Source organism: Quercus robur, chromosome 6 (assembly GCF_932294415.1).
Source record: "Quercus robur chromosome 6, dhQueRobu3.1, whole genome shotgun sequence".
Lineage (NCBI taxonomy): Eukaryota > Viridiplantae > Streptophyta > Magnoliopsida > Fagales > Fagaceae > Quercus > Quercus robur.
Window position 1 is genome coordinate 44449731 of NC_065539.1, and position 70474 is coordinate 44520204.

The 70474-nt window shown below is 35.4% G+C and overlaps 5 protein-coding genes and 1 non-coding gene across 7 annotated transcripts; 2 read left to right on the forward strand and 4 right to left on the reverse strand.

The window, feature by feature from the left end:
* Positions 1-2107: 2107 nt before the first annotated feature.
* On the reverse strand, positions 2108-3257 carry LOC126688950 (leucine-rich repeat extensin-like protein 1). Its single transcript, XM_050383896.1, has one exon. It carries the CDS (start codon positions 3090-3092, stop codon positions 2529-2531), a length of 564 nt encoding a protein of 187 aa, XP_050239853.1. The 5' UTR covers positions 3093-3257; the 3' UTR covers positions 2108-2528.
* A 17852-nt stretch (positions 3258-21109) lies between these two features.
* On the forward strand, positions 21110-24036 carry LOC126688952 (COBRA-like protein 7). Its single transcript, XM_050383897.1, has 2 exons — positions 21110-21775; positions 22475-24036. The coding sequence occupies exons 1-2, from the start codon at positions 21238-21240 to the stop codon at positions 23881-23883; spliced, it is 1947 nt and encodes a 648-aa protein (XP_050239854.1). The 5' UTR covers positions 21110-21237; the 3' UTR covers positions 23884-24036.
* A 1628-nt stretch (positions 24037-25664) lies between these two features.
* LOC126688953 (two-component response regulator ARR2-like) lies at positions 25665-29951 on the reverse strand. Of its 2 annotated transcripts, none has more exons than XM_050383899.1 (6): positions 29415-29951; positions 28761-28913; positions 28277-28657; positions 27818-27894; positions 26507-27691; positions 25665-26421 (listed from the first exon to the last, which is right to left on the reverse strand). In XM_050383899.1, exons 1-6 carry the CDS (start codon positions 29587-29589, stop codon positions 26350-26352), a joined length of 2043 nt encoding a protein of 680 aa, XP_050239856.1. In that variant the 5' UTR covers positions 29590-29951; the 3' UTR covers positions 25665-26349. The 2 variants fall into 2 exon arrangements, with proteins under 2 accessions (XP_050239856.1, XP_050239855.1); XM_050383898.1 differs by having other exon boundaries at positions 25665-26424; positions 29415-29949.
* A 16439-nt stretch (positions 29952-46390) lies between these two features.
* Positions 46391-46464, reverse strand: TRNAT-AGU (transfer RNA threonine (anticodon AGU)). Its single transcript has one exon. It is a non-coding gene; the product is annotated as a tRNA-Thr (tRNA).
* Positions 46465-46866: 402 nt separating this feature from the next.
* Positions 46867-50604, forward strand: LOC126688955 (protein DEHYDRATION-INDUCED 19 homolog 4-like). Its single transcript, XM_050383902.1, has 5 exons — positions 46867-47196; positions 47315-47457; positions 48182-48259; positions 49201-49460; positions 50310-50604. The coding sequence occupies exons 1-5, from the start codon at positions 47148-47150 to the stop codon at positions 50416-50418; spliced, it is 639 nt and encodes a 212-aa protein (XP_050239859.1). The 5' UTR covers positions 46867-47147; the 3' UTR covers positions 50419-50604.
* A 1379-nt stretch (positions 50605-51983) lies between these two features.
* LOC126688954 (uncharacterized) lies at positions 51984-58644 on the reverse strand. Its single transcript, XM_050383901.1, has 6 exons — positions 58062-58644; positions 56930-57144; positions 53337-53619; positions 53169-53254; positions 52968-53059; positions 51984-52746 (listed from the first exon to the last, which is right to left on the reverse strand). Exons 1-6 carry the CDS (start codon positions 58413-58415, stop codon positions 52484-52486), a joined length of 1293 nt encoding a protein of 430 aa, XP_050239858.1. The 5' UTR covers positions 58416-58644; the 3' UTR covers positions 51984-52483.
* Between the last annotated feature and the right edge of the window lie 11830 nt (positions 58645-70474).

Here is a 70474-nt window from a genome sequence, read left to right on the forward strand (position 1 = left end):
AATTAATAAAAGATACAATTTTATGAGATGAGAGTTTCACAAGACCCCAAAGGGTGAGAATAGGGTTAGAAAGTTTTTCCCATCCTTCCTTCCGTCCCACATCATTGCCATCACTAAATTTCAACTGACGTGGAAAAAAAACAAGGGGTTGTTTTATACGTGGCATTTCTGTTTTTTTGGAGTGTGTTACTGCCTATGTCGGAGACCATGCCAACGTGACTGGACCCCGCCACCACGCACTCATCAATCATCAAGGTATGTGACATCCAGCTAATTGCCCCCACAACTTGTCCAACTCCTTTGTTCTCATCCACATTTTTATTTCTCTCTTTTCTTTTTTCAATTTATTTTCTCAAAAGAAATTGAAAAAAAGAGAAAAATAAAAATGTGGCTCACATTCCAAAACTCACATTCTTTTATTTTTTTTTAATGGGAAAATACTGCTGCTACAAAAATCAATGTGCCATTTCTGATTTCCCAATTTCAGCGCATAGTCCAGATATCAAACGGTGTACACACAATCAATTTGATTTTAAAATTTATACCACTAAATTTTTTTTAAAAAGGTCTTTGTGTTTTTCTTTTTTTCTCCCTCTTTTTACCTAAAAATAAAGTATATTCCACTTTTATGCACATGGATGATGGAACTATGGAAAAGGTCAAACTTTTGGTACACCACTTTCGTGAAAGCACAGTGCAAAGAGAGAGCACAAAGTGCTACTCAGAAAACTCAAGTGCATCACAGTTAAATTGATGGGCCACATCTCACAAATTTCGAGATTTATGTTTTATACAGTATTTCAAGTGGTCGATTGTTCATAATTTTTGGTTAGTTATATACTAGTATAATCCTCCAAAATCCCGTGTCAGGAACTAGGACCTTCCAGATCCTTCGTGTAAACCTGACTGCTTTTGGAAATTTTTTTTTTTTTTTTGGTAAACAAAAATTTAGGTGAAAAGAGGCTATCTATACTAAGGTCAGGGCAAATCAGTATGGATCACCCCACTAAAGAGAATTGCCGGCAGCGAAGCTCAAACCTAGCAATTTTGAACGAAGCTTTCAAGCCTTATCAACTAAATCAACTATATATATATATATGGTAGAATGTGCCTATCTAGTCTCATCATACACCAAGAAAGTAAAAAGAAAATGCATTGCTTTTGCTTTTTAGTTAGTTCATAGTTAGGTTAATCACCTATTTTGAGGTTAGATCAAAGATCAGCATCTGATTGCTTCTGCTTTGACAAAATGCTAGTTTGTTATGCCTACCTAGTATTACATCAAGTACAAATTTAAAAAGTAAAATAAATATTGATATACAGTTTTTGATTCAAAAGGAAGAGCGTCTTTTAATGGTGACATTTTTGTTACAAGGCTCTCATGGGGTCTACGATTGAAAACCTTTTTTAAAAGCAAAACCTTAATAGAGAACTCTAGCTGAACTGGGTCGGTGAAATAAGATTCATCCAAAATCTTTGAAACTACATCACCCACACTACCATTAAGCTCATTAAATGATACACAATGACTCCACCTACATTTCAATAAAATACTGGAAAATCTGCAATGCAATTATATGCAAGAGTGGTCCTACCATTATTGGTCAAATATTATATGAGAACACCAACCCATACTAATTTTAGCATACAATTAGTATTACCGATCACCTCTTGTACCGCAAAAAAATGGAAGCTTATACATTGAATAAGACTATTATTTACCCCTTTAAGAAGGAGGGTTGCCTTGTTTGGGTCAAAATATTATAGAATTCAACTAATTTTATCATAAGATCCTTAAAATTTTGAATAGAATTAATTAAAATTGAAAATGTGATCAACATGTTAATTTTGATTATGTGATCAACAAGAGATAAGAATTTTAAACAATCTTAATCCGCTCCTTAACAAGTCAACAGAGGAAAAACCAGCAGACAGAAAAATTGGCCCGGACAGTGACTCCCATGGTCCCATTAACATCACCGAGCGATTGAACATTGACAATAACAAGCCTAAACTACAAACTGTCTAAAATAAAACTCAACCAAATGATTAAGAAGAAACAATTAGTAACATGTATGCTTTCATGGTACCCACTGAGGAACCAAAATTGTAGACATAAATGACTCCTTTGTTACTTTATTTTCCATAATTATAACTAATTTGTAATTAACAGAAACAAAATAGGTACAAATTGTAAACAAATTACAGATCAATACAGCACAAGAAAGAGAGAGAGAGAGGGATTGGGATTACTTGACAATGAGTCAGAATTCCTTGTTAGGTCCCACTGCACAGAAACCTTGGTTCATCTTCTTGGGATGCAAAAGTGAAAGATGGGATCTTTAATATTAAATACAAAACCAAGCTCCCAATTAGTTTCAATTCCCAACTCTCATTTTTCTTGCTTCTTCTTTGAAGAATGAAGATCAAAGTTCCTTTCTTTCTTTCCTCTCACCTTCAAGTTCCTAGAGATCTGACAACCTGCCACATTATTCCACCTTTTTTTGTTTACTCTTACTTGTTTACCATCAAAGAAAGCAAAGAAACACGGAAAAGGCAATAGAAATAGTATAAAATAAAGAGAACCCAATCGAGTTTGCAATAGATGCTGGAGGAGGGTTATAATAGTAGAATGGAAAGTATGGTACAATTGGGTTTGGTGGTGGGGGAATTGGGTGGTTTTTATAATTTGGTGGAGGATAATAATTGCCTCCAACTACACCATTAGGTGGTGGTGGTGAGGAATAAGTGTATGAGGGCTGAGATGGTGGGGGTGGTGCGTAATAGACTGAGCCTCCTGAGCTTGGTGTTGGTGGTGGTGGACAATTGGAAGAGGATGATGATTGTGTTGGTGGAGGTTGTGATGGTGATGGTGGTGGTGGTGAGGGTGATGGTGGTGGTGGTGATGGTGGTGGGGGTGAAGGAACTGGGTTATTACAAGGGTTGTTACATGCTGAGCACATTGTGCATGCGATCTGGTACTTGGAAGTGGCTGTTATTGTTGTTGCTGTTGCGGCTGTGGCTGGGCTTGACATCTTGAGAGACATGAAAAGGAACATAAGAGAGATTTTTAGTATGTGGAGGGTGCTCATTTTGAAAAGATTGGTAACAGAGATGAGAGAGATCTTCAAGAATCGCTTATGAGTGTACAAGATGAAGATCAAGTTTTTGGGCCAAAAGAGTGAGAGAGAGTGGTGTCTAAGTGAGAGTGTCAAAGAGTAGCAGTGTGTAGCTCTTCTTATCTTCGAAGCAACTACCAATACATGTACCTTTTATATTGGACTAAAAAAAAAAAAAAAAAAGGTTAAAGATACGCTGAAAGCTGTGGTTTCAATCTCTATAGTCTATACCAAACAGTCTCTAAAATACAAAAAGTTGACACCGACACGTTTTACTTTCACAGAAAGCAGCCACATTTGAATACAGAAGAGCAAGGACACGGAATTGAAGCCTAGACCTAGTTCTGACCCATCTAGTAAAAATTGAAGGGTATGGACCGTATAGTATAGGAATCTAGTTACTTGTAGTTTTGTGATTAACTCCTTGGTTATGTGATAAACTCCTTTATTATTAGTGATCTATATGTCAAAAAGATGGAGGACAATAATTACAACTTACAAGAGTAAAGTAAAACATTCTAATGTGAATGATTTAAGGGATATTACAAACAGTCATAGTAGTTGGGCTTGACTTTCTACAAAGATGTTCATACGTGGAAGGTTCGAACTGGATGGATCTTGTAGTGACGTGGTAAGAGAAACGCAGACGTAAAGAAGATCAAGCAACATCTGGGTGACTTCTCGAGTGCTGTTTCAGCAAGCAAGGCAGTAAATACTAAATACCATTAGCAGTTATAAGTTTTTTTTTTTTCTTCGGTTATAGTTCTGTTCCCACACCTTTTGTCAATGATTTATTGAGGTCGTTGATTTTGAGTGACGAATAATTACTTTCAAAGTTATGATATATTGGTATGTTTGATATTATGTAGGTTTTGGTAGTTAATTTGTTAAATATGAGATACAAATTATAGTTTTCAGTAGTTTTTATGCTAAAAGTATGACCCAAAAAAAAAATTATCTTTCTTTCAAAAAATTAGTTAATTTTATTATTAAAAAAAATGAGACAACGATCAAAATATAAAAAACTTTTTTTTTCCAAACGAATAGACTTTCTCTTTCTCAAATTATCTTTCTTGAAGCAACCGCATCAGTTAATGCAAAATTGTACAAAATACAAAAAGTAGTTAATTTTACACATTTTAACCAAAAAAACACCCACATCAGTGCTACAGTAACCATGCATATATGCATGATTACTGTAGCTTTGCATACTAATATTTTATTAATTCACATTTCGCTCCTTTTTTTCTCTCTCTTCTCCATCTGCAAAACCAACGCATCTTCTCTCCCTCATCGTCTTCTTCTTCTTCTGATACACACACACTCCCACAGACACAAAATCAAAAATCAACCACAAAAATAAAAAATCAACCACAAAATCATACACACCCACACATGTATGCACCAACAAAGACAGAGAGAGTGGATTGGCGCTTGTAGATCGGTGCTTGTGGCGGATTTGTGCTTGTAGATCGATGAGTTGCAACCATGGTGGATCAATGCTTGTGGTAGATCGATGCTTGTCGATCGGTGCTTGTGAATCAGCAAGTTTCAACCATGGTGGATCAGTGCTTGGATCGACAATTGACCGTGAATGGAGATAAGATTTTCAGATGGAGAATGGAGAGAGTTTGAGATAACTATGAATGGAGAGAGAGAGTTTGAGATAAATAATAATTAAAAAAAGTGAGGAAAATTATTATTTAAATAAAATAGATGGTAGAATGGACAAACTGATGTGTGTGTGTTGTAAAAATGGGTGTGTGAAATAGAAAAAATAGTTTTTTTTTTTTTTTTTTTGCAAAATAGATAGGAATTTTGCATAGACTTATGTGGTTGCTCTTAGGATTGTACATATTGGAAAACAAAATCCTTGAAAAACTGAAATCAATGTAGCTCTATTAATACTAATAGCGTCAACAAGAATTAAATTGCGCTATAAATTTCTAAGAGCATTAGCATTGATGGTACAAAAGATTTTAGCTTTTGACACCATCAAAAGTTATTTTATTTATTTTACCGCATCACTTTATAAAACACCCAATATCACTGGCTTTATTTTTGCATTTAATACATTAAAATAATATAAACAATACAATAAAATAATATATCCATTACAATAAACAATAACCACAATCAAAAGAAAATAATCATTATAATAATAAAAGGACAAATAATTTTTTTTTTTTAAATATAATATCTTAGCTATAGTGCACAGCTCCACCGATGTAGCCCTATTTTTCTTATATTGGTTGTTAAATTTGGCAATATGACAATTTGACACCATCAATGTTAATGCTTAGAGCATTAGTATTGGTGGTGCTAAAAAACTATATTGCTATTTTTAGCATCAATAAATACAAATTTATTGCTACATTGGTAGGGCCAAAGCTAAATAATTTAGTTCCATAGCTACAGTGCACAGTCAAAAGTGACTATGCACTATAGCTCATAGGTAAAAAAAAAAAAAAAAAAAATGATTAAATTGTGTATTCACCATGCTTTATATTAACTATGTTATTTTATTCACATGTTCACATTGCGATTATGTTGTTTATATTATCTTATTGTGTTGAAAACTAAAATAAAACTACTGATATTGAGTGTTTTGTAAAGTGAGAAAGTAAGATAAATAAAGTAACTTTTTGTAGAGTTAAATTGCTAAATTTATGGCTCTACTAATGTGAATGCTCTTATATGTGTGAAAGAAATGCTTTGAATGAAATATTTCATTGGTGGTATTTTTATAAGCCCAACTATTAACCTAAATACATTAACTCAAAATATTAGCTTAAATAAAATATTTAATTTTAAAATTAATTTAAAATTTTTTTTCATACTGTACAGGCTGAAACACCCTAAATATCTTTAGTATAGCTAGTACAACTCAGTATTTTATCCTATACATTTTAGAGAAATACCGGTACTAGTTTTATGGCTGGTACGGTAACGGTATATATGCTAATATCCAGCGTCGGTACCAATATGATATCAACTTCTTTTTTTTTCGATGGAATGATACCGACTTCCTTGATTGAACATATCTTTGCTAAAACTAGAGCTATCCTTGACTCTTTTGTTGGTTGATCTGCTTCCCATTCTTTTTTAGAGAATGATTTTGTTCCCATGACGTAGCTAAATGGACTCTTTTATGTATCTTAAAGTTAATGGTCTCTTTCTCCTCCATTCCTTACTTTTGTTTTTTTCCTCTCGAGCGAGATGGAGATGATTTTCTTACGTTTCTCTTTAATTACTATCAATAGGTGTATTAATCCAAAAAAGAAGAAGAAGAGGTGTGGGGGGGGGTGTTGGATTTACGTGAATAGTAAAGCTGACATAAGGATATCTTCTGGAGTGAGTGAGTGAGTTTCTTCCTATTTTGGGCAACTTTAACATCAATGTTAATTTTAAGAATACTGTTGACAGTGTTGAGCAAGCTAATTTCTTCTGAGTGAGAAAAACAACAAAAACTAATTCCCATTTTCCTTAACATAGCCAAAAATAAATTTAAAAAATCCATTTTTCTTTCAATTAATATCTTTATGATATCAGTGATCTGTATTTTGATATGTTCAATTTCTAATTAAGCAACACACATTTTTCAAATGGACCAAGGAGAAGGAAAAGAAAATTCATTCATGAAAGATTCATAGTATTAGGCAGTAGTACATAGAACATTCTGAGTCAGAATGAATTTTCTGACTTCATTTCATGAGATCCCATAGCTGATAGAACTTTCTACTTTCCATATAATCACTTATAGACATAATGGTTATACCATCTATTTCACTTTACCCCAAATGACAAATTATTGAACTAATAATTTCTATTTTTCCACAATGACCTTTTTTTAAAGCTTCTTCAAAATCGTTTGCATGTGTCATTACCTGAAACAAGATGGTGCCTCTGCCATCCATTTGTCAAGGAAGCAACCAAACACTTCCAAAGAAACTAAGGCTGCCCAATTTTTGTCGTTACACAACAAAAGTTGACCGTATATCTTATGTCTGTATGCATGTGTGAACTAGCATGTGTTATAAGCAAATGTTAAACAAAAATCTCGTTTGAATTGTGATGAAATTGGCATAGCTAGATCCACATGTTAGGTAGGGATAAAAACGAGGTGAAGCAGGTTAGAACCATGGGGTCTTGTCTTGTTCCGTTCCATTCCTTTTTTTGATGGGAAAAACCCGTTGGGACAATAGTGTTAGAACTTTAGAAATATGTGGTTAAATGATTAAGTTTATCATATTCCAATAGATTAAATTTATGAGAGAATCAGTAATTTAATATGATATCAAAACAAGATGTCATATTTGGGATAGAATCGAGATGAGATGATACATAGGATGGGCAAAATTCATCTCCATCCCATCTCCTCTATCTTATGAGAAAAAAGAAATCCCACATAGGATAGAATGTAATATTTTTGCCATCTCTAGGAGGCCTTATTTGTGTGTGAAGTGTGAACTGGGTGGCTATAGGCTTACGAAATTTGCAAGATCCAAGAACTTTTACATGTTTGACTTGTAATTGTGTGAGGGCTAGGGCATGTATGCAAGGAAGGTATGCATTTCGGTGGCTTATTATTTTCATTGGCAATGGTGACAAAGCCATATCCCACAGCAAAGCACCGTCCATAGGGACTTTCCAGGCTGTTTAGGTTATACCATTATACATGGTAGCATAAAGTACCAATTTAGGCCTCAAATGTGGGTTCCTTTCTCAAATGACAATAATTCATTCTCCATTGTCAATATATGGCTCTTTCCAAGTCATGTCTAAAAAGTAAAAAGAGCTTTAAAAGTTGTTAGCCCTTTACCTCCCAATTTTCTCATCAATATCAAATGAAAATCACAAAATTTAACTTGTTATGGATACAATTTTTAACTTATAATGCTTAATACAATATTAACACTACATTAAAAAAATTAATAAAATTACAATTCTTTCTTAATTAAAAATTGGGTGAAGTGTCATTTCTTTTTTACATTTGTTAATTGATATCAAAATTTTGAAAATTTGGTCTTTTATTTCTTCTTAATTTTTCAGGGTAGAAAAGAATTGCAGTTTGAGTTTCTTTTTCACATTTTTCTACTCTTTCCGGATCTCTAGAAAGTAATATTGAAAAGTTTAAAGCTGTCCACTTACAACATTACAATATAACAATACAATAAAATTTAATGGATCCAATATCGCCAAAGCTTAACTAATTTGCATAATTTAACTTCAAAACGGTGATATATATTCTAAAGATTCAAATTAAAATAATTTAAAGAATCTTAAACTTTATTCACTCTTTTCCTTGCTTTCTCTTTTTGATTGTTTAAGGGGCTTCTACACCCCTAGTATGCCTTTTCAAAGTTCTTCTCCAACATGATTACTTAGTTGGAGGTGCCCAAAGTGTAAACAAGATTGTGGCAAGAAAGAGGCAAAAAGATAAAGAAGAAAATTTGTAACAATAATCAAAAGCAAACAAAATCCTTTTAGTACATTTTGATTAGCTTTTTTCCTCTAACTTTCAACAAAGAAATAAATAAACTTTTCTAAAATTTGGAAACGCCCACTCTTATTTTGTTGTTAGTTTATTTGCTTAAAGCCTATAGCCAAAAAATGTACACTTAATAATCATTAGAAAAAACTATGATATACTCAATGATGGAATCTATCAACTCAAGCCTTACAACCTTGTAGAATGATAAATCTAGCTTCTTACTAATTAATTAGTTTTAAAATACATGTTTACAATGGGCGAAAAGGTTCATTAATGTCATCAATTAATTTATCCAAATTATTGGAACTTAATTTTTTATCTTTGCATGATTAGTGAAACTCTTTTATGGGTGGGATCAGTTTAATTAGGCTTGTTTAAATCTGAATTCAGCCAACGAATTTAACTACCAAACTAAATTGTTAAGTTTGAATTTCTTTATGAGTTTGTCATTGTGGTTGATGAATTGGAAGATTGTGATTGAGGGTGACTGGGTCTTAACTAGTCACAAACTTTAATTTTGTTCCAATAAAATTGACACGCAATTGAAAATGGCTTTAATTTGGACCCCTCTACTAAGTAGCTTATAGACTGTGACATTGCTTATGTATGATAATATTCATATAGATGACACACTTGGCACTACTACCAAACAAAATTTTGGGGACCCTGATCTATGAACCAGACAAGGTCCTTGTTTGGTTGGCAATGCACACTTTGCCTGTATTAGCGCCCCACTCATGATTCTGTGAATAGAATTTTCTATTTCACTTTATTCCCATTCCACATGCCATTTGTTAAATATTAACCCCAAATTTAAATTAGTTGAATGATTATATAAGCTTATTATCATGTGGTATTATATGCTTTGCATTTGATTTTTTTTTTTTATGTCATAGGGGGCCTTAGGCGTTTTGTAATGAGAAAGCTTTTTTAGGGTTCTCCCAAGGGCAGACATGGGATCATCAGACTGAATGCAATAAAATAAAAAAGAAAAAGAAAAATTGCCATCAATGGTGGGAATAGAAGAGAGGTTGAATTGTTTATAAACCAGTGCCATAAATAAATAATAATAAAAAAAAACAATAATTAAATGAGAGAGAAGATTTCAATTTAGAACTGTGGGGGATAAAACCTGTCAGCGAATGTTGGGCCGTAGTTCATGTACCAAGCCCAACCACGATAAGAAGGAAAAGGCAGGGGGCGAAGGATATCCCATCCTAACTATGATGGGCCGGGCCTGCTTAGGGGCGTCCGAGGAGGAGTATCTCCTCGGACTCGCCAAGGGAGTATCAAAACCGCACCTCTTACCTAACGAAAGGTTACTCAATACGAAGGAATGGTGCATGGCGTCCAGGAAGGGGGGCAACCACAACTGCCGCATTAAATGCCAGGGAACTACTTTTCCAGCCGCATTAATGTGGAAGGGACAGAAAGGCCAAATCATCTTGGCCAGTGCAACTCACAGAAAAGAAAAAGGATGACCTACGGGACAGGCACTCAAGTGGAAGGTCAGATGGCTGACAAGTGTAGGGTCATGATCTTAAAAAGGATGCTATATAAGAGAAGAAGATCCCCATGGAAAAGGGATCGAAAACGGAAGGAAGAAAAAGGATAGAGAAGGAGAAAAGAGATAGAAGTATAAGAAACAGCCCCAGGAACCATTACTCCAAAGAGTTCGAAGAGGTATTCTTACGTCCAACTGGTTGCATGGCATGATCGTAACTGCGTTTCCTCTGTCAAGAACTAGTTCTGTATCCTACTCTCTACAAATTCATTGTTGAGGGACTTTTGGGCCAGAATCACCCGTTTGCTGGGCTCGAGCCCCAAAATCGTGCCCTTACAAGAACTATTAACCTAAAAACCAAAATGGTAATCGTAAGGTGGACTTATATTTAAGAGTAGAGTATAGCTGCACTTGGGTTTCTTAATCAGACAATTTATGGCAATGTCTTAGCCCTATTTCTTTGACCACCGAGCGACCTTGATGGCTGCTACTGATCGATGACTATCAGTCTTTCACAACAATTTTTGTTGTCTTTAGTCCACGCAGTATGGCCTATTTTAGTTTTTAGTTAGACAAGGCCACTAATATGAAAACTATAACGGTCTATTTAGTTAGTCACAGCCACTAAGACACTAAGATTAGCGTACACACGAGTGTTTGATAAGCAATGGAATTTTTTTTTTTAAACATGCTCGCACACTTGAACTTGATCATAAGAAAATCTTAAACACTTTGAACCTTTTTTTTTTTTTTTTAATAGAGAAGTTAAACACTTAGATCTACGTCAATTTTACAATTTAAAAAAAAATTATAAATAGATATGAATATGATTATAATAATTTCAATTATATAATTAATGGATGTTAAAATTACTTTTTTATGATTAATAATTTGATTTAGAGATAGTTTCAATTTATGATGTTTGTTCCTGGTAAATTATTCTTTATTACCATACTAAGAGATTAAATTTTTTGTGTAAACAGAGATCAAGCGCCAAATCGTTTATTCGACTACAAAAGACTTTACTAATTGAGTTAACTGGAACCTACGTATGATTGATCATGATGATATATCAATGAGTTATTAACATGTGTGTTTCATTTTTTTTTTTTTAATATCTATTACAATTCATAATTGAGCATTTTATTAATATTTAACATGTGTTTTTAGGGCATTTATTGACATAACCAATCAAAATATTTAATAGCACTAACGTCACTATTGGCCACATTCGATTGTTTCATGAAAAATGTGAGAAGTGAGAACAAGTCAATGCTATTGCCGACTAGCACCCAAATGACCCAATTATCAGAAGCAAAGCATCATATAACTGGCGGAAATGGTATATTGATTCTCTTTAACTTCACAAATCACCAAGTGCTAGGCTCTAAATCCTGAATTGTTTATGCCCTATGGTGAAGGTATTGTATCTTTATAATTGTAAGCTGCTCCACCTTTGATATGTGTACAATATCATTGCCCCTTAAAGGTTAGGTGGCAATGCCAGGATACAATGTTGCTGGTCATTGTAGGCAGATAGGTGGCTCCTTAAATCAGGTGTAATTCATTGGATCAGTTACATTGGAAATGCATTCTTGAGTCGTCATCAGTACGTTGTGTCTCTTTGCTTTGGCATTATTCATATACCAATTATGCATATACAAACAAGTACTGTATCTACCTTTATTTGAAGAAAAACTAAACAATGTCATGTGGAATTGGAATCCTAAAATGTTTGGTGCTTTAGTTTTTCACATACATTCATATACTATTTCACTAACTTGTTAAGGTGTTAAAGTATTGATTAAACGATTGATGTGTGAAAATTTTGTTTCATTGATGTACTTATGAAAATTTGATATTTTACTAACGATAAAACTTAGATTCAAAAATTGAATTGAATTACCATTGCGCACCCTTGGCGCGATGATTACTCTACAAGTATAAGTACTTGTGGCGTGTGGGGGGTAAGGGTCAGGGTTCAAGTCTTTAGGAAAGAGTTTCACACACACACACACATATACATTTAAATTAGACTAGGGTAGAATTTTTATCTTGTATAAAAAAAAAATACAATATTGAATTTAAATATTTGATTGTTTTGAATTTAGTTATTCTTGAAAAATTAAATTCTTATCTTATTGGTCAACGTAACCAATTGTTTAAATTCAATTAGGAAACCTAGGTACATAAGTATTTCCCCTTAGTACATGGGGGCCATGACCCCCCTCCAAAAAAAGTTTTACTTTCTCCCGTAGCTATATCAATAAAGATTTTACTAACATAAACCATTTTAGGGAAATTTTTATTAGGAATTGAAAAAATTGTCAAACTTTTTGTAGGTGATTCCCTTATTGTTTATTGGGCTCTTACGGGATTATCTCCTCTGGCAGCTATGGTGGCTCCTATAGTGTATAGGATTCTTGACACTTGTCATAAGGTTTGCAATGTAAGGTTTTTTCATATGCGACGTAAAGGGAATATACATGCTCATCTTTTAGCTAAACATGCTTGTGGCATTGTTGATTTCTTAGTTTTGATGGGAGAATCCTTATTTCTTAGAACAAGTTCTTCATTATGATGTAATATCTTTTATTAATTAATGAAAATTCTAGTCTTCCGATCGAAAAAAAAAAAAAAAAAGTTGATAATTTTGTATTTAGTAAATTTATGAACTATGGTTAATGTATCAATACTACAATTTGGCCCCCCAAGTCAAAATCCCTGGCTACACTCTTTTTTTTTTTTTTTGAGATAACTTGGCTACACTCTTGATTACCCTTACATAAACTATAATTTATCATCTCTATTAATTACTCAATAGGTCATAAAAAAAATGAATATCTTTTATCATAGCTCAACACCAACTTGCTTAGAGCACTCACATTCAAGTTTGCATAAAAACTGATATTTTACTATCTAAAAAGTTATTTTATCTGTTATATCATTTTATTTTACAATACACTCAACATCTCAGTTTTTATTTTAACATTCAACACATTAAAATAAGAGAGATGCTACTTTTACAACATTTTTACAACAAATCACTGGTGGTTAGTTTTTATTAGTTCAAATTTAAAACTAATGTTAAGATTACTTTTTTACCCCAACAATAACAACTAGTAATAACTAACAACTTGTAATAACTAACAACTTGCAACTTAGAATTTGGTGTAAAAATGTTGTAGACATATCATTTCTCTTAAAATAATATAACTACACTAGTATAAAGAAAGAGGAGAGAGAAGAAAAGTCATTAAATAAAGAAAGAGAGAGAGAGTGGAGAGAGACAATAAGATAATATATATTGTTCACAATTGCTAAAAAGTTTTAGCAATAACTACCTAAGCAAAGTGCAATTTGGGAAGACATGGCAAAACGGGCAGCTCGGGTCAAGTTGGGTTCGAGTCAAGTCAATCGGGTTACGAGTCAAACGGGTTGCAGGTCAAAATGGGTTATTTTAAGCGGGTTAAAAACGGATTCGGGTCAATCGAGTTTCAAGTCGGGTTAGGTTAGGTCGGGTTGACCCATATTTTTCTCATGAATTTTTTTTTAAAAGAAAACAACATGTATTTGCCATTTAGAAAGTCATGTAACAAATTACTTGATGTAAAATGCATTACTTTGAATTCACCACTTATATCAAGAATGAATTACATTTATTGATACTTAGTGAATAATTTTAAAATTATACAAATTCTAACATTGCTATCTGAAACAAAATAACACAAAGATAAGTAAAACAAATACACGAATTTTATTTCTACACAATATCAACATCCCAAAATATAAAACAAAATTACAAATGACTTATTGGATAATTCATTTTACAAAGAATAAAAACATATAAGATATTGACAATCTTGAAAATTAATTTTATAATCTATTGTCAATTGTGGATGGCATTCTATTTCAATTTGATATATATATTAAAGTTTGATTGTTTACTTATTTATATATGGTCTTTTTTAATGAATATCATATCATTGTTAAGCAATACACACTTTAGGAAATATCATAATTTATTTTGAAAAGCTGTTTATTTTGGACATAAATTGTTAAAAAATAGGTCTAAACATTCATAATTTATGTTAATTTGATACTTTGGCTTTACTTTTTTCACACTTGTGAATGTTTCTCACACATGTCTACAATTTTAAATCTATGTTTTTAACTGTACTATAACCAGATTATCTTGGCATGTACTTTACCATTTGATATCTAAAAATCTTTACTCATTACAGAATGCTCAATCATTCATTTTTCAATTAATTTGCATATAGTTATGTAAATGTCTCAATTGTTTCCTTAAAACTCACAACAAACAATTAAACCAATATTGTCTTAATTTTATTTTTTTTACCAAAAAAAAAATTTTAAAAATGGTTCGGGTTCGGGTCAGGTCGCGGGTTGGGTTGGGTTGACCCAAAAAAAAAAAAAACAAACACAGGTCGGGTCACGGGTCAGCCCCTTTTTGTTTCGAGTCAAAAAAATCGGGTTCAAGTAAGATATTTTTCGGGTCAAGTCAGAAAAATTCTGACCCGTTTTGCCATGTCTAAATTTGGGCATGTTTGGAATTTTTGAATGTTAAATAGCAATTTGAGTGGGTTTACGCCCCAATGCTAATGTTTAGATGCCAAAAGGTAATAATTACAACCAAAAACCACATCTACAGTTTATTTAATCAAGCACTATCCTATACTATCGAATTCTTAAAAAAAAAGATATTGTAAATAAATAAATCAAGCAATATCATATTGGGGTTCCGCAAGAAGAAGGTCCAAGCTCCAACCTACAATTGAACTGAAAATCGGCTGAAGAACCACGTCATGGGCCGTACTTAGAATTTGGATTTATCAAATCAGAAACCACAAACGCCTCTCCACAGCCCACAGTGAGTTCAATATTACACAAGTTTAAAGTTAAGCCCATTTGAAATCCAATGAGCAGATGTGAGCACGTGAATAAACTCAGGAGCCCAAGTAAGTGGCTAGCTAGCACAGAAGTAGAATTTGGTTCCTTGGATCTGTGGTCTCTTGCCACAGTCCAGGCTTCCTTAGATCATCCGATCCCATCAATCAATCAATCCCACAATAATTTTTAGGCGAAAATACAATTTTTTTTTAGGCGAAAATACAATTTTGATTCATATATTTTGATAGAAATCAATTTAATAATTGTTAATTTTAACTTACAGTTACTCTACTGTTAACTTATTAATGAAAAATGCGACCGTGACAAATGGTATGCATTATTGACATGTCTTATCAGTTATTCTGATGTGACTACAAAATAATAATAATAAATTTATTTGACATTTAAAAAATGTCATATTGGCATTTTTAAAGAATTAAAAAAATACACAAGAAAAATAAAATAAAATAAAATCTTTTTTATTTCCTTTATTTTTTTAAAACTTAGGGCATGTTTTGTAAACTGTAATAGACACTGTAATGTAACTGCTATTTCTATGATTTAACTATTCAATAGTTTGGTTATATTTTTATTACAGGGAATAATTATTCCTAATGAATAGCTATTCTTTAAAATGAGGAATAACTATTCTCCTCTTAGAACATCAACATCAACATTAGCTCATCTAAAATTTTCTGTCTATTTTACACATAAGAGCTTACTTTTTCTATTTTGCACTATCATTTTACAAAACACTCACATCAGACGATTCAGACCATCTATTATACACTCTATTTTATTTAAATAATATTTTTTATTCTTTTGTTTATTATTATTTTATTAACATTACCCCATCTCTCTTTCTTTCATTCTCTCCATCTCCTTCCTCAACTCTCTCCCTCTCTCATATCCCAAACCCACACACTCACACATGGAGGTGAGGAGATCCGACGAAAATGACTGCAAAGATTACGGCGGTGGATTTGACAATAATGACAAAAACTCTGAGGTATATCAGCGGCAACTCTGATGATTTGTTTTGGGTTTTTCTAATGGGTTTTCCAGTGGTTTGGTTTTGATTTGATTTTGGTTTGGATTGATTTTGAGTTGAGTTTGAGATTGATTTCCGATGGTTGTGTTTGGATTTTCAACCGTTGAAGTGGGTTGTGGTGGTAGAGGTTGGTAGTGCTGGATTGTGGTGGTGCTGGTGGTTGTTGGTGATTGGCCCAACTCTGGCGAAAGCTCTGGGTCCGGTGAGAGTAGAGGTGAGAGACTGGGGAAAGGGAGAGAGAGATTGATGAGAGCAGAGGTGAGAGAAAAAATTAATAAAATAAGAATATACACAGCTATATTAATCGTGCATATTTGCACGGTTACTGTAGTAAATGTGTATATTTACACAATAATAGAAGGATTGATACAGAGCAAATTTAAGAGATAGTGTATAAATTTTACATCTTTTTCTATTTTGCACATTTTTACATCCACTGATGTGAATGTTGTGCATATTTGCACGGTTACTGTAGTAAATGTGTATATTTACATAATAATAGAAGGACTGATATAGAGCAAATTAAAGAGATATTGTGTAAATTTTGCATCTTTTTCTATTTTGCATATCTTTACATCCATTGATGTGAATGCTCTAAAAGGGTTATAATAGTTTTTTCTTAGTAGATGTAATAATTTCTAACATTAATATATTTTCAAATAAGTAAACTTTCCATATCTACCTAATAATTATAGAAATAAAAAATCATCAAAAAATAACTCATCTCTCTAAAATTTAAATATATTATTTTCTAGAAAATATAATTGTATAAATAAGGTATTTCCTAAAATAAATCATAAGTTTTTATTTGTGGAGTATATAGTAGAGTAGAAAGAATGTAACAGAAGATTTGGACTCACTAATGAATAGATTTAATTATTCTATTACAACACATTTTATTCATAGGAATAAAGATTACCATGCTTTTTATAATCCACATTTAGTGTACTAAACAGACTCTTAAAAAAACACTAGATTTAAAGTTTGAAAACTCCAATTTTCAAAGAACTAGTGTCATGAGAGGTGACAGATCAAGCAATGAAGAATTTTTCTTAGGGTTTGGTGATGCCGTAGTTCAATTCACCATCTCCACCAAACCTGAATTACCAACAGCCCAACGGTCCAACACCATCACTCAGACCCAACCCCATTGAACACACAAACAAACCTAGATCCATTACTGCCTCTGAAAGCAAATTCCTCACCGCTCTACTGTATTTGCAAGTATCATCCCAACCCCGCTTGCATTGCATACAGATTGTTGCGTTTTCTGAGCTCACCACCATGAACATATTCAAGAACCACTAGATCTGAAACAAATTCAATTAAACCAAAAAAAAAAAAAAAAAGTTAAAAAGAATCCAAAGTATTAAACTATTCTTAACAATTTATTAAACTGAAACGTAGACAACAAACTGATTGAATGAAGAAAAAAGAAAAGAAGAGCACTAATGAGAGATCTGTCCTTGGATGAGTGAAATTCATACTTGGAATGAACATATCGTGAAAAAAAACAAATGAAGTTTGTAAGATTTCTTTTCAAACTAGTTTAATGATAAACTTTGTCCAAATATTTACTATTTTTTTTTTTTTTAAAATTTTACAATGGATACAATAGGAGATGAAAAATTTGAATTCGGAATATTTTTATTGAAAAATCATGAAGTATCATTGAAATACAAAATCGTTGACACATCCATAACTGCTTGAGAAGGAAGTTTCATTGTTGATAACCTCTTAAAACCCAGCTCTGACATTGGTTAGTAGGACACACATCATCCCAACATTTTTCATGTGTGGGCCATCTAAAATCATATCATTAAAACATCTGTTAGCCAATGCTGATCAGCATCACAAACTTCGTATTTGAATTTTGGGCCCATTACCGAATCTATCCTAGTCCAATTGTTTTCCATAGGGTGTTCGTGGTGCGGTGCTGTTTTGAGATATTTTTAGTACGGTATTTTACGGTGTGGTTTAGTTAAAACTATAATTGTACCTTATTTTTGTGGTTACATGTGCGATGCGGTGCGGTATGGTGCAGTTTAGAGTTTAGCGAAAACCATAACCGCATTGTATCTCATTTTTGTGGTCACATGTGCCATGTGATGTATAAGATGCGGCTGTCAATATATTTTTCAAATTTTGAGTTTTTCCTACCTAGCTCAAAACTAATTTTTTCCCTTTGTTTTTGGCCAAATTTTAAACTATTGAACTAGTTTTTCTTTATTTTGGGCTGGCTTTTCTAGTCAACACTTGATAGGATTATCAAACTATTTTCTTTTTTTTGAAAACTAGGGTTATTAAACTATTAATAATATATTTAATATTAAAACAAATAAATATATTAATATATAGAGAGGGTGCAGTGCGGTTATGCTATTTTGCGGGCGGTTTTGGTGCGATTTTTGTGGGTTTGGTGAACACCCCCTTTTACAATAGTTAAGAGTAAGTGTGCATTTGAATGTGGATTAAAATTATAAATTATTTTACTATTTAGCTTATTCATGAATTTCACTGTACTTTTTGACACTATTTATAAGCCTCACTGTACTATCTTAACAAAATTTTACTTTTATTTATAATACTTTGAGTAATAAGTTTTCAGTTTTAGTAAAATAAGAGGTATCCAAATAAACCCTAAAGTAAGATATTAAAAAAAAAAAAAATTCTACTTGTACAAAATTCCTAGATTTTACTTCTTTTTTTTTTTTTTTTTCTTTTTTAAGATGAAATAAATAGATTTTACTTATTAATTACATTTATCTAATGTAAGAGGCATTTTTTCATATAACTGGTTAGGACAAAGACGTGCCCGCAGGCCGCAACACAAGCCGTGATTTTGTGCGTTTCATATGGAAGTATATATAGAGTGCGTTTGGGAAGCGCGTTTTGCTTCCCAGACGCACGTTTATGTTTCAGAAATTTTTTTTTTTTTTTTTTTTTTTGGTCAAGCCGTAACTTTTTGACTTTTTTGTTGTGAACAGTGCTTTTATGCACTGTTCATGGATCCCACAAAATATATTTTTCAGCAACTTTTTCATTAAAAGTGGGTCCCACGATACTATTCACATATTTAAAAATTATTTTGCTACAGTGTTTTTCAGTTTTCAGTTTCAGTTTTCAGTTTTCAGCTGTATCCAAACGGACCCATAATGGCACACGATTAGCTCTCCAATTAAACCACACCATGTTGTCACCCACCATCTCAGCTTCAAATGATTGCCTGATTTTTTATTTGTTGTGTGTGTGTGTGAAAATGCCTGAATTGTCCACATGGCATTACGTTATTGGTAAACCATATGAACCAAAGAAACATGTCTTTGACTGTATTTAAAAAAAGCACCTCCGGAAGCTCATATCAATAACATGGAGTATAGGAGTTGTTGCTACAAATTCAAATTAAAGAACATTCGCAGAACCTTTCTAAGAATCATTCTTCACAATACCTTTTCTTTCTAAGAAACAACGGAAACATTCATGACATTGACAACACCTTTTCACATTTAAACTCTCCCTTTTTTTTTTTTAATAATTTATTTTCCATGGGTGGATTTGATTATTTATTGTTTATATAAAGGTACATTTTTTTTTGGTATAAGAAAAAAAAGATACTATCAATAATTTATTGGAAAAATTGCATTAACCTTCTCTGGATTTCTGTTATTGCAATTACATCTCATTTAATTTAGAATAAGACACTTAACTTCCCTAAAATACAAACTATTTACACTAACTTTCCTTCAATAGCTAAAAAAACCTTGAATTTCCTATTGGAGGGGGCGTGGACATCAATATAAAATTTTTGAAATTTTTTTTAGTCATCCAAGAACGGTTAAGGTAAATAATTTTCAATTTAGAGGATGTGGTTGTCTTATTCCATACTTGATTAACTTATTCTTTTCTCATACATAGTAAACATTACAATTGAAATTTTTTATGTGTTCACATATTTATGCTAATACTAAATAATAACTAAATTATAGTTGAAACTATATTTTTTGAGTTAATCAAATAAAATGATTTTATTTATGAACTTATAAAATTTCAAATTATGTTGTTAAACTATATAGTTCTTTATTACAAAATGGACTATTTAAACTATTAATAAATTTCAAATATTATAATTTAATAATTTACAAACTTATATATATATATATGTGTGTATATATATTAATGTTGTGAGGGATGAGATTCTTTTGACAAGAGAAGACATATATATATATATATATATATATATATATGTATGTATGTATATATATTAATGTTGTGAGGGATGAGATTCTTTTGACAAGAGAAGACCACTAGATGTGGAATGAATTTGGGTGATGAATCTTGCACAAGCACTAATGAAGCTCTTTGTAAGATCAGCTCTTCCCCACGGGGCTTATTCTTAGAATAACAATATTGATTTTTAGGGTTAGGTTTTTCTTACATTCTTTGATATTATGCCATTATTTATATTTGCTCATGGTGGCCTCTTTCATGTTAGAAAGCATTCCCAAAACCCTGACTTCTCAATTGACTTGATGTTTGTCATTCTAGCTTGTAGGCTTGTAGGGTACAATTGGATGGCTCTTTGGTTTGCCCTCAAAGGAGATAAATTGTATCGAATCAAATGCAATGTGAAGTAATTAGGGTGCCATAAATACAGAAGCAATTGTCTTTCTGAATAACAAATGTCTAATAAAAATGGTTTTGGTTCAGTTTACTTATGTGGGCTGTGTTTTAATAAAATATAATATTATATATATATAATTAAATCAAGTTTTATATCCACCGAATTGTTCATAAAGAATATTAATATTATGTTTGAACTCGACTGGTCTAATAATCAAACATAAACTTAAGCTAATCAAAACAATACAAGCCATCCTTTTCCAAATCCAAATCCAAATCCGCAGTTAAAAGACCAAATCCTTCTTTGGAGTTGAACAACTCCAAGATGGCAAACCGAAGAAATAATATAATAAAAATATATAAATTTCAAAGCAAAGCACAGCTCCCTCTAAGCTGTACACACACTACACACACAAAACTGAACGCGTTTCTCTCTCTAAAGCCCACACTTTATAAACTAAGCTCTACTCGTTACTTTCTCTCTCTTTTATTACAAAATTCAAACTTTCAAAACTCTCTCTCACAGACCAAAGCCATGGCCTCCAATCTCCGCCGCCACTTCTACGTCGCCGTTTTGCTCTTATTCACGATCCTACCCTCCACACTCTCTCAACAAGCGACCGGACCCAACTCCTGCAACGGCATATACGTCTCCTACGCGTACGTCACCGGGTCCCAACTCAAACCCAACCTTACAGGATCCGACCCGACCCACCAGCCCTACCGCTTCGAATCCGTACTCACAGTTCAGAACAACGACCAAGTGGAGCTACAGGCATGGAAAGTGTTCGTTGGGTTTCAACACGACGAGATCTTGGTTTCGGCCACCAACGCCGTGATTGGCAACGGAGGGACTGGCTTGCCGGCGAGTGTGGGAAACGGCACCGTTTTGGTCGGGTACCCGATGACGGATCTGAAGACGGCGATCGAGACAGCCGGGGACTTGACCCAGATGAGTGTCCAGGTCAGCATGGTCGGGACTCAGTTCGGTGTGGCTCCACCTGCTATTCCTATGCCTTCTAACATTTCGCTTGTCAACGATGGTTGGTCTTGTCCTAAGTCCAGTTCAACAGGTACCACTTTTTTCTTTTTTCTTTTTAATTTTTTATTTTTAAATGGGTATATCGGCATTTGGGTTGTGTTGGATTTTATATTTGTTGCATTTTTTTCGGCTTGAAGTGGCTTTTTTTTTTTTTTTGATAAGATAGAATGACGGAAAAGAATACATATGAAGTTGGGGTTGTTTGGATTTTTTTATTTGAGTGCTATATTAAGGCTTTAAATGTATGACTTTTGATATAATTGAATGACGGAAAAGAATACATATGACTATTTATGAGTAGTTGAGGATCCATAGCCGGTGTAAAAAAATTTGGCCGTAAAGCTTGGTTGTTGTTATAGGATGGTGGGATAGACTAGATCAATGAAAATATGTCTTGAATCTTCTTGGTATTTGTTTTTTTTATTATTATTTTTTTCCAAGGAGAATTGGATGAAGATTATTTCAACATTGCCTCCTATAATGTAGTTGACCATATCAACTTGTGTGAGATCATGTATAATTCATAAACTAGACCTTTTTTATTTTGGACTAGTCTCACTAGTAAGGAAAGTCTTGTTGATCTTGTTGAGTGAGTCATGATAACCATAGGAGAATTTGTCATAATTATGATAAAGGAATGAAAATGATTTTTTAGCTTCTTTGTTGATTTGGGTGTTTCAACTTGAATAGAGAACATGTTAATGAGAATGGATGCTTGATGATTTTTCAGGGAAGAATAATGTGACGGAAATCTGTTGCGTGCAAGACCCGAATGCTAAAACAAACATCACTGCAAGTGATGGGTTCTTGGCTCGTGGGAGTGGTGACCTTACAATTATGTATGATGTTACCCAAACATATGAGTCGAATTACTGGGCACAGGTCACAATCTCAAACCATAACCCTCTTGGCCGTCTTGATTATTGGAAATTGAGCTGGGAGTGGATGAATGATGAATTCATATTTGCAATGAAAGGGGCTTATCCATCTGTTGTAGATTCTTCAGAATGTATCTTTGGATCACAAGGTACTTATTACCAGAGTTTGGACTTCTCCACCGTATTGAATTGTCAAAAAAGGCCAACCATAATTGATCTGCCTCCAACAATGTACAATGACACGAAACTTGGGTTTAAACCTTATTGTTGCCGAAATGGTACAATCTTGCCAACAGAGATGGATCCAAGCAAGTCAATTTCATCATTCCAGATGCAGGTGTTTAAAATGCCACCAGATCTCAACCGTTCCCAGCTCTCACCACCACTAAACTGGGTGATCAATGGTACACTTAACCCTAATTATCAATGCAGCCAACCAGTGCAGGTGAGTCCTAGCCAATTTCCAGCTTCAAGTGGTGTACCAGTGAATTCAACTGCAGTTGCAAGCTGGCAGGTGGTGTGCAATGTCACGCGTCCCAAGAGTGCAAGTCCCAAATGCTGTGTCTCATTTTCTGCCTACTATAATGACTCTGTCATTCCGTGCAAAACTTGTGCATGTGGCTGCCCTAGCAACACTCCTCGTACTTGTAGCACAACAGCTCCAGCTATGCTTCTTCCATCAAATGCACTTCTTGTTCCATTTGATAATCGGACTGCCTTGTCTACTGCGTGGGCTCAACTTAAACACGAATCAGTGCCAAATCCGTTGCCCTGTGGAGATAACTGTGGGGTCAGTATTAACTGGCACTTGTATACAGATTACAGTAATGGATGGAGTGCAAGAATCACACTTTTCAATTGGGGGGATACTTCATTTGCTGATTGGTTTGCTGCGGTAGAATTGGACAAGGCAACTGCTGGTTTCCAACAAATGTACTCGTTCAACGGAAGTACCTTGACCTTGAATGGTGTCAATGATACCATATTCATGCAGGGTAATGAAGGATTGAACTATCTTGTGGCGGAAGACCAACAGCAGAATCCTTGGGTGCCTGGGAAACAACAGTCTGTGATCTCTTTTACTAAGAAATTGACTCCTGGAATAAATGTGGCTAAAGGAGATGGCTTTCCCACTAAGGTATACTTCAATGGCGAGGAGTGCTCACTTCCTTCAACAATTCCAAGCAGTGGTAGTAGAAAGGGCCCGACTGCTATATTTTCAGTCCTCTCAGTTGTAGTGTTTATGTTGATGTGGCAATAGCTGGGGGATTGGGTTTTGTAGCTACTGCTGATTTTTTTATTCGTTTAGTGAATGATATATACTTTAACCAGGAGGTGTTTGGCACATTCTTCATTACCGGAAGACGTGTACACTATGATTGTTACATATATATACATGATGCTATTGTGCTCCTACTGTGGCTTTTTAATCTTGCTGATGATCTGCATATAGTTAATAGAAGATGAATATAATGATTCATGACAGCAAGTATATAAAGTGATGTAGAATTTTGTATTGCGTAAACATCATTGAAGCCAATTGGATAGTATAATTCTGTATCATGTCTGCTGCTCATCCTTTGTTGGATGTGATCATCATTTCGTGTTGAGTAGATCATGTTCTATCCTGTGAGACTTTGGCACAAGACATTTAGACTTCATTTGGACACTGATATTTTTATCCTGATCTTTGAGTGTCTCTTTTCTTTTTTGTTTTTCATTTTTAAAGGCAAATTATATCTTATTGAATTTTTAGTAGTTCATTATCGTCATGGCAATTCTTGCTTCTGGATAAAAAATTGCTCGACAATACATCTGTGTTCAATAGACTTTTCAGTGAATGATAATAAATTATTGCCCTGAACTACTTATGGAAAGAGTCAAAATTTTCACTTCTCAGGTTAGCCAGTCAATTGTTGTGTCGTGTACTTCTTAAATGCAGAACAAGTCCATACCGAATGTCGGTTGTACGTTCTTCTTTGCCTGGTTTACTTGTTCATAGTAACTTAGGTATTAAAAAGTAATTGATGTGGAAAGTGCAAAGAAATATTTATTTTATTTTGAAAGTAAATTATATTTTTATTGATATCTTATTTAATTTCTTAGATTGAAGTTTATTTGTATAATTCCAATAATTTAATAATTTAGACTTCCTAGGGTGAGAGTATAATTCAATTTATTGGTATCTTATTTAATTTCCGAGGGTGAAGGTTATTTGTATAATTTAATAATTTAGACTCCCTAAAGGCCTAAATCAATTAGAATTGGGGTTACACGTAAACATAGTATTCTACCTCTTTGCTTGATTAATAAAAATCTCTCTTGAAAAGACTCCAGCCAATATAAAGTGTTGATTCCAAAGTTTTCAACCTCCCTTGGTGTCGACTACAAGCAACCCTTATTCACCGACTCTTAAGTGATTCTAATTGTTTCTATTCTTTACTTTTCATGTTACATCAAATTTTGTTTTGTACTGCCACAATGTCTCAACCTATGTCCTTTCAAGTCTTCACTCTTCAGTCTTCACTATGTTCTAGCGCTATAGTCCAGGTTTTTTTTTTTTTTTTTTTTTTTTTGGAGAATCAAGTCCAGGTATATACTCCTTGATGTGCCAAACTGATTCTCATATCATCAGCATTTGGTACCTCTGTTTTCTCATAGAAGAAATGAAACTTGTACCACTACCATGACAAGCTCAAAATCTCTTTTTTCAAATACTACAGCCACGTCTAGCGCGCAGAATAGATTTCATTTCTACGAAATGAACTGTCCAGGAGTGAAGTCCAAAGACCACGCTTTGGATGCACACAACATGGATGCATATGATCTGTGTCGTTATAAACAGAAAGTGAAGAATTACTACAACCCCACTTGCTGACTAGTCCGTCTGAAACATTCTGTAACTCAAGCATGGGGAAAATTTAAAGGGTTTTTTTCCCCAGCTCTACCTTGACATTTATGTTGCTTGTTGTTCAACGTGACAATTTCCAATCTAATAAAAAATTTAACAAGATTCAAGAAACAAGATCTTACACAAAGAGCTGAAAGCAGAATGGAAGTTACATAATGAAGAGGTTGTCAACAAAAGCTTCTTATAAAGCATAGATGAGAGCATCCTCAAATTTTGGTACAAGAAAAGAACCAGGAAAGAAAGCCCAGACTTGTGTCTTGAGCAATGAAATGGTATATTTACATCATAGTCAATTTCTGAATAAGAGTAAAAAATAAAATAAAATGAAAAAGGACAAAAAGAGAGAAAAACATTCCAAACTTGATGTGTTATTAGAGTTAGAAAAGCTCCTACAAATCTGCAGATGTATCAAAACCTTAGTCTCCACATTTCAAAGACATGCGCACAAAAACCAACGGACAACTTCACAAGCACCCTAAAATTAGTAGCTTCTTGCTGTAGTTTGCTGCTAACAGCAGTCAAAACTTGCATGTAGCCATGTGCATCTTTGCATATAATGCAGTGGTGTATCTTACCTGCTTGATCCATCTGAATCTTCCACTGTTCCAATCATCATGCATCCAAGTTAAACTAGCATAGCAGGTTATTCACAAAGGAAGATGCATATAAGTGAAATAATGCAGCCACCTTTGTTCAGGACCTTGAGGTAGAAAATTGAATCTTTTTTGTGATTGCAGGTTAAAATTCCATCAATGGTTGCAAGTATGTACAACAGAAACTGCAATCATAGAAAGAGCTGAAGCATGGAGCATTTTTCTACACAGGAATATTATCCATGGAATAACCATCTAAGTCGAAGTCTGTTTCAGCCGTCCCAATGCCTCCTTGCTGCTGGAAAACAGAAGAATTTTCTACTTTAGTGATTGAAAACATTGATTAGATAAAACCCAATGCAAACATCCAAACCACAAACCTGTTTTAGGAGTGCACTCATGAGATCGTCCTGTCCAAAGTGTTCAGTAAAGAGAGTTGTCTGACAATTTGTGTCAGGAATTGTTTCAGCCTTCACCCTTACGGAATTGTCAACAAGAAGGTTATTAAGGTGTGGACTAAAATTTTGCATATTCCCTTGCTCAACACATTCGACCCCTGAAAACATAGCCCTGCCTACAGCTGATGCATTCCTGTTCTGTCCACTCCTTTGGCTAGAAGAATACCCCTGATGAACTAAAACTGACGGTGAGACATCAAGATTGCCTTGTATTGGGTTTGCATTTTGAGAGGCATCAAAGTGCAAGCCTACATTCTGTAATTCCCAATCATGTGATTTGTGCTGGTGCTGCTGCAAGTCATTGAATATATCATAACTTTGCACAAATCCTGCTGATCCTTTCATTTCAGAGTTACCCTCTTCTTGAAATGATCCTTTAGATGTGACATTGGATATCCCAGGAGTACTTCCAAGAGGGAAACTGTTGCCAGCCAATTCTGTGGTGTGGTTCATGGGAAAACTCAACATTGAAGAGCTTGGCGGAACTTGATTGTACCCAGTCCCTCTGCTATTATCACCAATCCCATTTCTTCCTATAACCCCACCAGCAATGCCATTAGTCATAATAGGCTGCCCTATGGATGAGGGAAGCCTAGGAACATGACTGCTAGTAGATTCATTTAGTATCTGCCCTCTTGATTGCGGTTGAGCCATCTGCATCAGCAAAGAGCTACCCTGTCCTCCATGGGTATTCACTTGCATATTCATGCTCCCAATTGATTGTGCAGATTGGTGCAAACTGGCAAGTTGCTTTGGCTCCATAGTTGTTGGGATTCCATGAAGTAAATTCATTGGTTTGTTACTACTCATTTGTTGCTGTTGCCCCTCTCCAAACCGTAATTTTGGATTTTCAAAGCTAAAAAGGTTCCTTTGATCAACTAGCGGCATGGGAATGCCGGATTTTGTGGTTGACCTACCGAGTCCTGCTGCTTGAAGTGTGGCAAGACTTTGTGCTGGGAGTTGACCAGTGACACTGAGAGTTTGAAGGTCAAGCCCATTGAGTGATGACATTGCCCCAAAAGTTGCATCTTGAGGACTCATGAAAGAATTATTCATACCCTGGTGCTGCGAAACCCCACTTAATCTTCTAAGATACAGGCGATATTTCTGTACCATAAGGATGAATAGTCAGTTCTATCAATGAATGAAAAAATATGGCCATTACATGAAATAGTCAAGTCAAGTAGAAGTAAATACATATATAATTACAATCTAAGTGCAATTGTACTATACCTGAAGGTGACTAGCAACATTTTCTCTAGTGAGCCCAGGGACGTTCATCAACTCCAGGATTTTCTTGGGAACTGCTTCTGTAATTGCATATCAAAGGTGATAACATAAGGGGTGAAAGAGCTTCTCAAAAATGGGAAATCAATATAAACATTCAATAATAATCGTTCAACATGTAACATGATGAAGGGTACCAAAAGATACCAGATGCGTGGTTCATATTAATCTTAAAAAGTGTCATTTCAAAATGAATCAAACTCACAACAGAAGCCACCACAACATCAATCCAACCAAAAGCATGGTCTTTTTTGCCAAAAGGAAAAATGAAAAAAACGTTGATTATGGGTCACATACCCTAAGCCCCCAAGTCCGAGATGTACACTTTTTCTCTTTAGTCTTAGCATGAAACTCGCAAAAAATTGGTTGTTAACAAATTGAGAGATACAGGAGAAGAATACGTACTGTCAATGCCCAGTTGATTAACAGCTGCTACAAACTGTTGATGGAGCTCAACTGACCAAACTACACGTGGCTTCTTCAATGTAGATGTATCGTCCCTATCCTCAGTTTCTTCTTCTTCATCCTTCCTCTTCTTTGAGTTTTTCCAATTCCCTTCATTAGCTGAGGATGAATAATCCACATCTTCAGATAGTTTTTGCTGCCGATCTCCTTCTTCCACACTACCGGATTGCTCCAAATCCTTCCACTCATTCTTTTTCTTGCGAACCACATGCTGCCATATGTTCTTCAATGCCTCAATCCTGACTGGTTTGATTAGATAGTCACAAGCACCATGAGTCACACCCTTCATGACAACTTGTTTCCCATCATCCGCTGACATCACTGTTCAATTACATAAATCCAGATATCAGGCACTAACTTGATATAGACTATGGATTCATGGCCAGCTAAAACCAATTTACACCTACAACAAGAAGGAACTTACTGATTACAGGCAGGTCCATCTCCAGACCAATGTGCTCTAGGAGTTTGAATCCATCCATGTCTGGCATGTGAACATCGCTAATAACAATATCAAACCCATTTTTGTTCTCTCGAAGCATTGACAATGCAACTTCTGCTCGATTGCATTTGGTAACTAAGATCACATAAACAAACAACATCAATCATTCAACAATTTAAACAATCAAACCCAAGGAACAAAGACACACACACACACCAAAAAAAAAAAAAAGATGCTCTAGATGCACAAATTTGAAACTCAAACTGATCTCTAAAACAAGACAAACAACCCAAAAAGTACAAGAAATTTGTACAATATAAGCCATGTTGAACCAAATCACAATCTTTAACATGTACAATAACAATAATCCAAGAGTCCATTTCATTCCCCTTTCTACCAATATTCCCAATTCCATGCCAAAAGGGAAAAAAATGATAACACAACAATTGAAACCATTAAGAATATATATATCTATATATATGTATATACACATTAAATTAGCCAAAAGGACAAGAAAATCAAATTCTTAAACAAAACAAACTGAGAGAACCTATGAAGAAAAGCAAAAAGAGAGGTAGAGAGAGAGAGAACTATAATTAAAGAATAAAAAGCAAAAAGAAACTAAAGAAGAAATACCTTCATAAAGACAAGTCCTAAGCATCTTCTCCAAGATCACAAGGCAGGTGGGGTCATCATCGACGACCAGGACACGTAGTCCCGCCGGAAACTGGTCCGGAACGACGTCGTTGGCCTTCCAATTAGTACTTGAACTAGCCGTTGACATCGATCCCTTACAGTTACTCTGATTCATTTATCACAAAACCAAAAAAAGACCCAAATCCCAGAACCAAAAAACAGAGAGAAATTTCACACACACATACACAAAAAGAAAGGAATTGAATTCACATAGTTGAACTCGGTCATCAAAAAGCTCGATACCCAGCTCGAATTCAAAGAACCCCAGTTCAGCTACGCAAGAATCTGAAAGAAAAAGATAGAGAATTTGAGTTTCAAAATACAAAAAGATGAGATTTTTATGTGTATATATATATATATATATATTTTTGTGTGAGATTGTTAGTAATAGAAGTTGAAGACTTGTGGGCTTTTTGGATAGTTGCCTCTGCTTCAATTCAAGCTCACAATTTCTGGGTTTATTTTGGTTTTATTTTCTTCAATTAATTCTGTGTGTGTGTGTGTGTGTGTGTTTTTTTTATTATTTAATATATTATAATTAAAGGTGGGACAGACCTAGAAGAGTGGATCCAGCTCACACATACTACGATTAACTAACCCAACAACAGAGCATCCTAAATCTACTCTAGCAGAGAAACAGTAACAGAAATCCAACGTTAACAAATCCAAGATTTTACTGCTTCTACTGTTTTCTTAAAGTACTTCTTTCTGTTTATATTTTTATTTTATTTTCTTCTTTTAATTTATTTTATTTTTTTCGCTTACCAAAGTAAAACAACACTATCCTCGCTTACTAAAAAGTCAACTCGAATGTTGTTATTGTCACAATTTCCTTTAATTAATTTTTTTTTTACAATTATTGGAATAATATATTATAATTTCGGTATAATAGAACTAGCGTATCAAAATAAACTGATATTGTACTAATTATCATTCATAATTAATCGTCTTAATAAATTGTAAAAAAATTATGTAATTAACATTCTTTTTCTTTTTTTGTTGAGCTGTCATGTGTTGTTGTACAATAAAAATAATGACATTAATCTGTTTGTTTGAAAATTGAAAGTAGTATTGTCAGTTTGTTCTAGTAAAATTTTTTATATTTTGAATAAGAGATTGTTTTCTAAATGTCAAATATAGTTTGGTTTTTTTTTTTTTTTTTTTTTTTTTTTTTTTTTTTTTTTTTTGAGGAAATTCTCAGCTTGACTAACTGAGTTTTGAAGTTGGCAACTGCATTCAAATTGCAGCTCCGAAAATGGAGTGTCAGATGAAAAGTAGTTTCAAAATGTCAAATATAGTTTGGATTTTTTTTTTTTTTTTTTTTTTTTTGAGGAAATTCTCAGCTTGACTAACTGAGTTTTGAAGTTGGCAACGGCATTCAAATTGCAGCTCCGAAAATGGAGTGTCAGATGAAAAGTAGTTTCAAGTTTTTTTTTTTTTTTTTTTTTTGAGGAAATTCTCAGCTTGACTAACTGAGTTTTGAAGTTGGCAACTGCATTCAAATTGCAGCTCCGAAAATGGAGTGTCAGATGAAAAGTAGTTTCAAGTTTTACCTAATTATCGTATGTTAAGGTTATTTTATTTTACTATCGCACATCCTTGGTGTGATGGTCATTCCACAAGTATAAGTGTTTGTGGAGTGTGGGGGGTAAGGACCAGGGTTCAAGTTTTCAGGAGGAAGTTTCACACACATATATACTTAGATTAGATTAGAATAGAATTCTATCTTGTAAAAAAAAAAAAAAAGGTTATTTTATTTTTCTTTTAAACTTTTTTTCAACCAAACTAATGAAAAAGGATTAATCAGCGTTTAACTAAACCTCAGAAATTACCTTTCCCCTTCAAATTGGTGAAGACCCAGGGAAATGAATACTCTCATTCAAAAATTTAAGACTAGTATTAAATTAGTCCAATCGTTATCCAAATGACTTTATAAGGAATAGAATCTTTGACACGCGAAAATGCTAATTAATACATTAATGCCAATAAACAAAATATGGGAAAAATGTACGAGCAAATAAATAGATTGTTAATTTTGTGAATTAAATGGCTTTTATTTAAGGGCAAGGATCTGAACTGATTCAAATTGTCAAAAAAAAAAAAAAAAAAATCAATCATTGGCTTAAAATGATTTTAAAATGGAAAAACGTGCAATTCGATTACTTTGCTTAATTTAGCAATTTTTCATTAGCGTCCTTCACTAAAATTCCCTTTGGTCTTTGAACCCTTTTTTTTTTTTTTTAATTTTCTTTGTCTTTTTCACTTGTTTATCATTGTCCACTGTACTCAAACTGACCAATTGACCTACACAATTAAAGAAAAACTGATGGGGCATCACATTCTTAAATACAGCAATGCCCATGTTTCTATGATTATTCTGCAATTTAATTAAAGTAACACCATAAGCATAGAGAAGGTGGGGGGGGGGGGGGACCTTTGAATGTGGAAATCTCTTCTAGTCCAAAGGAACCCATATAACTATTTTTGCATCACATATTTTAAGACCAAAATGCCTTGACATAGTGTTATTATCTATATAAACAAAGTACATAAACAAAATGTAAAGCATTTGAAACTAGTTATACAAATTGACCAAAAAATTGACCCTTAATAACCAATTAAGAGAGCATGGACTAATAGTACCAACTCTTTATTTTTTCGAGTTTTGAGTAGAAGGGTTGCCATAGAATTACAAACTTGTTCCATAATCAATGTGGTTGTTTTGGTTTCCTCATTCCAAGTACCATTATTCTTTTCCTTGAGAAAAAAGCTTTGTGAAGCTTCAACAACTTGCCATTGTTTATTGGTCAGAAAAGGTAAAAAAAGTTAATAAACAAAACAAAACCCAACAGGCTTTACGCATTCCCCGTGAAGCCCAAAACAAGGTGAGACTGATAGAGTAATAAAGGGGCATATGATATAGTAATAGTCTGAAACTCTAAGATCTTTTTCAAGCTCTTCTTTTTAAGCAGTGGTTGATGCTAACTGTTCATCCAGTTTTTAGTTTTTACCTCCGTCAAGTTATTCTCTACACTCTGACCCAGCTTTTAATTTGTCATTCCACCACTTGTCCCACTTCCCCCAACCGACACGTGTCATTTTCCATGGCACAATGAGACAAGGTCCCCCCACTTTGGCGTGTAATGCTTTTCTCTGATGTTCATAATAGGTTAGCAATTTATAAACCATGATATGGGTATGTTTACAATACCAACTCATCAAAAAACCCTAATTAAACAAGATTGCAAATACAAAGGAAGCAACTTATCACAAACAAGTCTTCTACAAAGTCTTAGGACTAATGGATTGCCTAAGAACTATTTATGAGGATCTCTTATCAATCTAAATATAAATGATCTTAGAAGTTCTGGTGTGCTCTTAATTGTGCGGGGTATCATTTTTATTATTATAAAATAAGCCTCTATTTGTACTTGAGGCTTTGACGGTTATGCTTGGTTTCTCCTTCCACGGGTTGCTTATAAATTAATTTCCTCTTCCAAATGTCTTGTGACTAACAAGGCTTGGTAATCTCTCTTTGTTGCTCTGAGGCAACTGTCCCCTTGCTATTTATGGCTGCTTGGTAGGTCTCTTTATGTCTGATTGTTCTTTGTAATTGCTAAAGATAACTAGCCGTTAATTCAACGAGGTAATTGCCATGATAATCAACATATTAATGCCAATTGTTGATTCCTAACTCTTGATTTACGATATTAAACTATTTATTTATTGAATTGAAGATTTCTAATATAATTACATACTACATTTTAATGATAAACAATGATCTTAGGTATGATGCTCTTGTAAAACTATTCCCAAATTCAATACTACTTGTGGCATTTATAATACTAGCCTAATGAGAGCCATCCTATTTTTTTACGTGTGTTGAAATCTCTTCGAGTGTCACCATATGAATGCCACTTGTCATTCCTTTAGGCTATTAAACTATATTTTTATTGAATTTATTATTTCTAATATAATTACATAAGGCATTTTGATGATGCTCTTGTAAAACTATTCCCAAATTCAACATTATTGGTGGCATTTATAATTCTAGCCTAATGAGAGCCATACATTTTTTTTAATACACATATCGAGATCTCTTTGAGCATCACCATATTAATGCCACTTGTCATTTCCTTAGGCTATTAAGCTATTTATTTATTGAATTTATTGTTTTTAATATAATTACATAATGCATTTTGATGATAAACGATGTTCTTAGGTATGATCCTCTTGTAAAACTGCTCTCACATTCAATATTACTTGTAGCATTTATAATATCAACCGAATGAGAGCCATACATTTTTTTTAACATGTGTGTCCAAATCTTTTCGAGCACTCGTCAATTTTATTGGTTGTCTATGATAGTTCTCTTGTCACTCACACAACATGATAATTACCAAAAATAATTCCTTAAGGGTGGCTCCAAAATGGTAGTTAGGATTTTTAAGTAATATTATTCCGTTAAAATTAAGTAATACCTCTAACATTATTCATGTAACTTCTTTAAAAATTATTGTGCGAGGGGGGGGGGGGGGGTTGAATTTGATTCCGAGCTGAGGCCTAAAAGCTAGAAGGTCATACTTGAAGCAATGGGCCAGGCCCATAAATGTGGATATAAGCTAGGGCATCTAAAGAGTGATGGGTAACTCACTAGAGCAATTCCTGTGGAGATCTGAGTTGGCCACCAATACCAAAACTCTTATCCGAGGTAATGAGTATGGTTGGCCCTTTGGCAGAAAAGAGTGGGACTGCGGGCAACTGGTTCTCTTTTTAATCTAAGATGTCACTTCCACCAAATTCACCTCGGGAAACACCCTGAAAGGATAAGGATCACAGAGACAGTCACCTTTACATTAATGAGAGGTTCTTTACCTAATCTCTTCCATGTCACCCCCAAAAGTCTTATTTCATGATGAAAAGGGGGTAAAACTGAGGGGTGATGTGACTAATATCCCAAATAATCCGGTTGGAAGCAGGCCAGCTGATGAGATAAGGGAAGAGAAAATGCCTATAAAAGGGGAGAAGGCTATAATTGAGAAGGGGTTGAAAAATAGTAAGAGAAAACCCTAGAGAAGAACAATAGAGAGGAAACTGGAGAAGTTGAGTAGAGCCACATTGTACTTTTGCTCTCTTGCTTACTCCCTATAAGTCAGGAAAGCAGTTTATGTATATTATAATAGTTCACCTTCACTCCTGCTTTCTTAATTAATTGTTCGGCCTCCAATTGTTGAATTTCTACCTTATGTTTATGATAAATAGATTGTGAAAAGGTAGTTACATAGACATTTTAACTCGTTAAGGTGTGTTTGAGTTTCTTACCCCCCACAATTATTATTCATGTAAATAATACAAAATCTAGGGACATATATAACAGTTTACAAGTCATGTTGTAATTGGTGTATAATAAAAGTGGTGTTACCATGTTGAGAAGTGTTACATTAACAATATTTTCATAATATTTTCACAACAATTTTAGTTTTTTTAGTACCACAAAAAGTTATTTTATCTATTTTACCTTTTCACATCCAACAGTAGCGATTTTATTTTAGTTTTTAATACAATAAAATAATATAAACACTACAATAAAATAATATTTCATTCAATCACCAAAACATAACCACAAACAAAAGTAGTGTGAATGCAAGGTGGACATTGGGAGAGACACTAGTGAGGAGAGAGACAAAAGCATTATGAACGCAAAATAATCTTTGTTTTTTATCTTTTAGATACCATGCATAGTCAAAAGTGGCAGTGCACTGTAGCTGTGGATCCAAAAAATATAGCTTTGGCTCCACTATTGCAGAGTACATTTTGATATTTAATGGTACTAAAAATAGTTATATAGCTATTTGGCACCACTATTATTAATACTCTAATAACTTATTATATAAAATTTATTGTGAAAATATTATGAGTATAATATTCCTACCTAAAAAGTTTGAAAAAACTGCTTGTGAATATTTTGTGCTCATGGAATAAACGATTATGGGGATATGGGTGTGTGGTAAAACTGGCAGTAATTTGGAATTATTGTTTACCCAAAGAAAAAAAGTAATTTGGAATTACAACAACATATCATTTCAATTTTTTTGAGGTGCAATAAGCCAATAACATATCATTCTTGTTTCTTGATATTACCTTAAACTTCCTTTTCTTTTTTTTTCCTCAAGAAACACAAGTACCATCATCAATTATTAGCCGAAAAAAGAAACAACGTACAACAAATGGTAGGTCTAATCCCTTTTTTTTTTGGATAGATAGGTCTAATCCAATAAGCAATTCTTTTGTTTTTTGTTTTTTTTTTGAACTGTAATCCAATAAGCAATTCACACATTACCTTTTTCGGGAAAAAAATAATGTAAAATACCACCTAGCATGCTGCTTTTTCACTGCAACAAAAGCAGTGAAACTTGTTTAAAGTGGCATTACTGAAATCGTATATTCCCTGTAAAACCTTTTCTCCCTTACGATGAATATATATTCATTGAAGGAAGTCTCTCTCTTTCACTGTCATAATCTGTGTTTTGAGGTTCTATTCTAAGCTCTCTCTCTCTCTCTCTCTCTCTCTCTCTCACTCACTCTCACTCTCTATCACATTCAAACACACATAAACACACACTGTGACACAGAGTCACACACACATAGCCATAGCTACAAAGCCCAATAAAAATCAGTAAACGTCTAAGCTGCAAATGCGTATAGCTTTATTGGTTGGGTTCTCAAATAGATTTAAATCTTTAAAGTTGATGATGATCCTAATTGCAATTGTTTATTTCTTTTTGATGAATTGCAATTGTTTATTGGTTTTTGGATTTAGCTTTTTATGGGGTTAGGGATGCTTTTAAGGGAAATCGAATATTATGTGTGTAACCGCGAGCATGATTTCACGCGCGAATTAAACTAAGCTAAAACTATATAGTATATACTATAAAATTATATAAAACTATATACTATATTAGCAATTTGTGGTGGGGTGGGTTCCAGGTGATTGGAGATGTGCCACGTGGCACCTCATGGGAGTTGGAGAAAAGTCCAAAGCTACTTTTCCCAACTCTCCCTATCTTGTATTCCCGCCCCTCTCTCCCTGTGCAACATGAGTCATGAGTGCCATCCCAAGCAACACCTCACCTTTCTTCTTTTTTTTTAATATTGACATTTTTTAATTAAAAAAAATTATTATTTTACCTTTTTATTGATATTTGATAAATAAATTTTTATATTATGAATGGTTATAGATTAAATCTTATAATTTCAAAATTTTCTAATTAAATCTTGAAATTAAATTTATATTTATATTTATGAAACTATAAAAGATTGTATTGTGTATAATAAAACTTGTCCTACCCTCTTTTAAAAGTTATCATAGATTTTGAGTAGAGTTTGTGATGTACTTTTGTGTTAAGGACACAATTTGTGTCCTATGTATTAGTACACTGGACACATTAAAATACAGATACATGTCTAAAATTTCCTTCATTCAATGTCAATTCACAACAGAATTTTGGAATTCAATAAGGTTTCATTTTTCTCCACGTTGAGTTTGTCAAACTTTTACAACCTATCTAATTATTGCTCCAACTTCTTACCATGAGTCACGTTTTGGTGTTAATTATCATTTAATTGTCACATTCAAATGCTAGTTCTTTCATCTTTGCGACTCCATTATCTCTTCCATTCCATGATGTTCTTATCACATGGTGATTTTTTCTTTTATAAAAAAAGAAACACTTGCTTGGCACCAAGTCACAAGTCACAACCACTAGCAAAAAAGGCACTAGAAATGATATACCTCGTACCAATCGTATCCAACACCACACAAAACTCAAGCTACTACTATTTATGCAATATTCACAAACCCAGTACAGTTTTGGACGTTGAATTGGTATGAATTTGGATACCATTTAATTTGCTAAAAGTGAAAATTTATTACTGAAAGTATTGTAGATAAAAATAAAAGTTAGTTGAAATAATATAATGAAATCTATGAATAATACCAAAAAGTGTAGTGGAGCCCATGAATAGTATAAAAAATGTGAAATTATTGTGTACTCCCGGAGTACCATAAATGCTTATTCCCTCATTTCACATGAATGGTGGGTCTCACTAATTAAATTCATGGTAGGTCTCACCATTCATGTGAGAGGAGGGACTACATATTTATGGTACTCCGGAAGTACTTAATAATTTTTCATAAAAAATAAGCTAAATAGCAAAATAATTTATACTCCCTCCGTCTCACTTTGTTTGTCCTATTTGAAAAGTCAAACTTTTTAAGGGAACATCATTTATTTTCTTGTCTATCTTTTAAAAATGTACAAGTTTCCAAAACTACCCTTAAATAAATTTATCAAAAAATTGAATTAGTAAATTAATAGGGGTATAATAGGAACATTAGTAAATTAATGATTTTTATTTTTAGAAACAGGATAATATTTTAGGACATCTCAAAATAGAATAGAGGACAAACAAAGTGGGACGGAGGGAGTAATTTTTATTGCTTTCCAAATGCACACTATATCTGGATTAGGTGGTCCACTCCATGTTAGTATAAAAAAAATTATATAATGGAAAACAATCAGTCTATCTTTGAACTCAATAACCCAATTGGCCAATAAACTCAGCTTGAGGGAACTACTCAAATTGAAAGAACATATATAATGTCAAAAAGTTCATGCATGTCTCTTTCATATAAAATTCAAATGCCTGATTTAAAATTGAGTTCTTAAGTCTTAACATAGAATTTAGTTTTGGTCCAATAGTTTATTTTCCAAGAGCCAAGCTATATATGTTTTAATATTTATGTTTCGTGTTAGTTTATGTTTTATATAAATTCAAGGCTCAACGAATTGGCTGATTGACAATGATTGATCAAGTTGATCTATTATGTTCATTTAACTTTGTTATTATTATGAGATCAATTCCCAAATGCTAATGATATTTTAACACTTTTGTCATCTTTGAATAATAATAAAAAATAATTCTTTAAAATTACTGAAAAGTATTACTTTTGCAACCTCTTCTCTCACATGATGAGATCATCAGACTTGTAACTTGTTATGTAAAGGAAATGGACAGTGTTAACATCACCACTAATACCTAATTCCATCTACCTTCCACTATCATTGTGATAAACTAATTAAGGTTTTAGAAATTGAGAAATTACATTTTATACCTTATAAGTTTAGAGTAATTCAAACTGATGTGATTGTGACATTGAACTGCATATCTCTTAATATTTATACTTTGCAAGTTAATGATTTATGAGAAATTATTATGTAGTCTTGGAGTACCATAAATGTGTACTCCCTCTTCTCATATGAATAATAGGTCCCACTAATTAAATTCATTGTAGGACCCACTATTTATATAAGAAGGAGAACTACGCATTTATGGTACTTCAGGAATACCTAATAATTTTTCATAATTTATTAGTGATTACACGATATACTTAGAGATTAAGACGATCTACTTACATATACAAAGGAAGATCAAATGACTCAAGTAATGTTGATATGATGCTAATCTAATTTTTTTTTAAGTACTTGGGGTATCTTTTGACAATAAGGGTAGTTTTGTGGTGTTTCTCTTATTCCTTTAAAGCATTAGACGAATTCATCCTTATTATAAGTTACTGTTTATAACACAGTAAACATTATCATAAAATATACAGCCAAACAAATGTCCTATCCATATGATTCTTGCTTTACTTTTGTGTTTCATAGTGCAAACAAAGGTTAATGGGATTCAGTTGCATCATTAAACATATCTTAATCTTAATTATCTTTTTAATTCCCCAAAATACACATTAGACACACACAAGGAGGAAGGAGGATCCAGCTATATTACAGCCAACTAGCTGAGAAGACTTTGAAAAAAAGTAGGACCCACGGGACCCCATTTTTTCAAGCTGTCCACATCAGCAGACGTGACGTGTTGGATGATATTGAACTTAAGAATAGGAAAGGACACGTGGTGATGTCCTTAGTGCGAAAGTGTGGGTCCGACACCAAGGCTGTAACAAAAGGCCAGTGTGTGTGTGTGTGTGTGTTACGGAGTAAATAAAAGTGGACCAACGCGGAACGGTGTTTTGGGCTTTGGGCCCCCATCAACACTTTCATATGTGAAATTAAAAATTATTAAAAAAAAAAAGGGCCCACATTTGTAAGGTACGTGTGCCTTGCTTCTCTCTCATGCATTGTCTCTTCTATTATAGGGGACTAAATAAGGGCTATACCTATTAAGAGTTTGGTTTCTTGTGTGTGATTGGAAAGAATGTATCTATGTAGGTGAAGCATTTCTATGATTGAAGTCCTACACTTCTATAGTCTATATGCTCATAGGCTTTTTTTTTTTTTTTTTTTTTTTTAACTTTTAACTTTTAGTTCCTTTTGAGATCTATAACATGTTAGCAGATACAATGTATACATGGTAATAATGTGGGAATTGGGATTTTTTATTTCTTCTATCAAAGTTAAAAAAAAATAAAAGAGAAAATCGAAAGAAAAATGAACCGTCATATAAATGATATAATCATTACTTACAACTTTTGTTCATAATACGTGGTGGATACACATCCATTTATGGAAGTCCTAAGAGTAGGTTTGGCATAACTAGTGCAAGGCGACGTAAAGGTTTGGAATTTGGAGTTTGGAGTAAGGTTAAGGAATGCTATTACTTTTTTGGGTCAAACAAAGAGAGTTAAAAGAAAAGAGAGGAAAAGAAAAGGGGGGAAAATTATAAAAAAAGAAGAAGGAATCTCCCTATTATTATTAATGTGCTGTAATCCAAATGTCCAACGTTGTTTTCTCTCTTTTCGATTGATTGAAAAGAATCAAATCTGCAACTTATTAGCGTTTCTTAATGCCATATCAAATCCATTGGGTTACAGATTGCTACCAACAACTATGCTGAATTAGTCCATTGTTGACAAATGTTGCTTTGCAAGAGGAGTAGGAAGGAGGATTAACGATAATAAGGAATCCTATGTCTCGAAAGTACACGTATATTTTATTTTATTAATTATCATTTCATACATCAAGTATATGCATTATTTTTCATATTACGTTGATTCCATAGTCGTATAGGAGACGCACATTATAAGAGGAATGACATGCATCCAATGCATAAGAAAATGATTGATTAGGAACTAAGCTATATAGTGCTAGAATTTGGACACAAAGAAAGTCACAAAATTGGATAGGGGGTATGAATATGATTCTGAATGGGTCATATATACAGATGGGTTGCTTTCCCATCTGTTGAAGCCATTTATGGAATAGCATTTGGGGATTAGAATTTAGATAAAAAAAGATACATATCTGTGAATCAGAGGGTGTGGATGATTGAGCACGTGGCAGAGGAAAATTGTGCTTCCCCACATCCGACTATTCAACACGATCAAAAATTTGTGAATCAGAGAAAGAATTATTGAATTGAAAAACTTGGGAAGTTGGAACTACCTGTCAAGAGAAAAAGCGAAATTGGGGTTCATGGCCATGGGGGTACCCCCCAATGGTACTGCTAGTTGGAGGTGTAGATTCACAAATCTTCCTAATTAGTACAACTTTTCCAGGCTTGCAAGCAAGTGGGTCCATTTGATTTTGACAGTCCTAAATGGATTTTTCACAGAAGGTACAGAGCAAGCTAGAAAGTTCATAACTTTACAGCTTCAGATTTACCATGGTGTGTGTCTATAAGATTACTGGTACTATTTCTACCGGTGCTGTGTGTGGTCCAACAAGGTTTTCATTGAGTTTTTTCTTTTGTATCTTGCAAGAGACAGAAATTATCTCTTGCCTTTTGTTTGTACAAGAGCTATTGAGGGAGCTCTCTCACTCACATAATCACATTACATATGGATATGGTTCCAATATTCTAATGTACTTGTAAAAACTCACTCTTTGTGAAAGAGATTTGTTCCATAAAACAAACGCGACAGATACTAGTCTGTCTCACATCAAGATAAAGAGAGAAGGTGTATTATATTAGACATAGGTGGATTTTTTTCCACAGGTTGTGATACCTACTCTAAGGATGATGAATATATTATATGATATTTGAGATAGCTATGGTTTATATGAGATGTTGAGACTAACTTATATATATTTTATTATTATTTTAAAGCCACTTGGCGATTTCTTTTCCGTCCAAATATGCACGTTTGTGTAATTGTTTAAAGATGTCTAAGATTTAAATCTTTACTCTCCTTTTGTAATTATCGAATTATCAAAAACATAAATCCAACTTATAGCATTTCGTTTACTTAATTTTTGGCATTCTAATTGTCCGTTTGTGATTCGTTTATTTTGCTAAAACTGAAATTTTTTTGCTGAAAGTACTATAGATAAAGGTAAAAGTTAGTTGAAATAGTACAGTGGGACCTATGAATAATACCAAAAAATACAGTGGGACCCATGAATAACAATAAAAATAAGCTGAATAATAAAATAAGTTGACAAAAATAATCCATGCTAAAAATGCACACTAAATTTTTTTCAAGTACAAACTTTGTGCTAGTGACGTAGTAGTTTGGATAATGGGAAACCCCTTTTAATTCAATATGAAATTTAGTTGGAAAATTTTATATTATTTATTGAAAATTGATAAAAATATAATTGTAGTGTGAGAAGTGAAGTTTTAAAAAGTTGCACATATACAAATAAGCAAGTAAATAACAAGTTAACGAGAAAACAACTGATCCAAATGACTCATTTTAGTCAGTAACCGCATATCTTCTCTTTAACACATGAGAGAGTAAAATTTTCTCAAGTTGGCAACTAGGAAACCCTTTTTTTTTGGTTGCTTGAAACTTGGAACCATGTGAGTTATAGAATCCATGCTAATCTCAGGTGCCAGGTCCATTACAAATGGATGGTAGAAAATTTAAATTTTCACATGACATTGTCCATAACAATACTGACCATGGGATATTAATTTATTATTACACGGGAATGTTTCCTCTCAATATTTTGTTGCTTAGGCACATCAAGAAGTAATATGTGGTCTAGGGCATACTTCAAACCTTTTTTGACTAGTGCTTTGCAAGAAATTTTTTTGTTTAAAATCAAATGACATTTTTGTGGTGTTGATAGTTATGAATTGTGTGTATATGTATAGTTGTGAATTGTGAATTATGGATAAGATAATAAATAAAGATGAAGAAGTAGTAAAACTTGATGGTTAATAGATACCAAAGGGTGAATGTTTTAGATATCTTATACCAATAATTCAAAAGAATGATGAGATAAAAATTAATAATAATAGTCATTGGATCATAGTAGGGTTGATGAAATGAAGAAGTGCATTAGGAGTATTGTATAATCATATAATACATAATTAGTTAATAAAAAGTTTTAGAAGAATATTACAAGACCAACTATGCTATATGGCATTGAATGTTAGGTTGAAAATAAATTAACAATATATTCCTAAAATGAGTGAAACGAGAATATTAAATTGGATAAGTGGAAATAAAAGAAAATTTAGGATTCAAAAATGAAGAAATTCAATTAAAGACATTAGACTCTTATTGATGAAAAGATTAGTGAGAGTTGCTTGAAATGATTTGGTTATGTGTAAAAGAGAGTGATTAATGCACCAGTAAGTAAAAATGACTTGATTTAAGTTAAGAAAATGAAACAAAGGTTGAGGAATACCTAAATAACACTAGTCGAAGCAGTAACAAATAACATGTTAGTTAAATAGGTTGTAGAGAGAATGATTTTAGATGGGATAATATGATGGAGAAAAATACATGTGAACATTAATCCAATTAGTCTTTTAAAGACTCATAAGACCTATTGTAATTGTAGCAGTACTAGTGACTTTCAAATTGATTTTATTTTGTTTACAATTTTAGGAATTGGTATGTGTAATTCATTTGCATCTATCAAGATGCTTGTTTTTTCAAAAGTTCATTCTTCTTGTTTCCATAAGTTTGTATATGCATAACAAATTTCAAAACATTTTTTACAAATGCTCTTAAGACCTGTTGTAATTGTAGCAGCAGTAGTGACTTTTAAAATGATTTTATTTTGTTTACAATTTATGAATGGGAATGTGTAATCCACTAGGCATCATCAACAGGCATGTAGTTTTTTCCAAAGTGCATTCTTGTTTCCATAAGTTTATATATATATATATGCACAACAAATTTCCAAAACATTTTTTTACAATTACTGAGGTGGCAATTCATAATAATTAATTTTATGTAAAAATGACGTTGCATTAATCACAATATGTCGCTGAAAATGTAAAAAAGTTGTGAATCTTATCGTGTCTATAACATTATTATTCTCATTAATGAGTTATCGTAATTTGGCAGCCATCACATGATTCACATCCCATGTGGGTATCTAGATTCTAGAATCAGTGCAAGCTGTGCATTTTCTTGGATCTAAGATAGGCATACATTGGAACGAAGCCCTTTGAGCATTATTTTTGTGCAATATGCAATCTAGATTGAGTCAGCATTGGAAAGAAAGCAGCATTTCTTTTTTCTGAAGAATCATAAAATAAAGCAAAGCAACACACTACAGACAATAGCTTCATATAAGACATTAATTGCACATGGTAACATGAGCAAACACCTGCCTAATTTTGAGCCCTTACTTTCCAAGATGGAATGGGGGGATTTGAATGTGATATGAGATCAAATCATGCATTCTTTCACCTTTATTTTCTTTTTTATTGGACTAAATAGTCTATTCGTATCTCAACCTCATGCCAACACTCAAGCATTATTTTTGGCTTGATTGTTAGGTCAAAATCCATCATTGGATAGTCTTGAGCTCTAGTTAATCGTGAAGGGAAATTGTGGTTTTGTGCGCTAAAAATTTCGTGATGTGAATGATTTAGTTGGCGTGGACCAAATCCAAGCCCAATCAAGAACACCCTATCAAGAGGAGGAGCTCAATCATTACATTCAGCCGCTAGGCACGTTCAACAAATAAAGGGCCTTCAAAATTAAGCACTTTTTGGTTGGGGTGAGGTTGGACTGGACTTGACCCACTTGAGTGATTAGTGGCATAGTCATTTGTTAAAAATATGAAGGTCCAATCTTAATTTAGGCTCAAGTCTATTATTTAACTTTTAATTCGGATTCAATGAGTATAAACAAAATAATCTTATTCCTAATTATAGTTCAAAGTATTATTATTAGTACAGGATTTAAACTATTATATTACAATCATCAATGGATTCATTGTAATAGAACGAGAGAGAAAGATATCAAATTCACTAAACTCTGTAAGGATTATAACACTCATTGTGAGAGCTTCATTTTATATTTAATATGTGGGAATACCATTTAATTTGAAAACATAAACTTATATGTTTTCGCCCAACATGTTATATTAACAGTTTATTCTCATGATTATCAAATGTGAGAGTGAGACGGGATTATTATTACACACACTCGGGGGAATAGTTGAAGAAATTTGAATACCCTCTTGAGCCAAAATTTAATAAAAAAAAAAAAAAAAGGTGAGACCTTACTACTTAACTAACACCACACATGAATATTTAAGAGGAAGGTTTAAAAAATAATAAACCCATGCCGTTTATTCTGTAGTCTACAAGCCTTATTGGATACCAAATAGACAAGTGGAAAATTGATTTTTTTTTTTCCCCTTTTAACCTTATGGTTCTAGGAAATACAAGATTACAATGCCAAGAGAAGTTTGTTCATAGTCAAAGATGCTACTTCCTCTTTTTTTTTTTTTTTCCCACTAAAGTGGTTGATTCAATGGGCCAGGGCTAAATCCAAGCCGCGATAAGCACATGTGAAAGCCGTTTAAAGCCTATCTATATCAAATCACCAAAAGGCCCATCAATTTTTAGGCCTTGATCTGTTTCTCTCCATCTAGGAAACTTTCTTATAGATCGATTTGAGGAAAATTTGTGTTTGGGCTCAAGGCTGCATATCGTTCCAAATAGAGGATAAAAAGTCTGGGCAATAAAATCTTTTGCATTAGTGGCCATTGAGGTTCAGCTAAAGCTTTCTACCCTTTTCATCCATGAACCTGTCTAGGTTCCAATGAACCTTCATACACAGAATGACAGAATGATTATGTCTGTGCTGAGTGCACAAGATTAACTTGAAGAATAAAAAAGAAGACCAGCTATATAGCATATCCTGTTTTGATTGTTTTAGTAGAATTACATATATTATAGGTATTGTGATTTTGTGCCAACTTTTTATTCGAAAACTATATGATATATCTACATTGTGTTGAGATTTATAGGTTTTTTTTTTTTTTTTTTTTTTTGGAGAAAGTTATAGGTTTTTTTTTATCTATTGGCAATTATGGTTGCAATCAACCATGTCCATGGGCATAAAATATTAACCTAATGTTTTTATTGTGTTACTAAAGCCTTCATGAAATGATGGGTTTTTGTTTTTTGGTAAATAAGAGAATGACATTAAAAACTAACCAAGAAAACCAACAGTTTGAGGACGAAACCTCTCATAGCACATGCCAATTTGATCATAATACAAAAACATAGAAATGTACACAGGCGGACTTTCAAACACAACAAAATCTTGCTGAAGGCTTGGCCCTTTACGATGAAAATGATTGGTTACTGAGTAAATAGGATAGGAATAGGATGGATACCCACTTGTTGATTTTTGGAATGAAATTAGTACAAAGATAGAAAACGTGTGGTCAGACATTATAGATTAAATGGCAAGATCAGATGGGCCTTTATTAAGGCAGGCTGTGAAAGAAGCAGCAAGTTTTGCAGTACAACGAGGAATTCCAAATATGTTATTTTTTATACAGATACGAGTGTAATGGATTAGTCAAGACTCAATGTCTTTTAATGTCTTCCAGCTCATGTTTAACAAGCCAATTAAAGCAGGGTTTGAACAGAACAGTAAAAAAAGAAAAGAAAATTTATTTAACACGGAATGCTCTCGTTGAGAGTCGAACTCAAGACCTCCCGCTTACTAAACGGGTGCTCTAACCAACTGAGCTACGAGAGCTTCTTGGTGTTTAAAACATGTTTTACCAATATATACTTGAATATTTTCTTATCATTCCACATCACTCAACCAACCAAACCTGAAACCTCAACTTCAGAACCTTACTTAATTACTTTACAGGCGTGTAAAAACCAAACAAAAACACCACCCCCACTAAAATCCAAACAATATATAAAAGAAAACATTACATCAAAAACACACGTGGCCCAATGAAAACCCCGAGGGTGACGCACCTAAAATAAACCACGCATTTGACGCATTCACCTCCCCCCCTTTTGTCTCACAATTCGTCCAAGGCGGCTACTACCACTACGGCCTTTTAGCACAAAAGTAGTAAGTTTCCATTCAATTCAATCCAATGGCATTCCCGTAATTCCCATTTTGCCTTCTACCACAAGTAGTAGTAGTGGTTTGCAATGGCATTCCCGTAATTCCACCCCAAATCCCCGGTCAATTTCCTACCACCCCAAACTCCAACACTCTCTCTCTATACATTTCCTTGCTCTTTCCTTTCTTTCACACTCCATTTACCCTCTTAATTCAACCACCACCCAGACTCAGACTCTCACAAACACTCTCTATTTTCTTTTTCTCTGACTATATAATAAACACCCCCCATCAATACTCAGCAAAACTACGAGAATACCACACCCACCGCCCACCACAGCCAAAAACCAAAGAAAATGGACTCCGATTCATGGAACACTCGTCGCCGTTTCCAGTCTCGATCGGGTTCTTCTTCTTCTTCTTCTCTCTCATTTTCCCCATAATGCCCCTCCCTCTTTCCGTTTGTTTCCCGAGAAAATAAATTCTTTTTACATGATATAAATTTTGTGACTTTATTATGCAGATCTGTTCCTTGCGCACGAAGAGATGGAAGGAGACGAGGAATCGAAGGCGGAGTTTCTTTGCCCCTTTTGCGCTGAGGATTACGACGTCGTTGGACTTTGTTGTCACATCGATGAGGAACACCCTGTTGAAGTCAAAAATGGGGTATTCTTTTTTTAATTTTCATTTTTTCAAAATTTTTAAATTTATTAGTAAAAAAATTTATTAGTAGCTTGTGTGACTGTATTTGTTTGTTTTGGTATTAGTACCAGTCATGGGCTAGTTTTAATTATTATAGAGTTTAGAACTGATTGATGTTGTAAAATCATAATGGGTGCTTAAATTTGAGTTTTTTTTTGTTGGTCTTGTATTAGTGTGAAATGGGTTTTGATTTTGGGATTGAGATTCAGGGAGTAATGTAAAATCCTAGCTATTTATGTTTAAATGAATAGTTTAGATTTTATTAGGTCGTTGATTGACTTTTAAACAGGCATTTACTAGTATCATTTTGGTTGCCATTTAAGAATCTTGATGACATGGCAAAATCTATGCTATTCATTAACTATAAATGTTTAGGATTTTTGAAAACACTGCAGTGGAGTTTAAGTATGATGGTTTTCCAGTTGCTTTATCGTGAAAGATGCTAGACATATTTCAAGAGATTTTTAAGGTTGTGGGTTCAAAACTGACTGGGGGCAAGTATAACTTACCAATTAAAAAGTGATCTTTTTTTTTTTTTTTTGGTGTATTAATTTTAAGGGGGTATGGTTTTTTTGTTAAATTTTTATCATAAAATCGTAATTAGTGTAAGTGGGTATTTTGCGAGGGATTATTATTTGTTTCGGCTTTTTTACAGGTCTGCTGAAAATGTTATTGCTTGTATTTTCAGGTGTGTCCAATTTGTGCGAAGAGGGTTGGAATGGATATCGTTAGCCATATTACGATGCAACATGGGAGTTTTTTAAAGATATCCTTTATTGGAAGTTGAGTCTATATTGTTGCCATGCTTCAGTTTTGAATTGTGTTGTTGTTTTGGTTTTGATCTAGTAACTGCTTATGGTGTGTGCAATGTCTGGTTGTAGAATGTTGGATTCTATATCTTGTGGTTTAAATGTTGATGTGGTAAATAACGGATCTGGTTTAATTGACAAAGTTGGATTCTTTTGTCTTGTAGGATTATTTTGATGGTATTGCTTGTTTATCATTATATAAAGATACATTTACTTGTGTAATTCTTAATTAGGTTTTTTTATTTTAGCTTTAGCTCCAATGAAACTTCCATGTCCCATGCATATGGGCGGAAGGTAAGATCATGAGTTACTGTGTAACTTTACTAGTGTTGAGCCAGTAAAGTTACACAATAACTTTACTGGTTCTAAGATCATGAGAGAGATTCCCAGTAGAGTAGAACCTCTCTTTTAACTCAACCGTATATCACCTGGTTCTAGGATCCTCCTTAGTCTTCATCCATTGTTTTTTTTTTTTTTTTTTTTTTTAAAGCTAACACTTCTAACGAGTAATGACCCATTTGTAAGAAAATTTTAAAATTCAATTCTCTTTGATACCAGTGTAAAAGAGAAGTTGACTGTTGAAACTTGCCTTTTTGTTCCAGTTTCTCAAGAATCTATTTATATGTTTGCTCATGGGGTGCAAATCATCTTTACCACCTATTTACCATTATCACTACAAATTTGCTCCTTATCTGCATTTGGGTGATATATTACTTCCTGAATCTGTAGTTTACTTAAAAAGCTACTCTATTTTGTGCACCCTTGTTTCTTTCTTTTTATTAAGTTAATCTCTTCCACCAATGCTCTAGGAATTTTGTATCATGTTTCTGATTGCTTAGCCATATCTTTTTTTTTACCACAAATGAAGAGCTCGTGCTCTTCCTTAACTTTAGATCACGTTCAGCGCAAGCGGAGATTCCGTAGAGGTGGTTCTAATTCTACATTGTCTTTATTGAGGAGAGAGTTAAGAGAAGGAAATTTGCAATCCCTTTTTGGAGGATCCACTTGCATTGTTTCCTCAAATACAGAACCTGATCCTTTGTTGTCATCATTTATATATAATGCACCTAGAGTTGATGAACCTGTGAGTGTTAAGCCTCATTCTTTGGTGGAAACAAGCGTGGTAAAGGAGAGTTCAAAGGAGGATTTCTTGGAAAGGTATGTGCCCTGGGTTTATTTCATTAATTTTGCTTAGGTTTCTCTATATAGTCTCTAAGAAATGAATGAGAATCCACATAGCTGAATTTGTAAAAATTGTTTTAACATCTGGTGTTTATGACTGTGTTGATTGGATTTGTTTAAATAAGGGCATTTTGTGGGTTCTAATTAGCTCAACCAATAAAGTCTCTTGTTGTCGAACAAGAGATTTATGTTCGAATCTTGCTTGCACCAAAAAGAAATCCATTGGCATTTTGACCTAATAGTAAAGAACAATCATTATAGAATGGATGCCACGTGTTTCAACTTCTATTATATCTATAAAAGATAGAAAGGGCATCATTTTTTTTGGTGGCAAAAAGGGATTATATTAGAAATAAAGATGGGCATAGGTTTTTAATTTTTTTAGACTACAGATTTCTATGCTTCTTTCTTCTTAATGAAGCATGCTTCAGTGGTCAGTAGTTAGAGGTCAACTTTTCTCTCTTGTGAAAGTAAGACCAAGAGGCCAACTTTCCTCTCTTGTGAAAGTAAGACCACGACCAAGTGAATTAACTGAGGGAATTGAGTAGATCTTTTTTACTATATGACATACACTTGTCCCACAAGTGAATACCAAGCTGTAATTTAGACATCTCTTTCCCCTTCTTATGTTGTCTGTGATTGAGAGCCTCCTTTTTCTTCCTTCTGTGCTGTGTGTGAGTTTGTGTGTGTGTGTGTGTGTGTCTGAGAGAGAGAGAGAGAGAGAGAGAGAGAGAGGTGCAATTGAATGGTGCTGTATTAGATAAACGAATTTGATTTTAAAAATAAATAAATAAATAAAAAGCTAACTGTAGTTTACCATGACAGGAATTTCCAACAGTTGGTGTTATCAGACAAGGACCAAGAGGAGAAGACTCGGAAGTCTGAGTTTGTCCAAGGACTTTTGCTGTCCACTATTCTCGATGATGGCTTGTGAGTTCAAAGGGCATGCATAGATGCAATGGCAGTGGTGTAGTCAGACTGGGAGCCCCAAAGATAAAGATCGAAGAGGCTAATGAATATTATGGTACTAGTTGTAATAGTTAGGTCGGGAAAATTATGTATGTATCTATTGTAATTACAGTTTTGTGCATAAATGGAAATATGGAAGAACTTATTCCTACTTTGCCACCTGCTTTCCTCAATTTTCATCTAAATTAAAAGTTCCTCTCGAGTTGGGAAAACATATTTTGCAAGTCCAAAATAAGTCATAAAAGAATGGAAGGCTTGTATAAAAAGCAAACTGCATGATCCTCTTGGTTTAAAAATTCATTTACATATCTCATCCTTTTAACTCAACTTTTTGCCAAAGCTATAGGCCCCACCCACTAACATTACACAGTAGTGAAACTGTTTTCTCCCCGCGTGAACATACTTCGCTTATTTATTTATTTTATTTCCTCTCCCTCATTTTATCCCATCAGAAAACCACCTTCTTCTTCCCTCGCCTCCCACACCAACACACAAGCACAGCGCAGAACGGGACCCCTTCTTTTTGATCTTCCTTCAATTTTTCAATTTTAGTTTCTTACCCACAATACCCATTTAACACACCTCTTTCTAAACCATGATTTTATGCCAAAACCCTCTGCTGAACTGCGATCATGGTCAGGGGCATGCCATTCTTCCCTCGCCTCTCACATCAACACACACGCACAAAAGGTTCTCTTCTTTTGTTTGATCTTCTTTCTTTTTTCAATTTCAATTTTAGTTTCAGTTTCGTACCCTCAATTTTCTTTGTATCTCCCCTCTTCAATCTGTATTTGATTTTTTTTTTCTCTCTCTTCTCTGTTTCTTTCTTGGCTGTTTTTGGTTGGTTTGAATCGGTGGTTATTGGATTTAAAGTGGTGGGTTGTTTCAGTGGTTGCTAGGTTCAGATTGGTGATGGTGGGTTTCGGTGGTGGTCATTTGGGTGTTAGTTGGGTTTCACGATGGAGATCTAGTTTAAGTCACGATGGAGATCGGGTTATGGGTCACAATGGAGATCGGGTTTTTGGGTCACGGTGGTGGAGGCATGGCTTGAATCAGTTGGGGTTGGTTTTATGTTTCGGTGGTGTGGATCGACGGTTGGTTTTGTGGGTTGATTTTGGTGTTTTGACGGTAGCTAAGTTTCAATTTCACGGTGGTTGTTGGTGGCGCTGGGTTTGTTGTGATGGTGCTTGCAACGGTAATACCAAACAGGCTCCGAACTAACATGACAACACAAGCTATGGACCCCACAAAGTTTGAATATTTACATTGGTGCCACTGAGTTTCCTATCTCAGTTTTTGAAAACACCTATTTCTTGTTTCCTATTTCCATCACTCTAACTCAAATTTTTGAGTTTTGAGTGATGGAAATAAGGGTTAAAAATCAAGCCAAACAAAATTTTTTTTGTGGGACTCACGTGTTTTGAAAACCCAATTATGGAAACTGAGTGATATAATCCAAAACCAACCTCATCCAAATAGGCTCTTAGTAACTTCACGATCCAAAAAACCAAATAATGTTCAAGCTAAAAATTATACATGCCAAAACATTTATGTTCATAAAATTAGCTCAAATTATGGAGTTCAATTTTGTACAAATAAAAATGTAGCGAGGCCTATATACAGAGATAACTAAACCTTTTTATAATTGGCAACTCTCATTTTCGTACAATTAGCATCCAAAACCAACTCCCCACAACACAAAACTACTCAAATATGGGTTATCATCAGAATACCATAAGATCCATCATAAAACACACTTCTTGCATAGAACAGCAGAATAGTCATTTCTTAAGAATCAGATAATCATCCTCGTCCACTCCGCCTACCAAACCCTCCACAAATCCCATAGTCAAATTATTGTATGGCACTTCTTTGACAAGACGGATGAAGCAGAGCCAAATTTAATGTGATACCAGGATCTCAATACAATCCATATCCAAAAGAACAATTTGAAACTCTGGCTTGCATTCCTTTCCATGATTGGAGGTTATGCATGTTCAGATTAGAGATGAGCTATTCCATGATTCTTTTCACCTCCGTTGTGAGTTGTGGGACAGAAAAAACCTATAATCTGGATGGTTGACTTGCAGTAATCGGAGCCAGTTGTCAGCAGCTCGCAACAGTGAATTTACTTTCTGACATTCATAAACTCCATTGGGATTCCAAACAGAAACTTTGAACTTGTAGGAAGCAAGCCCGAAGATGGGCAATGATAGCTTTTTGATGGACAAATCAGCACTACGAACTTCTTTTAGTCTTGAACTACGGAAATGCTGCCCATCAGTGCTTGTAACTGCCCCAAAGAACATGAACCACATTAAAACAAACACAATGCAGGCAAAAAAGGATAGACACACATAATTCCCGTGGCACACAAATACATGAAGGCACACACATGTACTCCAATCTAATAGGGGAAAAGAGAATACAAATGCAGGCCAAAAATGAAATCACACAAGCAATCAAGTGTGCAGGTGAACATGCATCCACACATAAAGTGAGAGAGAGAGATACTTTGAAACGGTGTCGACAAAGAATGAAAAGTTAAGAAGCAGGCATCCAGGTTCTGCAGTGTCGGCCCTGTGGGTATCCTATATATTGGATACCTACATTAAAAAAAGATCGGAAAATAATAATTAATAAAAATGACAGTCGCATTAAACCAGCATTACAAGTTACAACATCATAAAGCCAGAAAAGACGAGAAAAACACACCATGCCACAGAAATCCAACTTGAAGGTGATAGATCACAGCTCCTGTATGTCCTCAATTTTGGAAACCGAGATGCAAGAACTTGAATCTGTTGGATGCAAGATGATTAATGTATGTTACAATAAAGAAAAGCCATTGCAAGCTAAAATGTTAAATGGTAATGAACTTGCCTTATCAGCCAAAGGTTCACGACTAAATGGTGGATCATGTTCAAAGTATTCGAACACAAGCTGACCCGGAGGACTGCAATTCTCACTTTCATCACTTGATGAACCCGCAAAGGTTTTATTTCTCAGTGAAATTCTTTTCAAACCCTGGATATTTGCATCAATGTTTGGCTGATTCCAAGACCCATTAACCACATTACTAGCTTGTCTTTCTGCTCCGTAGTCACTGCTGCTGTCACTACTTGACTCTCTGGATGACATAGAATCACTCTCCTCACCAGGCCTCCTGTCACAAGATGAAAACAACCATAAGGTGAAATTTAATAGTGTACGTCAATGAATAGATCTGTAGGTGTGAACTGAAACACTGAATACCCAAACAAAGACACGAGTTGTGGTCACTAGAAGAATACAAACTAGGAGTATTTTAACTCAGCAGACCAGGCCAAGAGCCTTGTAAATCAACTAGTTGGCACCTCCTGGTGTTTCCAATAGACATAGAGTTCAAATCCCCCCTCCCTCAATTATCGAATTAACAAAAAAAAAAAAAAAAAAAAAAAACTCAGTGCACCAGAAACATAGGCTGGCAAAGCATTGCTGCTGTTGCAAATGATTTCAATATGTATACAAAGATCTATTGATAATTTGTTTTTGTTTTTGTTTTTGTTATTATTTTTTGGGATTGGTAACTTATGCATGCAACCAATGGGTCTTGAACTTACGACCTCACCCTCCCCTGGCACTTACAAGGGGAGAAGGTGCTGATTGAGCTAGAGCTCATTGGCCTATTGAGTATAATAACACAGAAAATGAAGATGCAAGATGGGAATAAAATTTAATAAATCTAAAGGTACTTCTGAATAATGTTAATTCTGAAAGTTAAACGAGTCTCAGTCAAGAAATATCCAGCTGTGAAGTTGAGTCTTTATTGTCTTTGGTTAAAGAAGTCTTTGATGTTCTAAGAGACTATAAATATGCGTCTGTGTGCTTCACAGTTTCTGATGTTCAATCTGAAAACTTTTAAGGCTAACAAACTCTTCCTTTATATAAAACCATAGAGAAAAATCTACTGATTTATGCAAATATCATATAGGCTTTAACAACTTGATCTATAGTTCAGCTTGATAGAATATTAATAATAAAAGATGCTGAAAATTGGAAATACCTAAACCAAATGTCCAAGACTTAGGGGTGAAACAGGCAGCTAGCCTGCTAGATTGAAAGTACTTAGCCAAGTGATACAGGTCAAAGGGCGGGAAGTAGAAATAAGGGAAAAGTAATAAAAAGAAAAATTCTAGGCTTCACTGGCTAGATTCTTCCGCCTGAAATCCCTAGGCTTCACCATCTAAGAGTGCTTAAAATCGACACAAATCTAGAGATAGAAAATCTCTAATCTATATATTCATCTTATTATCAGATTACTTTGGGCCTTTAAATAAGGTTCTGGATTACATCAGATAAGGAAGGAAATAAAATCATAATTAAGATAGCAATCAAATCCCTTAAAATGGTCAAATTAAAATTCAAATCCCATAATCTGGACTAATGGAATCAATCAGCATTAATATAGCTTAAGGCAACACTAGATGGATCACAAACCTTGGATAAAAAGGGCTTAATGAGGACTCAGGCTTAGGCATAAGTGATGGGTTAGGCCTTTTTTTTCAAACAAAAAAATAATTATAAAATAATTACACCAGGTTGATTGTTTTACTTTATTTATTTATCTTTTTAATGGGCCAGGTTGGATGAGAAGCTTGATTTTTTTTTTTTTGGGGGGGGAGGGTGAAGGTTTTGCCTTGCTGTTTTAAATCGGTTGGGTAAATTATTGGGCTAATTGAAACGGGCTGAAATTTTCCTGAATGGGTCAGGTAAACTTAAGGACCTAGTGATGGTGTCTCAAGTTTTAACAATTCTCTGGAACTGGATTGAGGGCTTGGCAGTGTCCAGCAAAGCAATCTGGTGACATTTCAGCAGCAACGCAATGTGTGTGGACCTCAAGCGATGGCAGTGATATATTGGACTGTGGTAAGTTGAATCCCTGGTGAGTGGGGCTCTTGAATGGTGATGGGGCTGTGGTTGTGGTTTGCAACCCATTGAGAGTGGGTTGTGGGCTTGATTTGCAGAATCATGCCTTATCTGCAATTTGGGATTGCGATGGTTGTTGGCTTTGGTGTGGGTAGTTGTTTTGAGATTGGGGATTGACGGTTGAGGGGTATTCTCTATGGCCCTTGATGCCTGAGTTCACCTTGGTTTAGTGATGGTGGGTGCTAGTGGGGTGTGTTTCAGGCTTGATGGGCTTGGGTCTAATAGGTTCAAATTAGGAGATGTTGGGGATTATTGATTTAGAGGAGGCATGGTTGATGCATCGATGTTTGCTCTAATACCACAAAAAGTGGAAAATAGAAGTGAGGGAAAAGAAAATAGTAATAGGACAAATTCTAGGCTTCACCACCTAAAATATCTGTGTGAAACCCTAGGATTTAGTACTTAATAGTGCTTGGAATCACCAACAAGCTAGAGATAGGAAATCTCTGATATATATTATTCATCTAATTCAGCACAACAATAGTCTTTACTCTTAGATTACATTAGATAATGAAGGGAAATCAAATCATAATTAAGATAGCAATATAATGCCCTAAAACCCTTAAAATAAAATTCAAATCCCATAATTTCAACTCCCATAATATGGACTAATATCAATTAACATTAATCAGGTGTTGGCACAACCAAATTTTATTGTACTGTAAGGCAAAAGGACCACATTCCAATGTTTACATGCATAATCTAATAGGAGTATATAATCACAAGCAACAAAAGGATGGGCACCATGGATGTGAAAATATTACTCAAGTCTAAACTTTTAAAGGTTACATAAAACAAGCCAGGTATAATGTCTTTTTTTTTTTGATAGGTTAAGCCAGGTATAATGTCATTGCCTTGTTGGATAGAGAAAAGAGAGAGCCTCACAGACTAAAAAAAATGACTTAGGAGGGACAACATGTAAATTATACAACTTATAGATAAAGCACAAAACAGACATGCACTGCCCTCTGAGCTTATGACTCATCAACAATAAGAATGTTGTGAGTAATAATTGTCTTCTGAAGTGGACTCAAGAGATCAGATTCATATTACCCAAAACCAGGCACAAGAAAACCCAAAATCCTATTAATTAAAATAAATAGCAGTCTTCATCAAAATTGAGTGTTTCTCCACACAATAAGATATAAATAAAATCTATCTCAACCTAAATATAAAAAAAGAAAAGAAGAATACAAAATGCACCAAGTAGAGATCCAAACAAGCACATTGCATGTAGTTGCTATTGTACATTGACATCTAAGATACATGTTTGTGTCAATATTATAAAATTAGCTTTGTGACAAACAATGGGGGTTCCATAATTGTGATGAAGATTCCCTAATCCATCGAGCATTTCATGAAAAAGTAAATTCTTTATAAAAAGTCCTATAAAAGAAAATTCTTATACTTGGGGTACCCAAATCCGAAATCCGTATAAATCACTAGAAACCATATACCCAACATTCATCTGAAATACAAAACATTTATAAAACCTTAGGATTCCTCACCTTTGTCGTGAAGAGGGCTTTGATGGATCTATATACAGCTGAATGCCAGACAAATATGGCACATAATACTGAACAACTGAGTCACTCCCATTCAACAAAAGGGGCACACCTGCTCCATATGCACTCCACTCCTTAAAGGACTCCCATAGATCACCAAGAACGAAGTACGGATTCAACACAGCTGGCTCACAAGTTCTCCATCCCCTCACGCTCGTCTAATTTTAACCCAAACAATGCCATTAATAAATATAAAACAATGAACTAGTAAAATTATTTAAAAAAAAAAAAAACCTTCAACTAATTCCATTTTATGAACTTCAATTCTTAACATCAAATAACCCAATTTCTATAAAATTTAATCTGGCTCAATTGAGTCAGATGGCCACATCACTGTTGTTTACTAAATATTCCAAATGGGTCAAGGATTTAAAACTTTTTTTTGGATAGGTAAGTAACGTAAGTTACACACACACACCAATGCGTCATGAACCCACGGCTTCACCCTCCACCAGACACTTGCAAGGGGAGGAGGTTAGGTGCCAGTTGAGCTAGAGCTCATTGATAAGGCTTAAAAACTTCAATTAATTTGTTTTCTGGAATTCACTTCTTAAAATCAAATAAATCCAATTTCTATAACTCAGTCTAGCTCAATTGATTTAGATTGTACTATCTCTTCTGTTTGCTAATTAATCCCAATTAGGGTTTGAACATTTCAATCAAAGAGACAAAATGCAGGCAATATAAAATCTGGGTTTTAGTTACAAATCATAAAGTTCCAAACTTTCATAATTAAGAACCTACTAACAAGCCTATTTCCTCATTAATCCCAATTACAAGGGTTTAAAGTTTATACATTTTGACCAAAGTGACAGAATGCAAACAATATAAAAATCTGAGTTTTACTCACAAATCATTAAGTTTCGAAATTGCATCAACAAGAACCTTATAACAAGTCCATCTCCTAATCAATCCAAATTACAAGGTTAATGTAGGCAATTTAAGAACTGGGTTTTGATTACAAACCATAAAGTTTCAAAATTTATTTAGGAACCTACAATAAGCCTAATTTCACAACCATCACATCTCCCATTACCCAAAATCACACAAAAACCCTAAATAGCAAAGAAATTACCGTAGATAAATACTGGGCTGTGACCACCGGAGTAGTGTGTTCCAAGAACCGATCCAAATTCGTTTCACCGGAACAACTCAAACCCAAACTTGAATCCGGAACCGAACAATCTGATTTCGACAAAGACGAGGTCGTTGAAGAAGAAGAAGAAGAAGAAGAAGACGAACAACAAGCACTCGTAACCATCGTCATCGTCGACGACGAAGCCCCCTGCTGCTGCTGCTGCTGCTGTTGCTGTTGCTGTTGCTGTTGCTGTTCTTGTCGCTGTTGCAGTTGTTGTCGTCGCACGTGCGGCGGATTATAAAACCGGTTCTCTCCGCGGTTACGAGAAACCGACACACCGGAGGCTGACATTATTGTTGTCGGACGAGAAGAACAACGGCGTCGTTTTTACGTAAAGTACTTTCAAATTATTTTTAGAAAGTTAGGGTTATTTCGAAAATTAAAATTGTTTTTTTTTTATTAAGAGAAAATAAAAAAGGGAAGCGGCGATTTGAGAATAGAGAGAGTTCAGAGACACAAAAGGCAGTGTGTGTTTTTGTGTGAAAATTCAATTGTGACTTTTCTTTTTTTGGTGTGCTTTGATATTTTGTTTGTATTTTTTATTTATATTTTAATATTTCGAGAGAGATCTATGTCGGGATGACGAAATTGCCCCTTTACTGGGTATTTTTCAGTTTTGGAGTTTGGTAATTATGAGAGAAAAGGACTGTTGGACTGGGAGGGTTAGGACTTGGGAGTGAGGGGTAGTTCGTTTTATTCTGGGAATCTTTACGAGTTTAAACTTTTCAACTACTTTTATGCGTCGGTCGGTTTCAGATTCTCGAGCTCGGAGTCAGATCTTCTGTTTCATTTTTCTTATTCCACTTTATACTCTATGAATAAAAACTTGTTACGTGTTAATATAATTAATTAAATACTATTATTAATTAATAATGATAATATTAATAAGTCAATAATGATAATATTTAATTAATTATGTTAACATGTGGCAAGTTTTTATTGGTAAAATATAGAGTGGAGCAAGAAAAGTAAGACAGAAGATTTGGATTAGTTTTTTACTACTGCTACTACTCACTACTGCTCTACTAGGTCTATTTATGTTTTGGAATAAGAATTACAGGATACGTTATATTACCAAAATAAAATTAAAAAAATTTGAATGGCACCTTAAAATTTTTCCGTTAAGAAATTTAAATTATACAAAAATTTAATATAAAAAAAGAATTTCATATATTGACAACAATAACAAAAAACACGTAAATATATAAAGTCTTACCATTGTCTATTATGAATTTTTTTATTTATTTTGAAATTATTATATTATAGTTTCATTATCAATATTGCAAGTTACATCTTTTTCAAAATTTTAATTGAATAAAATTTTTCTTGGATTTTTTTTGTAAGGACCTAATATATTGTTAAGGGGACCAAAGTTTAAGAACAAAATTTGGTTACAAGCTTAGTTGTAGCCTAAAATTACAACTCTTACTAAACAAATTAACGTATTTTGAAAATCTAACTTATAATTGGATCTATAAACTTATTTTTTATGCATAATTTTAGATTACAGAAACTCGAAATTTAAACATTTAATTGATGATGTAGCTATTGATTTTTTTATCTTTTTAAAATTTTGCAATTTTGCAAGTATGGAGGATATAAAAAGAAAATGTAGTCTAATGGTTGATTTGTCAAAATTCATATCCAACAAAAAAATTATCAAGTGGAGTTATAACCTTACTCTACAACAAAGTTTGTTGCTTAACTTCTGCCTCAAAAAAAAAAAAAAGTTTATTGCTTAACTTTGTCCAAAGTTTAATTATGTTTAGTTTGAAAAAATTTAGGATGGTCACAAATATTTTTTTAAGGATAAAAAAATCATAAAACTTTTTAATTTTATATATAATAATAATAATTTTTTCCATGTTAGGGTGGCTTGACGTGGATCCATTATTTTTTGTATGACTGATGAATAATTGAATGAGATTAAATTCTACAAGGACCTGGTGTAAAACTAATGTTTTACCCTCCAATCCCAACATGCCTCATCATCTTACCACATATTTAAGAATAAACACAATCACACTCAATCAATTCTAATACCCATTGTAGGGTCACAATTTGCAGCCCAAAACCAAAATGTATGGAGTCTTGGCCCAATGAGCTCAATACAATAAATTTGTAGAGAATAGGTTAAATAACTAGGTTCTAATGAGTTGAACAATGACTAGTATTGAATTGCATGACGATCAAACGCAAATAAAAGATGCTGATACCAATAGACTTTCAGTCCGAGGAGGTTAAACCTATATATAATGATCATTCTTGGATATCAGAATAATTTAGATTGCTATAATATATTTTCTCTCCCCTTTCCGATCCCCTTCTCATGGAGGGTCTCTCACATTATATAGCTCATTTTGGGTTATCTTGATCCTACACTTGTTGATAATCTGAGTTCCTACTTGAGTACCCGTTCCATCAGACACCCCTTTTTGCCTTTTGTGAATTGTGGTAGCCAAGACAGCACTGTTTAGAGGTCTTCTCCACATAAATGCAGCCAGAAAAATAACTGCAATGCATTTAATGTGGTGGTAGCAGTTTTTCCTTAGATGTTTTGAGTTTCCTTCTTTCTCGTATGTTCATGAGGCACATTCCTATCGCTAGAACCTTTTGGAGGGTCACTCTAATTGCTAGAGTACATACTTGAGCTACATTCGTCGTATCCGATGAGGTATTTCTCCTCGAATCATCTTCCATTCATTCCCTACTTATGAAACTTTAACTGGGAATCCCTTGACAACTATTTGCCCCTCCTCGAACTTATTAATGTCCTGGATGAAGCTCAAAGCCCAATATATGATCTTGGGCCTTTACCCCTACAATAGCCCCTCAAAATTCCGGTTTTTCCCTCTTATCCTAGGAGGAAATGCGGGGTTTTGATTTTTAAGGGATAAGACCCACTAATTCTTTGATTCACATGTGTGGGAATGCAGTTTTACGCGCCTCATAATTGTCACTGATGCTTCGTAGCCCACGAGGCGTCATTAATTACTCCAGGTGGCTTTATGTCTCCCGCATCCAATGGTGAGGTGCTAATCTAATGGTTGACATTTTTCCCAGAATTTTGAGCGGGAGTATTCCCACTTATTCTCTCCTTCTATATAAAGCCTTGAGGGAAATTATTTTCCTCTTTTCTTCAAAAACCTTCAAGTGCTCTAGAGAACTCTAGCGCCCTGTCTTACAAAACACTCTAAATTCCTGAGTCTCCATAGCTATTTCTTGTAAGAAGTCTTCGCGAATCTTTCTAAAAGTTTCAGAGATTTAGCATACTTGTTCCCGTAAGTCTTTCATTTTTTGATATTCTTCTTTTTTCTTCTCAACCTTCTTCCTCAGTCTTTTTCTTTTTAGAAACCTTTCTCTACGTCATTTCTGGTCACTTAGATGGGTAGGTTCAAGCACCTAGTAGATTCGTCGGCCGGTATGGAGGGTTTTAGGGCCAGATACCATATCCCATAAGGAGTGGGTTTAGAATATTGTCCTTCGGACCGAATACTCACTGATAGAGAGACAGGTCAAGTCGTCATTCCCATGATTGCTTTCATAGAAGGAGGAATGACACTTCCTATGGATAGGATAACCAAGGATTATTTGCTTAACCATAAATTGACCCCCCACCAGTACACCGCCAATATTTTCCAAGTTTTAGGGTGTGTAGATGCTCTAAACGACCAGATGAACCTCAGCCTCACATGGCATGACGTTGCTCATTTGTACGAGTGCCATTCCCTTTCCGGGTGATATTACCTCAAATCTCAGTCCGACGAGGTGAGGTTGATATCTTGCCTTCCTAAGTCCAACAAAGGCTTGAAGGACGATTATCCGGTTGTTTCTGAGGAATGGCATGGCGGTCTTCACTGCCCAGTTAGGGCAGGAACACCAGGTGGGGTACTCTAGGATCAGGTTCCTCGGCCATGATCTTAGTCTTTTGAGCTTTCCCTTTACTTGCTTTTAGTTATTTGTTTTCTTGGATTAACCACAATTTCCCTTTCGGACGTTTTGTAGATAAAGATCACGTTGCCTCGAAGATCAGTTTGGTCAACGTTCAAGCTCTTAATTACCTCCTAAGGTCGGAGATTTTCTTGAGTGAAGATGGACAATTGCGGGCCGCTCATCTGATCTTGGACTACGAGCCGCTGTCTCGCATCTTCCAGGACGTAGGCTAGGCAATAAAGGTCGGGAGGCCCAGATTGGCTGGGATTGACGTCTCCAAGCCGGGATTTTTAGCTCGGAGAGACCTTCCACCTGTTCAGCCACCCGTTCAGCGTGTTCTTCAAGGGGTATTCACTCTAAGAGAGGAGGTAGATTCTACTCACTCATCCCTCGAAGTTGAGATTGATTAATTTCGCTTTAACGAGGAAGGTGAAGTGCCGACAAGGCTAGTAGAGCTCTTGGACTCTGACGTTGATCTTGACTGATTCTCTGCGGCACATTCTCCGAGGTTGATAGTTGCCCGGATCGATACCAGCCAAGAAATCAAAGAAGAAGGCATGGATCTGAAGCAAAGGTCCGACTTAAAGAGCCTGATGGCCAATAGGAACAAAGGACAAACCTCTAGAGATGTTCCCAAGGTACAAGTTCCTCCCAGCCTCCCTCCTCCTCCCCCGCCTCCCACTGACCTCGAGTTGCAGGCCAATTCGAATCTGAGGAGGAAAAGGACAGTTAATGATTTGGAGGAGGGCGAGGTCGGACCTCAAAAGGGGGTCAAATAGCAGAAGAAGGCCAGAGAGCCTAAGGATAAGAGGGCCAAGTCTGTGGACAGTCGGGATAAGGCTGTAGTGCGACGGGGGCAGCGTACTTGGTCCCCTCAGCTCGAGATAGATGGTGCTTCCATTTCTTAGGACGCCACGATTTGGGAGTCTCAGAGGGGACAAGCTACATACCTCACCGAGGCCTTACAGCAGCCCCTTCTCCTCCCTTGAGATATGGATGGGCTTAGGAATACCAGGCAGCCGGACCTCTTCATGTCGTTGAAAAGGGACCTTGCAATGGTAAGCCAGACATCCTTCTCCGTATAAATTTTAGACTTTATGTTCATTCACATATTGCATATGTTTTAATAACCTTTCCACTACCTTTATGCAGGTTAGCCAGCAAATTTATGTGGCCGAGGAGTGGGTTAGGAACACTCGCGACGAGGTGAGGGTTGAGGTCTAGTCTCGCCTTAAGGTTAAGAAAGCTGTCAGAGTCCTTAGGCAGGAAAAGGAGAGCTTGTCCGAGAAGGTTAAAAAGGCTATCCAAGCTCGCGATAGTGCCAAGGCGGGACTGAAGACTACAAAAAGGTAGGCCGAGGATATGCGCCAGAAGCTGCACGTAACAAAGATAAATCTGGCCATTGAAAAGCAATCAGTCTTAGATCTCAAGGCACAGCTGCAGAAAGCCAAGGAGGCAGCTCGGGTGACCAGGGAAGCAGTTAAGGCCGCGGTGAAGGCACCCTATGAGCGTGGGGTGCTGAACAGGCTGACGGAGGAGGTGGTTGTAGTTTGCAGGGATTATTGCACCGAGTCCTAAGGAGTGGCGATGGACCGGGCGAGAGTCCCTACAGACTCTGAGCTGAGGAGGGCCGAGAATATCTTCTTTCCAGAGGATATTCGAGAGATTCCTGAGTTGGACCCTCCTTCCGAGAAGCTCCTTTTTGCCCAGGCCTCCCTTCCTGACACCGACGTTCCTGAGGGGGTAGAAGTGGATAAGGAAGCTCAGCCACCAACGAAGGATAAGCCCTCCGATGACTTCTTCACAATCAGGGATGTAGTCTCACAGGCTAAGGATGTAGAATCTAAGTCCAAAGCTGATGGTCCTCATTCCGAGGCTGCTGATCCCAAGAAAGATCCCCTCAAAGACAAGGCCTAGAATTCTAGATGTAGGATTTTCTTTTGTAGCTCTCTTTTTGCTTTCCCTTCCTGTGGCTTCTGCCACTGCTTGTAATGTAATTTCTTTTAAATTAATGAATGAACTTTTTATTGCTTTCACGGCTTTGTAATGTAATGTAATTTCTTTACTTTCATTGCTTCCATTTTTATTGTTATTGTAAACGAGCTTAAACTTTTGTTGCTCCATTTCCAACAGTAATTCATTGTTGGCATTTCAAGAAATCTAAGTACCAGTAAGGTAGAGTTATTTTACGTTTCTAATTCGAACTAACTCTTACGTGGTGAATGCTGAATCTGAAGGTAATAAGTAACGTACCTTGTAAATTAATTTCTATTTAACGTTTGTAATGGTATTCTTGAGTGTCAAAAGTTATTAATTTCCCCTAAGCCTATGGTCCGAGGAGCCATGCAGGGCTTAGGTTTTGTTTAACTCTTGAGTAGACGTCAAAAGTTATTAATTTCTCCTAAACCTGTGGTCCGAGAAGCCATGCAGGGCTTAGATTCTGTTTAACACTTGAGTAGATGTCATAAGTTATTAATTTCCCCTAAGCTTGTGGTCCGAGGATCCATGCAGGGTTTAGGTTTTATTTAATACTTGAGCAGATGTCAAAAGTTATTAATTTCCCCTAAACCTGTGATTCGAGGAGCCATGTAAGGCTTAGGTTCTGTTTAACACTTTAGGAGATGTCAAAAGTTATTAATTTTCCCTAAGCCTGTGGTTCGAGGAGCCATGCAAGGCTTAGATTTTGTTTAACACTTGAGTAGATTAAGAGACAAGAAGCACGGTGCCTTTATACAACAAAAGAACTTATTGAGAAAGGAAATTTTCATTAATAATAGTACATTTTCAGGTTGTTTACATTCCAAGGGCGTGGTATTACATGCTTATCTAAATCGTCTAGAAAATATGCCCCTATACCAGCCACTGAGGTGATGCGATATGGTCCTTCCCAATTTGGTCCTAGCTTTCCCCATGCTGGGTTTTTTGCAGTGCCCAAAACTTTCCTCAACACTAAGTCACTAGGTACTAGTGGCCTTAGCTTTACTTTGGCATCATAACCTTGCTTCAGTTTATGTTGATAGTACGCCAATTGGACCATTGCCCTTTCCCTTCTTTTTTCAATAAGATCTAAGCTTTTCTCTAGCAGCTCATTGTTGTTGCTCGGACAGAATGAGTTGGTTTTTAGTGTTGGAAAGCCCATTTCTAGAGGAAAGCAGCCTCAGCCCCGTAAGTCATTGAAAAGGAGGTCTCTCTTGTTGATCTACGAGGTGTGGTTCGATACGTCTATAGGACATGTGGCAGTTCTTCCACCCATCTCCCCTTTGCGTCATCTAACCTCTTCTTAAGTCCGTTCACTATGACCTTATTAACAGCCTCGGCTTGTCCATTCCCCTAGGGGTAGGCTGGGGTAGAATATCTATTCATAATTCCTAATTCGTAATAGTACCTCCTGAAGGCTTTACTATCGAACTGAAGACCATTGTCCGAGATGAGGGAGTGAGGGACCTCGAACCGGGTAACAATGTTTTTCCAGACGAACTTTTTGGTGTCCATATCTCTAATGTTTGCTAAAGGTTCAGTTTCAACCCATTTAGTAAAGTAGTTAGTGTCGACGAGCAGATACCTTTTGTTCTCTGTTGCCTTGGGAAAGGGCTCGATGATATCCAAGCTCCATTGAGCAAATGGCCAAGAGCTGGACAGTGGATTGAGGATCCCTCCTGATTGATGTATGTTTGGCGTAAATCTCTGACATTGGTCACACTTCTTCATGTATTCATGTGCTTCTTTCTACATGTTTGGCCACCAGTAGCCTTGGTTGATGGCCTTATGAGATAAGGACCTGCCTTCTGTGTGGCTTCCACAAATCCCTTCATGTAATTCCTTTAGGATTAGTTTTGAGGCCTCAGGGTGTACGCAGAGCAAGTATGATCCAAAAAAGGAACGTTTATACAGCTTCTAGTCCTCGGATAGCCAAAATGGAGGAGCTTTTCTTCGTATCTTGTCAGCCTCGGTCTTCTCTTTGGGCAAGATGTCTTCCTTCAGAAACAGTACTAGAGGGTCTATCCAGCTAGGTCCCACTCTGACTTGGTGGACATGGACCATTTCTCTCTTCGTCACTGAGGGTTTGTATAAATCTTCCACAAGGATGACCCAGGGTAAACTTTGAGCCGAGGAGGTGGCAAGCGTGGCTAAGGAGTCGGCATGTGTGTTTCCACTTCTAGGGATATGCAGTAAGCTAAAAGAATCGAAACGTGACTGTAGGCGTTTAATTTGGTCTAAGCATCCTTGTATTCTTTCGTCTCTTGCTTCTAATTCTCCATTCACTTGGCCAACAACTAGTCTTGAGTCCAAGAACATGTTTACTGCTTTTCCGCCCAGTTTTTGAACCATGGACATCCCTCCATAGGGCCTCATATTCAGCCTCATTATTCATGGCCGAGAAACCCAGTCTTAGTGATTTTTCGATGGTAATTCTTTTAGGGGAAATTAGAATTAGCCCCACTTCGGAGCCCCTTTGGTTCACTGTACCATCAACATATACTTTCTAGCATGTGGGCCCTTGTAGAGAGATTGCGCTAACTAATTTTTCATCCATGTCTTGCGTCTCTGCTTCTTCTTCTTCTAACAAGGGTTCAGCAAATTCAGCCACCAAATCTATGAGGACTTGGCCCTTGACGGAGGCATGAGGCATGTATTTGATATCAAAAGCCCCTAGAATCGTGCCTCACTTAGCAACTTTCCCTGTATAATCAACACTCCGAAGTATGGACCTGAGCGGAAGCTGGGTTAGAATGATAACTATGTGTGTCTAGAAGTAATGAGGAACCTTTCATGTAGCTTGAACCACCGCTAGGATGGCCTTTTCTAGTGGTAAGTAACAAATCTTAGCTTCATGCAACGATTTGCTCAAGTAATAAACTGGTCGTTGTACGCCGTCGTCCACTCGTACTAGCACTAGGCTTACTGCATGAGGGGCCATAAAGATGTAGGCGAACAAGACTTCATCGGCCTTGGGACTGGACACGATTGGTGGCTGGGATAGATATTCTTTAAGTTATTGGAAGACCAAAGCACATTTCTCGGTCCACTCAAATCCCTTCCATTTATTCATCAAGAGGAAGAAGGGTTTGCACCTGTTTGTTGATTGTGAAATAAAACGGTTTAAGGCAGCAATCATGCTGGTAAGCCTTTGGACCTCCTTGGGATTCCGAGACGGTTGTAAACTGTTGACAGCCCTAATTTGATCAGGACTAACCTCGATCCCCCTGTGGGTCACCATATAGCCCAAGAATTTTCCCGATCCTACTCCAAATGAACATTTAGATGCGTTGAGGCGCAGCTTATGTCTCCTCAGAATTTCAAAGATGTCCTCGAGGTCTCTCACGTGCTCGGACACCACCTTACTCTTTACCACCATGTCATCTATATAGATTTCAATGCTCTTACCCAGCTGCGGCTTAAACATTCTGGTCATCATTCTCTGGTAGGTGGACCCTGCGTTTTTCAAACCAAAAGGCATCACCTTGTAATGGTAGTTTCCAATGGGGGTGACAAAAGCTGTCTTTTCTTGGTCGTCTATGGCCAGTGGTATCTGAGGATATTCTTGAAAGGCATCTAAGAAGCTTATCCGAGGATGGCCCGCGGTCGTATCTACCAACTGATCTATCCAAGGCATAGGGAAAAGATTTTTTGGACAGGCCTTATTCAGATCCGTGAAGTCTACATAGTCTCACCATTTTCCGCTCTTCTTCTTTACCACTACAGTATTGGCCAACCACTCAGGGTAAAAAACTTCCTTGATAGCCCCTGCTTTTTTAAGCTTCATCACCTCATCCCTAACAGCGTCAGCATGCTCCTTCAACGGGCGCCGAGGTGGTTACTACTTGGGAGTAACGGATGTGTTAATATTTAGATGGTGGCAGATGAAGCTTGGATCAACCCCTAGGGCCTCGTTGGCATCCCACACAAATATGTCCATGTTTTTTCTGAGAAACCCAATTAGCTCTTCTCTCTTTTAGGGAGGTAGTTCCGAGCCGACTTGAAAGAATTTTTCTCGATCAATGCCAACGACAACCTTTTTTAGATCCTCGCATTTTGCCTCCTCAGTTGATCCATTACCGGACAATGCCAGGGTGGCTGATTGCTATAAGCCCATTTCAGTGGAGGTCGAGGACTCAGCATTGGGTTGGCGTGAGATGGCAGCCACCATGCACTGTCTGGCTATGGTCTGATTCCCCACGATCTCTTTAACCTGGCCCTCCGACGGGTACTTCACCTTCTGGTGTAGGGTAGAAGAGACAACTTCTAGGGCATGAAGTCAAGGTCTAACCACGATAGTTGTGTAGGGTGAATAAGTGTCAACTACAATGAAGTCCAACTCCATCACGTTCGAACTGGTTTGTATGGGCAGTCTAATCTGGCCTTTTGGAGTAACGGTCTTTCCATTGAAACTTACCAGAGGGGAATCGTACGCTGTTAGGTCCTTGGGTTTTAAATTTAGCCCCTTGTACAGGTCGGGATACATTACTTCCACAGCACTGCCCTGATCTACCAGTACTCTCTTCACATCATATTCTCCAATCCTGAGTGTGACTACCAGAGCATCATCATGGGGTTGGATGGTTCCGATCTTATCTTCATCCGAGAAGCCCAACACCGGTGAGGCTTCCTTCTTGGCCTTTTTGGACTCCTGATCGTCGTCCTCGATGGATAGCCGAGCCACAGAAATCACCCTGGAAAGACAAAAGTCGATCCTTCCTAGAGCAGCAAGAATGACATTTATCGTGCCTATAGGAGGTCTTAAGGAGGTGTCTCTTTGGGACTTCGGATTTGCCTATCCTTGTTAACCACTGGAATGATGCAGAAGGTGCCTTAATTTGTCTCTATCAGACCAGTTGGTCCAAGTGGTTTCTTAAGTTCTTGCAGTCCTCGGTGGTGTGCCTCGGTTCTTGGTGGTATTGGTAATACAGGTTTTGGTTGCGCTTTATGGGGTCTCCTGCCATCTTATTTGGCCATTTGAAGAATGACTCGTTCTTGATCTTTTCTAGAACCTGATGCACTGGATCTTAGAACATAGCATTGACTGTTTGCGTGTCGGCAGATCCGGATTGCCCTGCAAAGTCTCTTCTCGGTTGGTTGTTGTTATTAAATCGGTTCGACCTGAAGTCCTTCCTCTCCTGAGGGATAATCTTTGCTTTACCTTTACCCAATTGCTGGTCTTCTTCAACCCTTTTATACTTGTCGATCTGGTCCATGAGCTGGCGCAGCTGGTGACAGGCTTTCTTGTTAGGGACTTTCTTAAACCATGTTTGGCTGGGAGACCGTTCTTGAAGGTGCTGATGGCGACGTCATCAAAGTTACCCTCTATCTCATTGTACATCTCCCAGTATCTGTTCGAGTATGCTTTCAGGGTCTTTCCTTCTCGCGTGGACAAAGACAGTAGAGAATCCAAAGGCCGAGGAACCCTGCTACATGTGATGAAGCGAGAGCCGAAGGCCTGGGTGAGCTGCTTAAAGGAAACTATAGAGTTTGGCTTTAGCCCATCAAACCATCTCATCACCACTGGTCCCAAGCTGGACGGAAATACTTTGCACATCAAAGCCTCATCTTTGGAATGGACGGCCATCCTCTGGTTAAACTGGCTTACATGCTCTACAGGGTCCGTTCGACCATTGTACATGGTGAAAGTAGGTTGATGGAATCGCTGAGGGAGCTTAGCCCCTTCTATCTTGCATGTGAAGAGTGACTTAAAGATCCAATCCAATGCCTTGCTCATGACGTCGTTTACTAGGCCTTTACGAGACAGACTTTTGTGTCTGCGTTTATGGTGGTGCTCTTCCTCATAAGAAAAGGTCTCACTCGGTGGGGTTCTTGACCTTTGCTTATAATTATTGTTCCCTTCATCATTAGAGGACGTATCTGAACTGGAAGGGGACCGCTTCCATTGCGCACGACGTAGTTTCTTTTTTAAGTCATCAATTTCTCGCTGCAGGGCTTTATTATTGTCCTGCCTTTGGGACACGTGACTTCCCACCCTAGAATGGCTTTTGCTTGTATGGGTAGTACGCACACTACCCTTTTGATATCTATCTCGATCCTTTTCCCATTCAAGGTTAAGGAAAATGTCTTGTTGTTGAGAACCTGCAGGCTTCGTTTGGTGTGGACCTGCTTGGTGCGGACCTAATCCCACCATGTTTAACCGTTGCACTCACTGATGCACAAGTTCTCCCTACAGACGATGCCAATTGTAGGGTCACAATTTACAGCCCAAGCCCAAAATGTATGGAGTCTTGGCCCAATGAGCTCAATACAATAAATTTGTAGAGAATGGGTCAAAGAACTAGGTCCTAATGAGTTGGAAAACGGCTAATATTGAATTGCATGATGATCAAACACAAATAAGAGATGCTGATATCAATAGACTTTCAGTCCAAGGAGGTTAAAATTGTATATAATGATCACTCTTGGATATCAGAATG

Coding starts and splice junctions, on each gene's coding strand:
- LOC126688950 (XM_050383896.1), bottom strand. CDS start 3,092: ATGAGCACCCTCCACATACTAAAAATCTCTCTTATGTTCCTTTTCATG.
- LOC126688952 (XM_050383897.1), top strand. CDS start 21,238: ATGGCCTCCAATCTCCGCCGCCACTTCTACGTCGCCGTTTTGCTCTTA. Junction 21,776..22,474: donor TCCTAAGTCCAGTTCAACAG/GTACCACTTTTT, acceptor ATGATTTTTCAG/GGAAGAATAATGTGACGGAA.
- LOC126688953 (XM_050383898.1), bottom strand. CDS start 29,589: ATGAATCAGAGTAACTGTAAGGGATCGATGTCAACGGCTAGTTCAAGT. Junction 27,895..28,276: donor TAATCAACTGGGCATTGACA/GTACGTATTCTT, acceptor ATGCAATTACAG/AAGCAGTTCCCAAGAAAATC. Junction 27,692..27,817: donor ATGTTGCTAGTCACCTTCAG/GTATAGTACAAT, acceptor CTTATGGTACAG/AAATATCGCCTGTATCTTAG.
- LOC126688955 (XM_050383902.1), top strand. CDS start 47,148: ATGGACTCCGATTCATGGAACACTCGTCGCCGTTTCCAGTCTCGATCG. Junction 47,197..47,314: donor CCGTTTCCAGTCTCGATCGG/GTTCTTCTTCTT, acceptor TTTATTATGCAG/ATCTGTTCCTTGCGCACGAA. Junction 49,461..50,309: donor AAGGAGGATTTCTTGGAAAG/GTATGTGCCCTG, acceptor TTACCATGACAG/GAATTTCCAACAGTTGGTGT.
- LOC126688954 (XM_050383901.1), bottom strand. CDS start 58,415: ATGTCAGCCTCCGGTGTGTCGGTTTCTCGTAACCGCGGAGAGAACCGG. Junction 57,145..58,061: donor CAGCCCAGTATTTATCTACG/GTAATTTCTTTG, acceptor GGTTAAAATTAG/ACGAGCGTGAGGGGATGGAG. Junction 52,747..52,967: donor TTTGTCGACACCGTTTCAAA/GTATCTCTCTCT, acceptor TCTTTGGGGCAG/TTACAAGCACTGATGGGCAG.